This window comes from Pholcus phalangioides, unplaced genomic scaffold, assembly GCF_987345545.1.
Source record: "Pholcus phalangioides strain wild (caught in Gottingen) unplaced genomic scaffold, Ppha-v1.0 ptg000008l_1, whole genome shotgun sequence".
Classification (NCBI taxonomy): Eukaryota; Metazoa; Arthropoda; class Arachnida; order Araneae; family Pholcidae; genus Pholcus; species Pholcus phalangioides.
In genome coordinates this window covers 29,569,094-29,641,182 of record NW_028301601.1, presented here as the reverse complement: position 1 = coordinate 29,641,182, position 72,089 = coordinate 29,569,094, and the positions used below count along the sequence as shown (strand labels likewise).

Here is a 72,089-nt window from a genome sequence, read left to right as displayed (position 1 = left end):
CTATAGCGTCTTATGCAAGCGAGAAACCTCGTTGACCTACCATTCCTGCTGTCATCCATTATATGAAATCGAAATTATCAGTCGTATTTCTCGAAGTAAAACTAATTATCGGTTTAAAACCGGTTTGCAAAGTGAAAATATAAACTATTTTTTGAATTATTCTATATGGCGTTCATTTTTATGCTGCACACCGGTTTAAGTTTTATGTTTTATGCTTTATAATACCAGCATTTATGTTCGTATGTTTTCTACAGAATTTCACAAATTCCTTTCTCGTGTGATAAATTATAATATAGTTGATCGTGAACCCAATGAGCATAAGATATTTTCAGATGCACATAGTTTTACTTTCTTATTGATGGCCGTAGTGGTTCGGATGTAACAATGGCACGATGCATTTATTATACAAATACAAATACAAATACAACGCCACAACAGGCAAATTGCCCAACGAGGTGGCTGACTTAAGAACACCATGGATCCCCCAGCCATTTTTTGGAGGCCCTACCTACTACTACTACACCCCACATGCACCCCGCCCACAACCCCCCCCCCCCGCGGAACCCCCCAACGAATCGGTACATGCGGGAATGTGCGTGTACGTGTAGTGAAACCTGACGTGAAGTTTTGTTGTTTCTCTGTAATGCTTATAGTATACAATTAATAATAAGCGTCAAAACACAAACGAAACTATTTGCTCTTTCTGTTCAAGTGAAATTGGCTGTTAGTTTTAAACCGGTGTGCAGTAGTAAAATAAACCACACATGGTAATGATATGATATCATATGTTATTAATTCCCATGCTGCATACCGATGTGAATTTTATGCGCCATATTATCGGTTGCTATATTTTTACGTTTACCGCAGATTCTCACCAATTATTTTTCGTGGTACCGAATTACATTTCTTAGTAGTTGGACATCCATTGCTTCATTGTTAATTATATATATATATATAGATAGATAGATAGATAGACAGAACCGCTCACAACCCCGGACTTTTTGTTTAGATTTTATGACTGACATTTCATTTCTTTCAAACTCAGCGCAACTACGGTCTGTCACCATGGGCAATTTACTACCGAGTAAGTTGTGCCAGCAATGTGATTGTGCGTACCTAACAGTCTGAATACGTATATAGTGTTGTGTCTGGTTTTTCAGCGCTGCCATCTATACTTCAAAAGTGAAGTGAGTGAAGTGTAGCGATTGTATATTTACACTGTTTGTAGGCCTGTTGCTCTCTTTTGTGAGACATTTTGACGGGGAGGGGGAGATCAACTCTTATTTTCGCCTGGAAGTTTTAGACCTCAGGAAACCATCTTCAGCCAACCACCACTGTGGCGATGGTGGGGCTCAAACATAGGTGAACATAGACTAGGAAGTCTGGGTGGGGAGGCACTATGGTGATTGCTGAGGGGGGCCATGATGATGATAACAATTCATATATATGCATATGAATTTAATCAGTTGGCTGCGCCTTTGACGCTGGGAAGGGGTAATGCCCTCACGTCCCCCCGTATCTCCGCCCAATGGGCTCGAACCTACGTCACTATGACCGCTCGACCACCACAGTGATTATGACTGACACTGCTGAACAATTTTTCTTACATAAATACAAATTTCAAAAAGCACCCTTCTCACTACAACTTCCCACAACAACGCAGCTCTTCAACCATGTAGTACATTCAAGAAATTCGGCGCAATGTGTCGTAGACCGGTAGGATGGACTAGCGATTGGCAAACATTGTTCTAAGTCATTTAATCGTACCGATACTTTTACATGGCGAACGGATGCATCTATTCCATTTACAGAAAATTAGGATCTTGGAACCGGGTCATCCCGGATGATCCAGTACCTGAACACTGCTTTACGCTTTCCTCTATAAAATATACTTGCGTGCTTAAATCTTAATGTGATTTTCTATTTCGTTATGGCCTCTCTTGAAAACCAAAATCCATCCAAGTTCACATTAATGCAAGCAGATAAACTAATTTATTAAAATAAAATTGAAGTTTCAAGTGCTGTAATTTGCTCCCGTTCCGTGCTCAGCACGAGAAAACCATTAATATCATGCTCGGCTCAAATACAAATTCCCATGAGCATAACAAAACATCTGATGAAATTAATTCAAAAATACATACAAATACAATCCAATTAAGGTATGTCCTACTTAAATACCGTCTTATCTTAAGACAGGCATTTTGAGAGTTATACGGTTCGTTAAATTCAACGAAAGCACTGCTGTACATTATTATCCTCAGAGGATACCAAGCGTACCCTCGAACAAAAATTGCAATGAAATGCATCAAGATTATTTGACATTTCGATTTCTTTTCTTTTTTTAATACGTTTATCATTATCTGATTAAAAGACTCGTTTCGTTTTCCATATTTACGACCCAGAACGACCCGATAAGGAAATGGAGCCCCGTGTTATATTGTTCGGAATGTTCTGCGGAATCCCTGAGGGACAATTTCGACAGGCAAAAGTACCCTCACAGAACCCAGTTAACGAGTTCTACTCCCGTTGGCTTGTTTATTTGTGTGCTGTTAGATATATTATTGTTATATTTTTCATTTTTACTCTTTCTCTCGAGCACCTCATTAAGGTTGAAGCCATCCACCCTCTTTCCCATCAAAATAATACCTTGAATTAATACTGAACATTTCACCATTGCTGCTTTCAAACGAGCCTAGTAGATTTAGTATAAAACATAGTAAATTAAAATTAAAATTGAAGAAAATAGGATTTCATATAATGCCTCAATGAAATCAACGGATCCGTCAAGAAAGTTTAAAGAATTAACGAATAAACTTATCGGAATTATTAGACCATTTAGAATCACGTGTTTTCTATGGGAATTTTAAATGTATAATTGATGTCATAAGATGAACATGTAGGTGTAATGGTTTTTCGGCAATTTACTTCAGGAAATTTTATTTTAGATGGCTTCCCGCAGTGGCTTTCCACAGATTTTATTTCTTTTCCACGCACCGTATTGATCAATGTTTCATCCCCACAAACCATAGAAGAACACAGCCTTCCTTCCCCAACAGTTCAGCTAGTTAATTCTCTGAAACCAATTTTACGGGATCAATTTTAGGACATTCTGTAATCTTTCGTTGATTTTCAGAAACCTTTTTTTTGCATTCGTTATAACGAATTTTTCGATTCGTTATATTGGAATTCGTAACACATTCTTAATATGCAAACTTATTTAAGGATTAGAAAATTTCGTTACAACGAGATTTTCGCTATAACTGTGCTCGTTAAAACGGGATTCGACTGTATAATAACTATAGGAAAATCAAGAATGGCTAAAAAAAAGAAATATAGCCGAGAGATGTCAAAAAGAATTCCATTTCAGAGAAGCGAAAAGAAACAAAAACCATTGCGAAAATGTTTCACGCAACAAATGATTCAAAATACCCCGAATGTTATTCTGAAACTTCGTTTCCTCTTTCTACAAGAATGGAAACAGTTCCTCATGAAATGCAAATCTGTGATATTCTCCTCCTTCTCCATTTGCTCATACCTCCCCCCCCCCCCATAACCACAATAGTTTTCTATTGTTTTTATTTTTTTTCTTTCACCAAATGTGACTTGTAACACTATGAAAAAAAACCCGAAAAAATGAAAAAGTAAAATTTTTCTTTCGCTTCTGCGGATATTTGCAGACCATCCACAGACATTGAGAGCAACAACGAAAAATCATTCAACTCTGATGTTATCCATCTCTGATCTCATTGCTCCAGCAAAAAAAAACAAGAAAAGTCATTTCTCGCAGCTTTGGGAAATACGCCATTTTCGGGAAAAACGCTAGAAAAGTCCAAAAATTGTATGTAGTGTGCTTTATATATATACGTATAATCCACGCGTGTTTCCATTCAACCAAGAGACATGCAAAATAACGATTACTCCTTCCTCCATTTTTACTGAAATTCTCTCTCCGAAAACAAAAAAATGAAAAACGCGTGTGAAGTCCGACATTTTTTGTCACGGAAACATGCTGTTATCTTTTCATTATATCTTTTCTTTCTTATCTTCTTTTTTTTTTTTTACGTATAAACCTTCTTATATTAATTCAAAGTTTTTGTTAAGTGATTTAAGGGAATTGAAATTTTCAAAATGACGATTAAAACAATACCATAAAAAAAAAATTATCTCTTCACCGGCTTTCCTTTCACGGATTTCTTGTCTATAATGGCCTTAAGATTTCCTTCACCTACTTGATGTTGCAAATTACTGTATCTAAATGTACTGCTATAATAATTATGGAGGTCAACGTACTGTAATTATGGGGGTCAAAAGTACTTTTTATTCTAGGAAGGTAGAGAAGACGATTGTCTGTTCGGTTTCTCGAGCAGTATTACTATTTTGATTATTATTATTATTATTTTAAACTGGAGGGTAGAAAGGACTTTTGTCTGCTTTGTGTCTCAAGATGCGTATTTTTTTTCTGCTTGGTGTCTTAATCCGCAATACATTTTTTTTTTCCTTGCAGGGTAGAACGGACTTATCTCCCCTCTTTAGTATGGTATTTCCTCCTTTTATGGTATTATCTTCTTTGTGTCTTATATATAAATCACCTAATTTTTTTTTCTGGGCAAATGGACTTCTTTCAGCTTTGTGTCTTGATAGCGTCCTACCCACTCTCTCTCCTTGAGAGACGAGGGTTCTTTTTCGTCTGCTTGGTGTCTTCAGCCACATATATTTTTATTTTTATTTCATGGTAGTAAATCGTAAATGTGTCTTTTGTGTGCACGGTGTTTCAAGCTTCTGCATTTCTTTCGCTCGAAGAAAAATAGAGGTTTTCTCTGCTTGATGTCTTAGTCTCGTTATATTTTTTACTTGGAGGGTAGAATGGACGTATATCTGATTGGCCTCTTAAAACACGTAAATTTTTTCCCCTGGAAGGTCGAAGGTACTGTTGTATGCTTGGTCTCTCAGGCCGTATTTTTTTTCTGGTGGGTAGAATAAACTTCTGTCTGCTCTGTCTTAAACCGCATTATATGGGGAGGACTTATAATGTGCAAACAAAAGTCACATTACTATATACATGTATTAATACAGTAATGTGGCCTTTGTTTGTTTGGTGTTTCAATCCACAGAATGTTGTTTTTTTTGGAGGGAAAAGGAAACTTTCTTCTGCTTGGTGTGTTAAAATGAGTTATATATATTTTTTCTTTTATCTGCGTGGTGTCTTCAACAAGTTAATATGTTTTTCTGCAGAAGAGCAAGAGGACTGCCTTGGTCCACATTTATTTCTTTTTTAATCTGCAGAGTAGAATTGGTTTTTGTCTACGTGGCGTTTTTAAGCCACGCGTTGGTTTGTTTTTTTTTTCTTTTGGTCTATAATAAGTTACCAGTATGATAGTCTTATTTCTTAGGACTCAGTTATTCAGGCTTTCTCAGTGGCAGACAAAAGAATCAAATTTTGTTCTCTTCGGGAATCATTACTGGGGAAAGCTCAAAAAATTCAGCTCTCAGCACCAGTAAATGCATCCTTATGTTTGACGAAGATCAAACATTATCACGCGATGATATTTTTTTCGCTTGATGTTTTCACCTATTGTGCTTGTTGATAGATGCCCAGATCAATGCGACATTAAATATTCGAAGCCTTCCAAGGAGAAAGGAAAATAAGAAATGGCGAATCAAATAGCCAACTTGTATATTTTTCCCGTATTTCTATTTCTGTGTATTATATTCTACAGTTATTTCTAAGTAACAAACTTTATGTTCGGAAGAGGAGAGTTTCCTGGAGCAAAAACGATCACACAGACTAAAAATGGGCATTTGAAAGTCTAATGGAGGGGGTAAAAAAAAAAAAGAGTAAAAACAGTTTCCCTCTCGGTGTTTCAAAACTTGTTCTTACCTTAAAGGTGTTCGAAGGAAGCGAAATGTTGTATGTGTGTGTGTGTATATGCTGGGTGTGAAACTTTTCTCTGTTTCGAACGGAAAGAACTGAAGAAAAATTGGAAATTCTCTAGACTCGATATTCGTTGGAATAAGTAATAATCTACGAATATTATATTTCAAGGATGTTCGTGCATTCTTTTTTCAGCGTACATTCGAAACTTTTTGAAACATTACCCTTTCCCTGAGGTGAATCGAAGCATATACAGCACTTATTTACAGAAATCATCTTCATATGAAAATGAATACATTTGAAACTAATTATTTTACGGAATTTTTAATGTAATTTGTATATATAATTCCATGTAACTCGTGGAATTCCTTAGTAATTTCGATTCATGTATGGATTTATGCTCTTGTCGCGTGTTATTTTACTTTTTGCCAGTAGGAAAAAATCATTCGAAGTTGGAATTCCGACTGAACGAATCAGATGATGCATTCGTTATATCGGGAACTCTACTGTTTTTAATTTATTCTCGGAGTTTTCTCGCCTCATAAAATTTCAGCATCCATTATTACAAAAAAAAACTACTCATCTGGACAAGCCTTTCGCCGATAACGAAAAGCGAATTTCGATGCAGTGTTTTCCAATTCAGTACTTACCAACCTTCCATTTTTTAAGTATCCCCAGTGGATATGTTTGATGGACTTGAGTACCAGTAATGCCCAAGACACATTGGGTGAGTTTTGCTATAAATGCTTATGAGGCATGTTGCGTACCTATCAAAAAACTTAGTAGGTTTTTTTTACGGATGTGTAAAAAGAAGTGCCACTTAACTGAGACTTTTATGAGTGAGGGCGAACGTGATTTTGCCTCCCCTCAACTTTAAAAATTCCAAACTTTTATTGCAATGTTTTTTATTTTTTATTTTTGTTTCTCACTGAAATTTGCTCCCCTTGAAAGTTTGCCGCCCACGGCAGTTGCCCCCATTTGCTCCAGTTCTGGCCCTGTATCTAACTGCCTACTATCGACCGTAGCAATGAGTAAGAAGGATGCTTGCGTTCCACTAAAGATACGTGGTAGGTGTGCGTTTCTGGATATGCTAATATGCCATGGAATCATATTAAACACCATATCGTGGTGCATATTTTGCTACAATTAATGCTTTGCTTTACTAGTATTTTCAGTAATTTCTGGGGTTTTTTTTCTTTTTCGGACACCGCCCCCCCCCCTAAACGGTTCATGACGTATCTCTATGACAGTGATTCTCTAACTTTTGTTACTCTCGGATCCCTCACCCTATTCATGATTAAACTGCGGCTTCCCAGAATAGTTTAGTAGATATTGTGCATTCATAAAAGAACAACTTCAAATCAGTCACACACACATCCATATCTGCAGGTTGCCGCAACACCCCTAGGAATGGGACGATACTCACTTTGAGAAACCCCGCCTTTTGGGGTATTTGTACCACAGAGGTTCCTGATTTCACATTGCAGATTCGCTCAATACTCTGGTCCTTGAAATTTTATTTTGTCCCTCTGCCCTTTTCTGAATTTTGACTTTCCTAGCCATTTTTTCTATATTATTATTATTATTTCTGTCTACTTCGTGTTTTTCTGAATTTTTTTAACCTCGGCTATTGGCAACTATAAAGCAAACTCGAGACGCGTTTCCTATGTCATTACATGAGCTACACACATACACACATAGTGGATGTCAAAAGTAGGAGGTAATTATAATGGCGCTCTCGACTGAACAAAACAGTACGTACATTCAATAATATATATTGCACTTAGTAGCGTGCGCAGGATTTTCTCACATAGAGAAGCAAGGCGCAAGGCGGCAAAGGCAACCATAAGAGACCCCCCCCCCCCGTTGCTTACGCCAGTGCACATCAACAAATATGAATTTTAAGTACATATTGGTGGGGAAAAAGAAACGTTCAGTCCCAATCAACATTTCCAGTAGGTGCAATATTTATTTTTTGGTCCATTCTATAGCGGATTTGGTCCTAAAACGCGTCTCCCGCAACCACACACAACGTCTTATTCAAATATGCATACACTATTCTCCCGTTTTGCATTTCAAAAACAGAGCACGAAGTTTCACCAAAAACTAAAAATAAATCCTAGAAAAATTCTCAGATCGATCCTGCGACCAATGAAAAAAAGCTTTTCCCGAGTAGAAATGCAACCAGTTCACGTCGTGACATGTCAAAGCCTTGTTTGCGTTTCACGATATCGCGAATGAAAATTCTCTCGAGTAGCCTATGGTATTTTCTTTTATAAATTATCATAAATTTATACTATTTTTTTGCAATCTCTGGAATGGTCTAAAATATTTTTCAAACAATAATTTATAAATACCGTTATAGAAAAACTAATGTCTGTTCCAAAATTATAATATCTCGAAGTTATATATAAAAAAAAGTGTTATTGTTGTAGAGAAAACGCAAACACTCTAAGATGCGCGTAACCAATCGCGTACTAAAAATATATGGAAAATTCGTTTATTGCGGTGCACATCCATCTATATAGATCTATATAGTGCTATATAGATCTATTCGAATCAATTGGTATGTTGGAGAACTTTCATTATCCTCAGCTCAGACAGGATAAGTGCCCGTAATGTGGCCTAAATGTTTTTTTTTTTTTTTTTTTCACCCTCCTCCGCCATAATGGTCGATTTCGCGGACATTGGAGGGTAGGAAGCGGATCCCTGGTTCTCTCCATATGAACGTACGGCGAGAATCGGTGCTTAGGCTGAACCGGGACTCATCAGTGAAGAGAACGGTCGCCCATTGATCCATACTCCAATCTCTATGCTCTCTGCACCATGATAAATGGATTCTCCTGTCCGTAGAAGTGAGCGGGGCGCAAACAGCAGGTCTTCTTGCAAACAACCCTCTCTCATGAAGTCTTTTGGAAACAGTCACCCTTGATACACGGGTTCCTGCGGCTGCATACAAGTCACGAGAGAGCTGAGAAGCTGTAGCACTCCTGTTACGCCTCGCTATAATCGACAAATGGCTATCTTCTCTGGCCGTTGTGGCTCTTGGACGACCTTGCCCAGGCTTTCTCTCGATGGATCCGGTATCTTGGAACTGTTTCCATAAGTTACACACGGCGCTGGGCGTTAAATTGAACTCTCTACAAATCTGGACTTGAGATTGCCCTGCTTCTAGCCTCCCCACAATTTGCCACCTCATTCCATCATCTAAACGTTGGTGGTTACTCATTTTTACTGTTACAATTTGAAATTAACCGATTGCTGCAAAATAACACCAAGAAATTCGTCGAGGTGTGCTAGCGAACGAAATGCATCTTAACTTACGCGCGCTTATAAAGCCTGTTTCTCTACTGGCTCCGCCTACACACACGTGTACGCTTACGTATTTGACGTACAAGATTTGCATTTTTGTCTAGAAGCAGTGGTTTTACATTCAGTTCAGTTCTTTTCATGAAATTCGATAAAATATGCAAATTCTCTTAATTTATTTCACCAGTGTCAACAAAAAATCAACTCAACAAGAAAGATCAGTTTCGCGACCCATGGGGGGGCTCTGTTTTTCGAAATTGATGACACCAGTGTCGCAATAAGGACATTTTAGGGATAATTCGGGCATAACAAGACTAAGTGGATTTATAAGACTCTTAGAATATAAGACCCTGTGAATCAGGTTTAGTTCATGACCCATAAATCAAGAATCCCTGGCTGTAAGTCGGGGTCGGTTGCGCGCGCGCACAGGAGCTTCCTAGAAGGGTCTTACAAATCTTTCAGCCAAGGATTCTTGAGTCTATTTCAACATTTTTTACTCTTGCCTTTGATTTTTTTTTTTCTGGCTTCAATTGGCAACTTTTCATAATAATTATTGGTATCGCGTATGGATCCCAATTTCCTGTATTTTCAAGAAAATACGGTCCGCCTATGTATTTATCGTGTTGTGCGTATCGATACCCCCCCCCCCTCCTTTGTGGGCCGCATTTAACCGGCGGGCCGGAGCTTGTGCACTCGTCCTAAAGAATAAAATTTAAAAATGCTATTTTCCCTCCAATTTTTTTAAATTAATGAGTAATTTTACTCCAATGAATTTTCTCATTGCATGCTGCTTCTCATGAATAATACTGATGGAATTATTGATAATTTAAAAAAAAATTATTTTTATAAAGACATGTCTGTTTACTAATGAAAATGTTTTATAAATCGCCAATACGTTTTTAAATTTCGTGCGTTTATTTTCTTATCTAATTCGAATTGGCGCGCCATCTACACACATTTTAAATAACATGAAACTGAAATAAGTGCTCTTATCATTCATTGCATGGCAGCAGAGATCCATTCTATAGTTTCAACTCCACCAAGATGGCACTACAAGACACGTGACGCCACTGAGCTTTACTTATAGCTCAGTGCGTGACGCGCACTCAAACTGCTGATTTATGCGGTGACCATAAACTCTTCTTTTACCATAATTTTGGCTATCCTTTCAATTCTTTTTTTTAATCGAAATATCCAGGTTTTTTTTTTCCCCCCGTTATATTTAAATGAAGCTCAGTCAAATTAGGGATAACTGTTGAAATCATGAATGTGTGTGTGTGAAGCTTATTTTAAAACTGAAGAACCAGAAGCATCCATGTTCCCTCACTTATGTTATTTCGAACCTTTCAAAGGACGGATGCAACTGAAAATCTATTCATCACAATTCGAAAACTGAAAACTAGTCATAATTATGACGATAGAAGTATTTCTAGTCATAATTATTACCATAGACATAAACTTATATTGGAAATATTGAGAGGGGCTCACGGATTTTAGAGGGGGAGGGTTAGAATCCTACACTTGATAATCAGGTTTGGACTTGATCGGAGGTTTTGATTTGCGAATTAATTCTGCACTCCAGTAGCCCAACGACATAGTACAATACCTGGACCATATTACTATATATTGGAATGTCAGAGGAATATCAGATGTCGTGACTACGATACATGACAATCTCGTCCTATATAATGTGAATTATTTGTGCTATTAATTATAATTAAGTCTCATTTTTCAGTTGAATATGTATTTGATTGCATGTGAACAATCTTTGCTTTGAAGAAAAACAACTTGAAGCAATGAATTAATTTTTTTTTTAATACAGTTTGAAATACAAATCTATATTGTGAATCTGACAAAAAGATCTACATAAGATTCATGATATAGAACTGTCTCTCAAGATATATCTACCTTAGGAGACATAAATCCCATACTGTGAATCTGACGTAGACCCTGTGTAGGAACGATGAAGATTAGAATAGATCGGTGTTGTCATGATATCGACTGATATAGAGTTGTGTATGATAATCAGCTATGAATCAATGAATATGATGCATAACATTTATAACATGCATTTATAGATATAAATCATTTATATCATTTAGATAATTTTCAATGACTTTTACCAAACAATAAAGTATCTATGTGGACCTAATCATTGAGCATCGTTTAGCGATACATATGAATATTGATAAGGAACTCAAAGAATTCTTTAAGTGCAAAATGACTTCAAATAAAAATTTGGAGAAAATTTAAAGTCAAAGGTGCAATTTTGAATGGATAATTGTTCTGATTAAATTTTGATTTTTATATGATAAAATATGTGTTGATATATCAAAAACATTCAGAGGCACCGACATGAAGAAAACAATTGACTAGCAGAAAGGGGGGGGGGAGAGCTGAAAGTTGCTGGTCGTCCCATATGTACAGGATTCGAGCGCATACACTGAAGAAGGGTGCATTGCATTGTTTTTCAGAAATTAATGGAGGGTCTCAGCCCTCTTACAAAATTTATTTGGGAGGGGCACAAATGGCCTCAGCCCCTAGGTTCCAGCTCCTAAGGTTGAATCCATGTATTACTGTATATGTTTTATATGGAAGATTAGAGGATCGTGAAATCAGTCAATGATTAAAAAATATGCAGTAAATTCTTCAAGATGCATTGAACTGAAAAAGGAAAGGAATTTTAAAAGTCCTCCTTTCTTCTTTTTATAAATTATAAGTTCTTCTACTTTCTTCTTTTAAAAAAAAAAATGTTGTCATCGTTAGTTTTAAATAGAGATGTGAGGTGAGAATATTCTCCTGGATGTAAAAATTGGAGAATAATCAAGAATATTCATTTTTCTCTTAAATAATTTAAATTTTTTTACTCATTTTGTTTATATTGTGAAATATCAGTTTTCATTGCCTGAAACATTTGCAACAAAACAATTTTTGGTATAATCACCCCCAATGACAACTTTTAGTTTGAGAATATTCTCCAGGTCGTGGCGAGAGGTTTTAAAAGTTTGGTTATAAAGATTTTAGAAATTATTAAATTAAAACATTAAAAAATTTTAAAATTAGATGAATTTTCAGAAATAAGTTCACAACAAAAGAAATTAAACCAAAGGTGATTGATAAAGGAAGCAATTCTTATATAATCACCCTCATTCTAAGATACAGAACTGTTATTTTCTTCAATGCACATACACTTAAATATTCTGTATCACTCACATTTCTTTAAAAGTTGTGCGATTCAGCCCCGTTGGTTTAATTTTCTTGCTTTCAGACTTTAATATTGTGGTCTACAAACTTCAATATTCCCATCTTCTTGACGGGGACAAAGAATATTCTTGAGAATATTTGCTCAGAGGACTACTATTACAAATTACTAGAGAATATTCTTTTCAAAAATAATTATTCTTAAGTTATTTGTCGAGATTATTTATCATAACACGTTGTTACATATATTCTTGATAATACTCTCTGGAAAGATTTCGCGGTAACTAACGAATATTCTCACCGAGGATAATATTCGAGAATATTCTCTGGAAGGACTATTATTAACTTCAGAATAATTCTTATTTTCTATAAGAATATTCCCCAGTAATTTATAATAGTAGTCCTACCAGAGAACATTCTCAAATATTCTCCTCGATGAGAATATTCTCCAAAAGATAATTCTAGAGAATTTTACGTCTCTAGTTTTAAACTTGTAATAATGTGTAGGTAGTCCTGTGGTGGTGTGATTGGGAAAGGCTGGCGAGGTCAAATTGTCAGGCAACAGAGTTCAAACCTGGCCCTGAAATACTGAATTCAATTTTTTTATATTTTATTTTACAAAATGGCACCACCTATCTTCCAAAAGTTGAATCACATGCATAGGTTCTTATTAGGGCTGGAAATTGATTAAAATTCTTAACTGGCTAATCAAAGTTTTTGAATAAGTTTAATCAAGTATTTTTTGCATCCATCTAATATTAGTAGATGCTGCAAAAAAATCTATTTTATTCATTTCACACCTATTCGGTAGATGTAAACAAATACAGCAATAGATTAAGAAATTAAGGTTGCCCACTAGAAGCAATTTAATATGCTGTGAACATACTTTGTAAAACCTGATCTATTAATGCTTATTTGAAACTGAAATTTTATGACATGAATCTATATTTTTGTGCTACTGGAGGAGTTTCTTAGGCCAGTGCTACAAAATATTTGAGAAATACACACTCTCCAACGTTAAAATTCTAACAGGAACCTCTAATGTATGGGGGGCATTCAGGAAAGCTGTCAAACCTCCCACGGAAGACCAGAGCACCCTATCAGGCACAGAAACCCAACCCATTCCCTTTATCTCATCCCCACCCAAAAAGTATGAGAAGGGCAAGAAATCCCAGATATATAACAATAAGGGCGATAACTGTAGGTGCTGGACTTTTCATCTCACAGACCCTTTCTGGAACAATAGAAGCATATACATAAAACATCAATATGCAAAATAAAATATCTGTGCACCCACTGAACTGCCCACTGCAGTACTACTGGCTTAGTTTGTATGAGGAGTTACGGAAATTATGGAGGATATCAAGGAAGGGGCACGCTGCCCCATGGTCTGGATACTAGTTTACACCAATGATTATATAATCCTGGCTGTAATTATAAATTCTCATCGCACAAGGCCTATTCGTCAAAATAAACTTTTTTTGCATATGTGAGATACATTCTAACTTGTGTTTTCCGGTATTCCTTCACATTTCCCACCATCGACAATATTTCAGTGCTAATTGGTAATTTTTATAGCAGCAACTGGTGATCTGACGCGTATTTTTTGAACTCGTTTCCAATATTTTTCTCGATGACATATTGTTAACCCACATATAGTTACTAAACTTAATTATTTGGGCCGTAAAATGTGTAAAATGGATCTCATATAATTTTCTAAAAAACTGTAATGAAAGAATGATGCAAATGGGAAAATGCTTCAAACAAGAAATTTTAAATGAGAATTAATAAGAGTTGGGACCATGTATATGTATATAACAATAAGGGTGATAGCTGTATGTGATGGACTTTTCATCTTGCAAACGCTTTCTGAAATAATAGAATACCCACATAAAACATCAATGTGCAAAATAAAATAATGGTGGCACCCACTGTACTGCCTGCTGTGGTACTACTGGCTCAATTTGTCAGCTCAAATAGTACTTAGTATGAACATGTCTTAACCCTTTCTGGCTGGCCCCCCATAGTGAAACCACCATTTCAATAAAAAAACAACTAAAAAATAATTAATATTCACACAGAAATCCTTTAAATCATGTTAACTAGCTTAAGATATAGATTTTCTATCAAAGATGGCAGCATCATACTGGTTTTGTTTTGCAAGTGGTAAAAAAAAATCCACAATTTTCTCGTTTTGATTTGTTTCAAAATTTATTTCCTAGTAAAAAAGTTTTTTTTTCAAGAATTGTGGATGATTTTTTTATAGTTTCTGCCCTCTTTGTTGAAATCAAGCTATTGAACAACCTTAATAATACTTTAAAATCAAATTATGGAAGTTTTAAAAAGGTGGTTCCATACTGAGGACACAGCACACCTAGAGCAGAGATACTCCTAGTGTCATCAGTATGAAACCACCTCTCTGAGTAAAGCAATCTTCCTTACTAGAAAATGGGCGACAGCAATGGTGTTGAAGCATCTCATATATGTATTTGTGGAGTGGTTAGAGTGGAAGACACACAACATGCTATTTTTTGTCCTGCAGATAACTATTCTTTCATTCCAGTGACTGCTGACGACTAAGGCTCCTTTCCACATGGAGCGAATACGGGTCCGGAAGAAGTTTTAACAATTGGAATATACTGAGCCTTTCACAGACGAGCCAAAATTCGCCCACTCTTCGAAGTGTTCTTGCGGGTCTGGATGTCGTTCGCATGTGTCAAAACCTAAGGGCAAGCTCTACATTTGCACATAGAAGTTTTGACAATTAGGTTATTCTGAGCTATTCACACGATGCAGAGCGAATTCGTCCGCATCTTTGGCTACTTTTTAAAGATGATTTTGGCGGAATTTTTTTAATTATTTGCCATAAATACCCTTAAAAACACCATATGAAGGTCCCAGTTCATCAATAGGATATACCCACATATGTCTATCCCACCATTTCCTTCTGAGATACAGCAACTTTAACTGCCTTTTGTCCATACTTTACAATATAATTAAATAAAATTTGTCAACAACGGCCACTGACGGGACCTAAATTATAAGCCGTTTTTAATTCATTACGAATATAATTGACTATACTAATACTTTACAGCTTAATCCTAGGCATATATAATAAAATAAAAAATACAAAAATATTTATATTTTTTAAATTTTAAAAAAGAAAAAATTAAAAATTTTTAATTAAATTTAAAAGTTATTAAAGTATGTAGTCAATTATATTTGTAATGAATTACAGAACGGCTTATAATTTTGGTCCCATCAGTGGCTGCTGCTGACAAACTTTATTTAGTTTTATGAAAGTTGAAAAATTCAACCAATAGGCGCATCGGTTGCATTCAAGCAAATGCAACCAGTGATCTTATTGGTTGCATTTTTTAAATTTTATCAAAGCTTTTACAAAACTTGTATAGTGTAATCCCGGCCTAAGACAGAATTGTGATGTGAATATTTCTAAGCACAGATATTTTGAAAGTTTTTTTGGAATTTTTCTTCCATATTTTTCCGAAAAGACAAATTTTTTTTCAAAATTTTTTGAAAATCATTCAAGATATTTATCCCCATCGACTACTTGTGAGGATCAGAATGAAGGTATCTTTATACCCATATTCTATGGGGGCTCTAGATTAAACCACCAAAGAATGGCTCTAGACTGACTATGGGCACTGAATCAGGGATGAAGGTGAAAAATAATTACAAAAATTGCCAAAAAATTGTTTGTGTGCACGAATTTCAAACTAAAGAAGCAGGCAAAACGCCCGCATCTTTAGTGCTAGTGTGCAGGCCCCCATCCACATCCTCTTTGTGTGAAAGGGGCCTAATTCCTATGCTCTCTCTATCAACTAACTTTTAATTTTATCCACATTTTCATTTTATTTCCAACAATTTCTTTTGCTTCCGAATATCGTTCATTTATTACTTTTATTGGTGGTGAAATGCACAAAAATTTCCTTAGTGCAGAGAAAACAATATTGTACTAAATTTCGGAGCCTCCCTCTGATCTGAAGTCTAATGCATCTGATATCTCAGATGAAGAAAATAGAACAAAGCTTGCTGCATGGATGATGACAAAAATGATGTTCATGAAGAAGGCAAACAATCCCTAATGCCTGAATCATCTTAACAGTAGTTCACTAGAAAAAAAAACAAGAACCAAAATCCGGATTTCAAGGAAGAAGTGTGGGGCCATCTCAGGAAATTCTATCAATGCTGGGTATATCATTAATCTTGAGGTTCTTATTCTGCTTTTCAGTGCCACTGATGGAGAATTTGGCATTTCAAACAAATTTATATGCCACTCAAGAAGGAAAACCTTACACTCAGCCACCTCACTGGAAGAGATGTACCAGCTATCAATATGCTTATGTTGATCATTTGGGCCTGGAAAGGGAATTTTTCCAACAAAACGTTGTCTTTCCTGCATTACACCTTAAGGAAAATTTCAGTGTTCTAGGTGGACAGTGTCCCCACTGTGTGACCACCTGTTGCTCGCTGGATTTTCACAAAAATAAAAACATAGTAGCAAAATAGATTTATATGAGTCCTATGCATAGAGTATATGAAGTTAGTTCGGCCAAAAAAAAAAATTGTTTATATATATAATGCCCCTCAAAGGGGTTAAGTGGGATAAGCAGGATTGATTGTATATGCGCTAAAGTAAAATATTTTGCATTGCTCAGCAACTAGCTCTCAACTCATTATGCATATTTATCAATAGCGAGGGGGGGGGACAATGAAGACAATCGTCCCTCACAAGAACCAAAAAATTCTATAAAATTTATCTGCCTCTTGAAATATGGTGCGACTTAACGAACCGAATGGTGTCTGCCTCCATTACATTCAAAGCACACGGTTACTGCCTACGCCTTATTAACAGCTGATGAATGATGCTAACCTCCACTTAATTTGAAGCTGAATATGTCTACCTCAGCTTTATTTGGAGTTGGAAATATCTGCTCGAAAGTGTGAGCATAGGAGTGTTCTAAAGGGTGTGCAAGCATGTGAATGACCAAACCAGAGGCCTAGAGAATGTGTCAGCATAAGAATGACTTATAGCAGGGGTTCTCAAACTTTTTCCACCCACGGCACTCCTTTTTCCTATTCAATGCTTATCCGCAAGCTCCCAGAGATGTTTAACAAAAAGCATATTTTTAAAAAACCTTTGTCATGATCATCGATCTGCAGTGCCCCTGCCAAAGGTTGGAGGAACACCAGGGTGCCGTGGCACACAGTTTGAGAATCTCTGACCTACAGGGTGTGCAAGTATTAAGAGTGACCAAACGAGAGACATAGGGAGATTGTGTGAGCATAACACTGATTTAGAGCATGTGAATGACCAAACAAGAGACCTACAGAATGTGTGAGCATAAGAGTGACCTAGAGGATGTGCAAGCTAAGAGTGCCAAACAAGAGATTCTGTAAGCATAACAGCGACATAGAGCATAGTTTCCCAACCTTTTTTCTCCCATCGCCCTCATCCCAACACAATCTAACCCATATGATCCTATGTTATACCCGTAGCTTCTACCGTCCTTCTAGAACATTCAATCACCCCCCCCCCAAGGGGACATTAACGCCCACGTTGGGAATCACTGGCCTAGAGCATGTGAGTGACTAAACAAGAAACCTATCGAATGTGTGAGTATAAGAGTGAGTGATCAAGCAAGAGACCTGGAGAGAGAGTGTGTGTGTGTGTACGCTTAGAGACATTGGCATATTAACAGGTGTGTGGGCCAGAGCCTTAACTGGAATTTTTGCAATGCGGGGTAAACATTATTCAGTCCCCCCGCAACTTTACATTTTATTAATTTTTATAACGTTATTTGTTCCCACCTAAAATTACTGCCCGGGGCAGTGCCCCCTCTACTTCCGGCCCTGAGTCAATAGCACGGGACTGTGGATTTGAACGTTCAAGAAAATTAGACTAGAATGAGAGGTGGGCGTTACAACCATTAATCCAGATTTAAACTATCGAAATTCTCAATGTCCAAAGAAAATAAAACATTTAACACGAAAGCTGAACTATGTGCATTTGTGTCAACATGACATAAAATCCAACTAATAATAATAAATACACCGCAAATTTATAAAGATGCGCTTGACTAGAACTGCACACACACACATGGATACAAAACAAACTTGCGCTGGACGGAAAGAGTCGTCTCAATAATAGTAGGACGCGAACACGGCGACCACACAAACCAGCGAGTCGGTGCACAGGACCTCCGAGAAGCAAACGTCGGTGTCGGCGTCCCACAAGCAGCGGCTGCACATCCTGATCCCCTGGCCCTTCTGCTCGGAGATGGCCACGTGCACGAGGAACTTGTAGCGGTCGTACCTGAGCTCTTTGATCTTGAAGTGCAGGGACTCGGACAGGGACTTGGTCCATCCCTCGGCGTCAGCCGCGTCGTAAGTCTTGTCGCCGAGCTCTTCGTGCAGCGACAGCTTGACGCACTCCCTGACAGCCTCCCGGTTGAACTTGTGCTCGGGAGGCGGACGGATGCTGAAGGCGCTGGCAGGAGCTTCGGCTGCCTTGTTTTCTGTTTCCATCTTCTCAGTCACTTATGAAACTAATCGCTTCTTAATTACGTGAAGACGTCGTGAATAAACATTCCACTGACTTGACTTGATATAAATGATTAATGTCGTCTGAACCTTAATTAAAAACGTTCCATTTTCAGTTTGTTTACAGACGACATTACGAACGTGGGTGTTTCGCCTTTTCATCGGCTAGCCAGTGTTACAATCTGATGGTTCTTCCACATAATATGCTGTGATTACGGGAAAATCTCTAAATTCATAGTATTACAGTTATGAAAGTAAGAAAAATGGATGGATATGGCTTTATGTTCATTGAAAACGAGTACTAAAAATAACATTTAGTCAGAAAATGTATATATGTTGCTGCCATCTATTAGTTTTATAAGAAGACTTTAAGAAAGATAAGAAAACTCTCAAGAAAGACAGCAGTTTCTCTGTTTCATAAATGCCAATAGATGGCAGTAGAGGCTTCATTTTTCTCATGAATCCGTTTCCTATTTGATAGACGGCAGAAGCGAGTTCGATGACAGGAATTTGACTGACCATATTTTAAGAAAAACAAATCAGGATATAGCTGATTATCGTCAGAAGAGTCACCAATTAGCATGGGCGGTGATACGGGGAGGGGCCGTGGAGAGCATTGCCCCCTTCCCCATCGTCAAAGGTGGAGTCGACTGATCTAATGTATACAGTCAAACCTCGTTAATGAGTCACTCTTGGGAGAGCAAAAAATATGACTTGATAAGCGGAGTGACTCGTTAAACTCTCGAGTAAGCCATAGCTGTTCTAATTCCTGCATGAGGATAATTGGGACTTCCAAAAAGTGATCCGGTAGGCGGAGTGACGTGTTAACCGGGTGACGCACTAACGAGGTTTGACTGTATATGAATTGACATCATCATCATCGTGACCACCCAAACTTCCAAGTCCATCTCCGCCTATGCCAATTATTATTATAATTACGGCCGCCCTTACCAGACACCCGGTGCGAAAATAATTAGAGGGCAGGAGGCTCCGTAATCATTTCGAGCTCCAATTTTAAATATTCTGTGGGATGGGGAAGTAGCATCCGAAAATTCCTACATCGAAAAAATGGATACAGATAACTCCAGCACTAATAAAAATTCAGAATAAATGAAAGAAATAATTCTAAAATTCTGCATTTTAATCGAAAAAGAATTAATTCTTTGAAGGTATTTCTTTTATAAATTGTGAATTTTTTTTCATTATCTCTGCAATTCTGCATTTTCATCATTTTTGAAATTCCAAATGTTTATCAGTTTTTTGGAATTATTTTATTTTCTAAATTTGATGGATGCTCTAATTATTTCTATCACTAATTCTGAATTTTTAATAATTATTTAATTTTTTTTTTTTCATTTATTCTGAATTCTCATGACCGTTTCTTTCGTAATTTCTGAGTTTTTATGAATTCTGGAGAAATCTGCATTTCCGTCTGGAAAGAAATAATTCTGCCATTCTGCATTTTCATCATTTTTGTAATTCTAAAAACTGATGAAACTGTTGTTTTTTTTTCAAATTATTTTATTTTCTAAATTTTCATGGAAGATCGAATTATTTCTATCATTCATTTTGAATTTTCATGAGTGATGGAATCATTTCTTTCATAAATTCTGAATTTTCATCAAATCTATAATTCTGAATTTCATCAGTTTTGTTTTTTTTTTTTTGGAATTATTTCTTTCATTTACTATGAATTCTCATTAATTTTGGTACTATTTCTTTCACTTATCTGATTTTTCAATTATTCTGGAATTATTATTTTCATTTATTCTGGAATTATTATTTTCATTTATTCTGAATTTTCATGAGCGAGGGAATCATTTCTTTCATAAATTCTGAATTTTCATGATCGTTTCTCTTTCATGAATTCTGCGTTTTTATCAATTCTTCAAAGTTGCACTTTCATCTAGAAAGAAATAATTCTGAAATTCTGAATTTTCGTCTAGAAAGAAATAATTCCAGAATTATCTCTTTCGTAAATTCTGAGTTTGCATCAACTCTGGAATTCTGAATTTTCATGTGTTTCTGTAATTATTTTATTTATTTATTTTGAATTTCCATCAATTTTAAAAGTATTTCTTTCATTTATTCTGAATTATTTTGTTTGTTTGCTGGAATTGCTTCGTTCATTTATTCTGAATTTCCGCTCTTATTTTCGCACCGGGCCGCGCAATTTTGAGGACGGCCCTGCTAATAAGATGCAAAATTGTTCAATACTAATTCATATAATTATAATTTTTCATATCAGTGAAACAGAGAAAAGAAATATATTGCCACGATACATATGATATAAACAAAATTTATTTATTTTTCCATATAATCAAAACTTAATACAAGACATGATACAACATGTGTTTCTTGTTCCGAAATGAATTCGTAGTAAAAAAGAGAAGGTGGGTGGGGAACTTGTGCATGTGTATTGAAACACCCCTTGAGCGTACAACTGCAAATACATATTCAACGAGTGTACTAAAAAAATTCCATTCATTCAACCGCTTTCCTGACGAAGACGAGTTTACTTGTCGCACTTTTGAGCCAATATATTCCAGCTTCCTTCTGTGACGGTAATTATAGGGTCTGAGGTTGAAAAATATTAATTTATTCAATTCAATGACCGTTTTTTCATTAGTCTCGAATGGGGAGAAATAGATTGAAGAGAGAAACGGGTTTTTTTAACTATAAAAAAAGTCAATTGAATAAATGCTGTTGGGTTATTTAAAAAAACAATCAACACTTTTCGTCTCTTTCCTCCTAAAATTATGTAAAGAATAATATCAGGTTGTTGTTGTTTTAGGAATCATTTCTACTGGAACCAAGAGACAATACATCTTTCAAATTTAGTGCGAAAAATCCATCAGGAAAGGAGCCAGAGACATGAGGACCATACATAGTCGATCTAAAATCAGTTACGAGCAAGTATTGTGATGCACCAAACACCAAAGTCACAACTCAAGAAAGCTTGTCAAGTCACTTTTCTTGACAGCTTTAAGTAGCATGCCAAATGAGTCACTATAAGAGGGAAGAAATGGCCTACCCGTGAGCATATTAACAAACTTTACATTCATACGAGTTGGAACTAGATTTAGAATATATTCCGAATACGGGAATATTGCCAATTATCGCCAAAAATGATGTCCAAGGTAATCAAAGCTGCCGACTACTGTTAAAATCACCGAAAAGTCACGAATGGCGGGAAATGAAGCACTACTGCCAAATTGCAGTGAATTTAAATGTATTCTTCAAATTATATATAAAACGTGCAAGAGAAAAAAACATCGCAACTATGTGAGAGGAATATTCTTATTTATTGTCGTAATTATCGTAATGTAAATCATGAGTCTGGAAGATAAATTGAATAGTTGATTTCTGTGAAGAATAAAAAAATCAAAAAATAGCTTCATTGAAAATACGTGAAAAAACGGGACATTTATTGCAAAAAAAAAGAAAAAAAATTCAGGATGACCAAAATTACATGGAAATACGGGAATGTGCCGGGAAATAGAAGTTGTATGATTACTTTACTCATAATTGACCAAATACGGGATTCTAAAATTTTTTCCCACTCTCGTATCAATGTAAGGTGGTTTGTTAGTATGCGACCCGGGCAGAGAACGGAGTCCCCTTATGCATCATTGTTCTAACCCGCCTAGTTCTCATGTCTGTCAAGCATTATAAAATCGGAAAATGGCGGTCACTCCCATTGCACTTAATATGTCTGCGTCTGAGTCTAATATTATGACTAGATATACTTGTACTCATAGGTTTCGTATATAGTAATATAGTTCATTTTCTTGTAAAGCGAAAATGAATATATATGTGATCGTACGAAACGAATGCATGGAGATATGGAGTATTAATAGAAAAGTCAGAAATCTCTCATCCACAAAATACAAACTGGCCATTATGGTTTTTGAAGGTGACGATGATTGAAATCCATGTGGCACCATTCAGGAGAGTCTTTATCACGATTGGCCGAGTTTGAGCTAAATTTATGGTACATAATAATACGATGGGGAGGTTTTGTCGGAGATTAACTCCACATGAAACACACGATCACAGCTTGATTTTGTGCGATTCGAAAATCGCGGAACATGTTTTAGAGGAAGGGGCAAAAAATAAATAAGCTTATATCGGTAGCGTCCACAGTGTGGGTGAGACACATCATTATAAGCCTTATGGACCCTCCGCCAGTTTATCTGCCTTCTTCGTTGTGTGAGGCTGTTCTTTCTGGTTAGTCTCGACGATGAAATTTGTCGGGACCATGTCGCATTTTGTAACTTGGTTCTTCAGTTTTTCGGCGATTTTTGACGTTTTCTTGCCGCTTTCGATGCAACAAGCTGTGACGGCGGACGTGTCGTCGCTGCCGTTGTCGATCAAGTTCCAGATCTTCGATTCGACCGCGATGAAGGGAAGGCAGAAAAACACGTAGCACAGTGCCGACAGGGCCACGGTCAGAACTATGTAAGCTGTTGCACACATTACCTGAAGAAAGAAATATAATAATGAAAAAAAAAATATTGCTTGGCGGATTAAATTGACAAAAAAAAATCGCTATTCGAAATTAGTATTTTTATGAGACGGTTTTTTTGCAGCTTTCTTTCTATTTGTGAAAATTTGGCTCATCAGAAAAAAAACAAAAACAACAGATGGATAAAACAAAAGGAAGCCAATTGGCGAAAGCCGAAAAACCACAATTATAACATACAGGAGAACTACTGCCCCACCTAACACCAACTCTGGCCATATCGCTATATTGCAATATTTAGTTGGGTTGGAAATGAAGATGCCATCTATCAGTGGTCGCCTCAAGCTCGTTAGTGAAATATCCTCTCTATATTCTTCATTGGGTTTGAACCTGGGGCACTTGTCATGCCAACCTTCACGGGGGTAGACGAACATCTTACCCCCACGACACTCGGCCGTTCGAGAACTGGCCACTGTTTGGACAAAAGTTGGACATAGAGCCTGCTATCGCCAATCAGTGCAAGTAATTCCCTAATAACCGACAACAATATAACGTTAGTTATCTGTCGTTACCAGGGCCGTTATAAAGAGCTTGGGGGCATGAATCCCAACTATATTTTTTAAACCCCGTGTTTCCTGTAGTGGGCATTATCACACCCGAGGAGTGATTAAATGGTCTGTGACGGTAGGGGGGGGGGACTATGGTTTAGTATAATATTCTATGAGCTTGATTCGAGGGGGGCGATAAGAAAAAAAAAATTGGGAAATTATGCTTTAGAGGCAGAACTGTCTCAAAAACCATCCGGGCAAAGTGATATTTTGAGGCCCCTCCTACCAATTTAATACTTATCTTCGAAAAATCCTAGTGTCGGTGTCCAGTCGAGAATTACAAGCTCCTCGAATGGTGGGGGCTCAAGAGGAATCACCGAGAATACGCATAGTGAACGGGGGGGGGGGGGCGCAAAAATGTCCACGTCCACCCTCCTGCTTATTTCTAATGTTTTTTTGCTGAACGAGGAAGGGTGATTGTCACCTTCTCTAAATCGACCTATTGCTATGGGTCGCCGGTGCACTCGAGGTTTCCGGACTCCATTAGCAGGTGAGCTCATACGTTAACGCAAAATAATGCGCACGTGAAGTAAATACTTTACGTGCGTATTAATGGAATTTTCTAAATATTTCAGACGCCACTGGTCATTGCTGAACTACGCCAAGGAAAAAATAATCACAAAGGCCAGTCCTTTTAACAGACTGATGTAATGAGCAGCATAATTATGCGTCGAAGTGCGACTTTTACTGTTGAATGGACACTCAATTTTTTTGTGAAATTGATTCTTCATTTGCTCGCCAAATGAAAGATTTCGTTACGATCTGACAGAAAGACGTAATGTGTCTCCAATCACATTTGAACGTACCTGGTCGATGTGCGCCATATACAGCTTTTCACGTATCTGTCCAGTGTGGAGGTAGAATACGAGAGGACTGAGCAAATACACCAAGCAACTGAGACGGTCCAACGGGATGAGGATTTTCCAAGACAGTATGCTGTTCACGACACCTGCATAATTAGAAACAGTGACATACACCATGATCACACCGATAGCTGTATTGATTCACTTGTTCATATTGAAAACGTCTCGGAAAGATGCTCTTACCCCCGTATCCGTGGTGGCAAGCGAACACTATCCACGCCAATCCCATCGACCAGGCTAGTCCATGGACAGCTGCGTACAGCGCAGCCAGAGCCGTTCCCATAGAATTGCCGTTCCTGAACCAGTAAAGACCGCACAGAACGGTTAAGTTGCACAACGCCATTAACGTCCATCCCGATGCTACGACTGTCTGCAATAAAAAAACATATATATATATATATATATATTATTATTAATATGATATTTTTCGATGAAAAATGTCATAGCTGATGTTCTTGCATGCAAATCACATAAAATGCGTATTGTATTCAGGACAAATGAGAGTAATGATGTTTCCTCTCACCTTACTCATGCGGACTTTCCAGTTCGTAGCGAAGAGATATCCAAGGAAGACACCAACGCAGAACGGCGAGACATGGTCATAGGCTTGAATGAATAGTTTGTCCCATATGACTCCCAGATTACTGTATAAATAAGATATTTAATTTATTAAAATGGTATATACAATTTTCTACTTTACGAAGCGGACACAAAAATAATTTCTGTCTTTACGGGAAGAAAAGACCATCTGCTCTTACTTGGTGAGTGTACGTGAGCCGCACCAATTTGCCGTATGTATAAAAAATACCCATATGTATGTATTAGGTGACCATATGTCCCGCATTTGGACAGTCCTGGCTTTTTCTGTTTTTCTGGCTATCCCGACATTTTTTTGAGAAAATGTCCCGATTTTCCACGTGTTTTCAATGAAGCCAACTTGACTTTTATTCTTCAAATCAACAATTAGAATTATCTTCCCAACTCAAAAACTACATTACGATAATTACGATTACAAATAAGAATATTTATTTCACACATTTGTCATGTTTTTTTTGTTTTTTTTAATTCACTGCAATTTGAAGTGGCGCTTTATTTCCTTTGATTGGCGACATTTCTGTGATTTTAGCATGAGTTAGCGAGTTTGCTTACTTTTGGCATCATTTTAGGCGGTTATTGGCAATGCCCCGTATTTTCCTGTAATTCGGTGCCCAATTTCACGAATTTTTCTTCGAGGAAATATGGTCAGCCTGCATATGGGGCCTTGAGTGGACAGAAAAATATATATATTTTTTTTGTTTCATTAAAGACAGAATTGAAATTTAACCTGTTTGCATGAATTTCTCAGTTCGTTCTCTCTCTCTCCCCCCCCCCCCCCAGCTTCTTAAAGCTCCACGTTATTTGTTAACGCTCTTTATTCGTGGATTGCTTTGGGCCGGACTTTGGTAGGTGTGAAATGCGTATCTGCACTGGGCCGCTAAATTTTAGGGTCGCCAAAACGCAATAAAAATTCTTTTACCAAGTTATACATTTTGAATTATTAATAATGCAATAGCTTAAAATTCTTTCCGAAGCAGAGAGGCCCAACAGCTTACGGTTTTGACCTCAAGCCAAGTATGCAAGCTGGTTAGGCCCTGGGAACTGGATCAGAGGGAGCAATAAATTCTCCCTTTAACGACGTATTCAAAATTACACGGGGAGGGGGGACTGCATGCTTGCCCCTTGCCGAAAAAGTGTTTAATTGCGGCTCTAGGCATAATTGCGCCAATTATGGTATTTCCGCCTGTGAACACTACACGAATTTTTCCAGCCTTCTCCCATTTTAGTTTTAATTTTCTTGACTTGTCTTTTCTTGATTTCGCCATCCTTTTACTATAACCCGCTTGCCCGCCCTACTGCAAATGCACACGTGTCTCTAAACGCACTGTTTTTGTCACTCACATGCTTGCACACTGCTTTGGTCACCCACATGCAATACGATTCAGGCGTCAGAACCTAGGGGCTGAGATCATTTAAGGCCCCAGCAACAAATTTTGTGTGAGTGGGCTGAGCCCCCCCCCCCCCCAAAAAAAAAATATTATGAATATACAACGGAACACACCATTCCGCCAGCTGCGTATGTGTTTGAGTCAAGTATATATAGGACGAATGGTGATTTTCGGCTCCTTTTCGAGTGCTAGTAAATTTGGTAGTTGCCTGAATGTCCGAGAACACTGGAGAATCAGAAGAAACCATTTCAGAGGGTTGCAAAGCCATTATCGTTCTGGACATTCAAAATACTTGAGCCGTCCCTTTGGATTATTCATTAACGATCAGACATCGCGGTTAGTCTCTTAGGGCCGTATTCACCCACATGGTTTAAACCTGTAGTTACAATTTTTTGATAGAGATCGACACACATTGGTTAAATTCAGGGTTTTAACCAATCTATGTTGATCTCTTATCCGAAAATTGTAACTACAGGTTTAAACCATGTCGGTGAATACGGCCCTTAGTGACCCGCCACAACGTCTGGACTAATGAAACCGGACGATTCAGGTTCGAATCCCGCTTGTCGCATAGCGGTGGTCGGCAGAAACGGTTTTCCTGGGGTTTTCTAAATGTGATTCGAAAGCCAATCTACCATTTGAAAAAAGTTTCTCAACGAGAGCAATCAGACCTACAACATTTAAAATTCACTCATGATGTAAAAGGCAAAATAACCTGCAAAGATTCTGAATCCAGAAGGCAGGTGGCTTCTTGAACAACTATCAGGCATTACTCAGAAACAAACTTCATCTTAGTTAAACAACACAATTTCGAAATGCAGCATTCGTTAAAAGTTGCAAAGAGAAATGCTTACGAGAAGCGTGTGCGGTTTATTATTAGTCACGTGCACGCACATAGATGGAGCTGGTGAAAGTATCATCCCCTTTCCTTCCACGAAAGAATTATTCTCACCTTGAAATCCCTCAATATCAATGATTGATTGATACATAGCAGTAGAATCTCATACAGGAAATGGCCCATTTAAAGACGCAGAGAAGTCCTGCACAACAATATTTTAGATTAATTTTCTTTTCTAGTAAGGACTGCGCCGGTGGCTCCGGATTAGGTAAACATACATAGCCACCCTTTCCTGTTTACGGCTCTGAGTGTGTGTGGATTTTGATATTTATATGCTATTTTCAATGAATACATGCCATTCATTTCTACTTACAGGAAACTTAGGAAATACAAAGCTGGTGACGGAGGTAGCTCATTGACTACAGTGACGATGGCCACGGCAGCGCTGCTTCCCAGAACCAAGATGACGATGAAAAGAATTCCGAACGTTGGCCACCTGTAATTAGATTAATAGTATGTATCTTTTCTCTATCTTTTCTGAAAAAAAAACCCACATATGAAATTGTCCAAAACTAGGTGAAGTCTCAGTGTGTACGTACAGAATGAGCATAAAATACGTGGGCCTGTAGAGCGTTTTTTTTATCCTAACTAGCGTTTCCTGTGAATATATCTGTGTCGTTTTAAGGCATGGGGCCCACACGGGCGCGGCCCGGGGGGCTTCAAACGAAGAGAGGACTCACAAAAATGAAATCTGGTTGAAATTTTCGAGAATTTGTTTGGTAGGGCCTCAGAAAAATCAATTGGCCCGGGGACCCATGATACTCTTAAGACGTTCCTGCTCTCTATCGAGTGATTTTGTAACAATATTTTATTGTAAAATCACTGAGTGTATTCTCTACAAATTCCAATGTTGATTTGATCACATTAGGAGGAGGAGGAGGAATGCTCAAGTCAATTTATTTTATGCTCACCCTGTATACTCAGGTGCTTACTACTGACCTGCTCAGAACGTACAGCAGCACCGGCATTAATATGAAAAGCTGCATCAAGTCCGTCACGATCCAGGTATGCCACAAACACTAACAAAATAAAGGTACAGTTCTGTCAATTAATTTGAATTCGGTGGTGGCATCCGATTAACAATTATTGTGATTGAACTTTCAATAGAGTTCGTGGGTAGACTATAAAAAAACTCACCGTCTGTTGTGATGGCCAGAAATTGTTCAGAAAAAGTACATTCATCCACCACTTTGAGCGACACTTCTCCACTTCGGGAGTTACGATGTCGGCCCATATGGGTCCTCGGCCTATTATAGGTAGAAGCAGTAGTAGAGCTATAACCAGCAACTGCAATAGCGCAAACCTGAGAAATTTTAATAGATTATAATTAGTATAATTATGTGTCAATAACAATTATTTTTTTCGTCAACTCACTGGCTTCATTAATTAATGATTCTAGCATTCGTACACCGCTATGGTTGCTAGATTTCAAGCATTAAAATACGAGACTAAATTTTCTCACTGAGTTGTCAACTTATAAGATAGGTGGCAGCCCATTCTGAGAGGGGGGGGGAAGGGGGGTAGCACTCCTTTTCCAACCCCTGGGTCCGGCTCTGGTAGGATTCTGATATACAGTCGAATACCGTTAAAAGAACTCCAAGAGACCGGAGAAATCAGTTCATTACAACGAAATTTCGTTATAAAAGGAATTCCAGGGTTTTTGCATAGTTCCTATTAGTTTTATTATACCAGGGACAATTATTATTTGGCCGCATCTGAGGGGTGTCCGTTAAGAGAGGTGTTTATGTTTTTTTTTTTTTCACTCCCTGCGGTTTAACCGTGTCTTTCGGTTATCCGTGTTCCCCCTTCGCCAAAATTAGCCCGGATAACCGAGATTCTTCTGTACCACATAATTCTCTGTATACACGGGAAGGCCTGGCAACTTTACACTTGATAATAACGTCCAGTTCAATAGGGAGCAAATAGAATAAAAATATTGTACATGGAAAAATGAAAAAGAATTTACCTCGTGAACCACATTCCGAGAAATCTCAAGCTGTTGATCTTAATCTTCTCCTTTTTGCCACTACCATACTTCTTCCACATACTGTATGTTATTTGCAAACCTCTATGGGGAAAAATACATTCATAATAAGATTCTGCTCTGAACTGGGTCACCTTGGGAGCATTTAATAGCTTTCCATCAAGTGGCAACATAAAGATATTTATGGCAAAAAAAGTTTCAGTAACGTTTAACACAAGCAGTGTTTCCCAACCTATGGTCCGCAGGAACACTTTATAAAATTATTCATCCGTTGTAATTGATATTAATAATATTCATATGGGTTCAAATAAAATTACACTTTCATACTTAAGTTCGCCATACATCATCGAAAGGAATGTATGCGATCTAAAATACGGGATATCACTAAATTTTGTAAAAAAAAACCCCAACAATTTATCACTTTAGATGCACTTTGTTAATTATTGCGAAAATTGCTGAAGGGTGTGGGAAATAAACGACTGCTGCAAATCGCAGTTATCTGCAAATCTTATCAATAAAAAATATACAGTGCCATACTAAAAAAATATTCAAATCATCTGATGACCATATTTCATGATTTTGAAGAATACGGTAAGCTAGGATCTAAAATAATAATCTGTAAAATACGGGACGTCGCTAATTGTCATCATAATTAAAATTCTCAAAAACTACAAAAAAAATTAAACCTCAGATATATGTGAGATGAATATTTATAATTTTTGCCTCAATTATCATAATATAATTGATGTCATGAAAACGCAGTGTGTGTGTGTGTGTGTGTTACGACTTTAGTAAGAATTACAAATTGAAATAAATGTCGTTGAAAGAACGGGGAAGTCTATAAATAAAATCGGAAGAACTAAAATTATAGGTTTGTACCGTAATACGGGACGCAAGTCGTCTTTCAAATTGTTTCAGAAATTTTACTGGTCTTTGTTTTTTGAGAAAGATTGAGAAACACTAATGCAGTAATGGAATCTAGAGAGTCAAAAAATATCTGGAAAATACTCACGCCGCAAAAAATATCGTATCCACTGCAGTGGGAGAATTGGCAAAAATGGTGAACCACCATTCTTCAAAGAACTTGTAAAAATGAAAGACACTTCCTGAGAAAAAATAAAAGGGGAAAAAAAATCACATTTTACTGAAGAAATGAAAATTAGGCTGCATATTTGGGCAAGAATATGTATTTTACATTTGGTATGGCTAGTCTGGCACCGCCTAATGTTGTCCCAGAACTCTGTCGTGTCGCCAAAATGAGAGCGGTGAACACGTCTAGACAAGCAATTTCTGCTCTGGAACCTGAGGCCGCAAATGACTTTTTTGTTTAGCGCACGTCACCATGAAATTTAAGTCGCTGGAGCCAAAAAAGGGGGATAAAAAAAGAAAGAGTTCTAAAGGAATCCCGGGAAATGTGATTTTCTCCATTGATACATAATAATGTACCGTTTGAGAGAGAGAGTGAATCTTTTTTTTTTCATCGGACTGGAAAGAAGAAATTTATCTGTCACTTCCCATGATGTGAGCAAACTTTGTCATATTTAGGCGACTTCTGAAGTAATGTAAAATTCTGAAACCTAATGAACGTGTCTCCTAAATGAGCTGAATGCGACACCAGTTCCTCATTTTTGTCGCACCACGGTCATTTTCTGCACACGAGGGCTAATTCAAACCGCGGCCTACAATTTATTGATGATTCGGAACGGTTGCCTTTTCTTATACTCATCGAGAGGTTTTGGTGCGCTAACACCTCGATGGGGACTCCCTGCAGTAGCAATTTTTTCTGTGGTCATGCCACCGTTTCTGCTGTACCCCTGTGTCAGGAAAGTTTTCTAACAAGGACGAAACAGGCATCGAACTCGCGACACCTCTAAACATCCTTTGGTACTTCAGGCGAGTATCTTATCGACCTGGGCTACCGCACCCCGACACCAGTTCCGTCGTAAAAATTGTTTATCTCTCAGCTTGGTACCTAGGGTTTAAAGATATCTTGTTTTTAGGCTGGGATTGGTCTATAAAAGTCTGATAAAAGTTAATTTATAAAACTTGAAAAATGCAACCAATAAAGTTATGGGTTGAATTTGCTTAAATTTAACCGATAATCTTATTGGTTGCATTTTTCAAGTTTTATAAAAGAACTTTTCTAAAACTTTCATAGTGCAATGCCGGCCATAGGAAGATATGCCCTCCAATTTCTTATCATTTCAAGCGTCTTTCCACATGTTTACACACTTTAACCAATGGCGGTCAAAATTGCCAGAATACAATAGCCAAAGTTGCTTCAGAGTAAGGCAGATGCTATTCTAACCACGGCCTAGTTTCATCAGGATAATATGAAAAAGACAGATTTAAAAAAGAGAGGTCTGGAAGAAGACCTCAAAATCCGTTTTATGAACACTGTGCCATCGTTTGCTCACAAATAGATAATGCTGTGAACTGAAGTAGGGGGCGGAGCTGGGTTAAGTCATCCATTCACAAATAAAGAAAATAGGATCAAACCACATTCAATGTTGATTACTACGACAATTTATTAATCACCTCTGGCAAAAAAAGCAACGCTCCTGAAAAAAAAACCCTTAAGAAGGTAGAGAAAGAAAACCTTTCGCCATGCTTCCGGCAAAGAAATAAAACCTGACCAGAGAGATGGTAGGAAGAATTCATTATGAGCAGTGCCATCTTAAGGCATGGGTCCACCCGGGCAAGGCCCAGGGGCCTCAAGAGAAGAGGGGGCCTCACAAAATTCAGATCTGGTTGAAATTTTCGGGAATTTGCCTAGTAGGGCCTCAAAAAAATCACTTGGCCCGGGGGCCCATGATGCTCTTAAGACGGCCTGATTATAAGCAAGGGGAGACGAGTCGTTATTTTTTTTTTTTTCGCTCCAATTTATACTATCAAAACGTGTTTCAGTTCCAAGACGTATATCTATTTGACTAACATATTCTTACTCCCCCTTCCGCCTAGTCTGTAATTCTTAAGGATTCTTTTTCTTTCTTTTTTGCCAGTATTGTGGCGCAATCTGCTGTGGAAATTGGGAAAAGTTACGTTATCAAGTGTGAGTGAGCAGGCATCTTCCTCTCCCAGTTTTAGAGTCCAGGAACCCTAGTGATACGGTTCTTTCATTTCGACATGGTAACGTTTAATATGGTAAGTCCCCCCCCCCCTCCCCCACCAGCAGGTTAAAATCACGGTTTCACGTATAATGTGATCAATCAAAAATATAAGTTTCAACTCACTATATTTAAAAAAATGGAATTCTTCACGATTCGCGTAAGTAGCAATCAGAAGATACAGGCAAGCAGTAATGAATTTGATCCCATGCATACAACTGATGGCATGACTCTCTTCAGTCGAGAGTAGTTTCCCGAGGTTTCGTCTCGCTGAAAACTCCAATAAGAATCCCAGTTTCGTTTCTGAAAATGGAAAATATCTAATGAGTTCATGTCACGAGTAAACTCACATCTACGGTAAAACCGATTCACTCAAAGAAAAAAAACATGAAGTTACAATTGATGAAATGCAATGCAATAATTTATGATGTACAGTTTCCACGTGTTCACTTACTTTTCTGATTATAACTGAAGGATTCATCATGACATGTAAGTCTGAGAACTGTTTCGTAGGCCGTTCCCAGTGCGACAATAAACAAAATCAGTCCGAAAATGGTCCTGATGGCAAAAAAGAAGAATAAATGAAGAAATTGATTCGGCATATAATAAAGAAGGACAATTTTCATTGAAACAGGGACAACGAGATTTTAAACATTGATAACATGAGCGTTTTATCTCACAACGCAGTCATTTCATGCTTACGATGGGTAATTAGACTATGAAATTATCTCGGCGCCATCTCTCTGCAGTAAGTGGAAGCACTGCCCTTTAGTATTTCGCAATTAATTAGTATTCTTGAGAGTTTTCTTGAAATTATAATGAGGTGGGATATGGGTTCTCATAGGATTTTTTGGTCCTAATTAAGAGATAATTAATCCTATCTAGAGATAATTGAGATAATCTGCAGTTAAGGTTCGCTCTCCTTCTGAGATCTTTCTTGATCACTTTATAGTAGAAACTCATTTTCTTCTGAGAGTGATGAAATCCTCTATACCAGGCATCAACCCGTTGCTCGTGAGCACCACGGTGCTCAATGCTCATGTTCAATTTCGTGCTCGCGAGCAACTTGATCAACGTCCCACGGAAACATGTTGTACAAATTGCATTGAAGGATTGAAATTATCCTGATTTGATACCCTACTTTTGATGATGGGTACAGGCAGTGCTCCCGACTAGAAAAATGTTGAAGACCTCTGATTTAAAGACTCTGAGAGAAGGTCTGATCCTGTTTCAAACTCTAAAAACGTCTTCTGGTACAGAGGTCTTATCGACCTATCTAACACCGTCTGTAGCAGAAAGGCTTCCGCGGAGCTCGTGACATCACTGAAGAACGTCATCTCACCTATAGCCATTAAGTATACTAAAAAAAGGGTAAAGTTGGCGCACGCGTCGGCCTGATATGGCTATAGCAGTGATGATGACCTTCAGTGACGTTACGAGCTTCTCGTAGAGGCCTTCTGCTATCGATTGTGTTGATCTATCCATCCACCATACGCTTGGAAAACGAATCAACGTGTGAAGTCATCGCCAAATTTCAAGTCCGAACGATGCTGACATACTTGATCAGTGATTCTTAATCAAGCGGGGAAGGGACTGTGTGGGGTTGCGAGAGAATGATGTTGAAAAAATGTGTTGAAAAATGTTTTACCATAAATTTGCATTTATTGGTAGTTTGCTGAATAAGTTTATTAATATGATTAATTTGCAATTTTGAAAGCATTTCTTAGCTTCTGGCTGCTTATGGGTAATCTTTGAACCAAAACTCTTACTAATAGAGGAGGCAATGAGACGGAAAAGACAACGGCTTCGTGCTGGCTACTTCTAATATTCAAATGTGAGAGTCAATCTCTGCATTGAAAATTCTCGCCACTGAGAGAAATAAGCCTACAACGGTAGAAATATTCCATCATTACACTTCACTCATAGTTCGAAATACAAACTCCAGTTGGCAGCGCTATAACAAGCATTACACTGAATCAAACTTCACGTTAGGTTTTACAACACATGAGAAGGTACTTCGAACCAACAATCAGTAGCTTGCAGTCTATCTGACTCATCTTCACGAACCACAGGTTATACAGGGTGAATTTCACCAAATCTGCCAAATTCAAATGGTTGGTGTAGTCCAGGTGGAGCATAAATCACCACAGCAACTACGTCCTACCTCTAACCGTTTTCGAGTTATGGTGGATAAGAGGAAAATGCATCACGGCTGAAAAACCTGATTTTGTGAAGTTTTTCAAAGATCGACAAGCAAACTTAGCACACATATGGAAAGAACAGGAAACATCCTATAAAGTGACACCATTTTCACTTGGATATCTGAATTCAATGGCAAGACACAAACGCTGAGAGATTGGCGAAGTGCAAAATCGAGTTGTCCCCAAAATCTGTAACCACCAATAACGCAAACACCCTTCTAGCTACAACCGGTCGAAATTTATAAAAAACTTGTCTATTTCACCAGCTTTCGAAAGAGCCTACAACAAACCCCATATCTGTGTTTTAGTTTAGGAGAAATTTAGCCTTTTATTTGGAATACATCACCGTAATCAGAGTTCGTCGAAGTAGATATTCAACATTCGGCGGTTAATTGGCGGTTGCAGATTTCGGTGACAATTTGATTCTGTGGAAAAAATCTTATAAAGTGGCACCATTTTCACCAGGATACTGTATCTGGATTGAATGGTGAGCTGCAAGCGCTGAGAGATTGGCGAAGTGTAAAATCCAATTGTCATCAAAATCTGTGACAGAAATTTTCGTCGAATATCTACTTTGACAAACGCCAATTTGTGACTTATTGCAAACAAAAAAAATGAATTTCTCCTAAACTATAACACCGGTATGATTTATTGTATGCTCTATCGAAAGCTGATGGAATGGACAAGTTTATAGTGAATCTGACTGATTGTGTCTAGAAGAGTGTTCACAGAATTGGCTCTTTGGCAGATTGGGTAAAATTTGCCCTATTAACTGTAACGTATACTTACAGAATTAGAGTTTGATCTGTAGTCAGCTTGATAGGTTGTTTTGTCTCGCATCTCAGAGTCCTCGCTTCTATCTTCACGACCCTCGTGACTGAAAAAAACACGCAAAATGATTAAATTAGCATTTTGTATGGCAAAGAAATGGATACCGAATGATGATATAGCATCAATTCTCATGAATTAAAAAGAATGGGTCAAATCAGTGATTCTCAACCTGGACCTTATGCCACCCTCCTGTGATCCTAAATTGTTCTGGGGGGGGGGGGGGGTACAGGAGGAAATCAGATGAAAAGTGAGAAGCCATGATAAGTAGTGGAGAGGGCCACAAAGTGCTATGAAGAGGTAAAGCTTGCAAGTAAGATATCGTGTGAAAAAATTTGACTACTTCCCAATTCTAGCACAGCTGTCCATATAACTAAGGTCATTTAAATCTACGAGCCCATTTGGGTATGATCAGGGGCTACATGAGGAGGTTCTTGCTATGATTTTCGAGTGTAAGTGTGCATATATGTGAACTGCTTCCAGCTAATTATGACGGTTAAAGAACATCACTTTCCTCTATGATCAATGATGTTTAGGCCACCATGCATAGGCCCCTCTCCCCCAAGAAGTAAGTTCACATAATTCTAACCCAGGGTAGGTAGGCATTATGGTGGTGGGTCAGGATTTATGACACCCTTAGTGGGTCCTTATGACAAGCTTTAGGGGTCGAATTTTGAGAAACCCCTTTTAGTTAATACTTGCATCATAAAATGAAACTACTAGTGTTTCAGATTTCAAATACTCATGATTTCATATTTATAGTTCAAGCAGTTTCGTCTGACAATTTCTGTATCCAACCTTTGAACCCCCCCCCCCCCTCTTATGACCGCAATTAGCGGTTGAACTTTGAAAAATATTTTCCCCCATGAAATGTAAAAACGGGCCAAATTTCATATAGTTTCAGCTGTTTCGGCTCGGCATGATTTCTCTATTTATAATCTTTGTAACCCCCCTCCCCCATGCCCCTATGACCCTCCAGCTAATTATGAGAAACCTCGAATTTTAGAAAACCTTTTCTTAGTGAGTCCTTAAATCATAAAACGAAACTACTGGACAAATTTCGCACTTATGGTTTCAGCATTTTCGGTTCGGCGATGATGAATCAGTCAATCTCAAGACAGGTTATATTTTATATTTATAGATTTCCGAAAACTATTCGTCCTGATCTATATAGAATAATCCGAATATATATATAGAACAAAAAAAGGAGTATGGATTTACCTACTTACTCTCATTTATTATTGCCTGCAAGTCCTGAACGCTGCATGTGGACGGGACGCATACACCTAAACGCAAGTCCGCGACATTCGCCAATGGTGCGATCTTCACGACGCTGCTCAGGAACTGGAAATAAAGTAAATGATGGATATAACATTACGCGATAGCAATTAATTAATAAAATTTTTTCGATATTCTAATTTTTTTGGCCTCTTCCTCTTCAATCCTTTGTCTTTGGGATCCAGTCCTTGCTAAAGTAGTGAAGTGTTGTATCCGCTTTAACGAGAGTTATCTGTAAACTCTTCTGTACGGTATAAATAAATAGGTAGAGCTCGCTATTCGAGAAAGGGGTGAAGACTTCTACTCAGGGTCACTCACATTCTTGTGCATGCTCCAGGTCACTCTTTTAGTCGTCTAGGTCCCTTCCTCTACAGGTCACTCTTTTGGTCTCTCAATGACCTAGTCCACCATTCGCTGGGCAGAGGACGATTCATTGTGAACAATACAAATTTTGCCGCCTTACTCCAATTTTACAAATTTTCTTGGCCACTCATTCCTCAAATTTTCTTGGGCTATAGCCCGTTAAACCCCCCGTAAACACGCAAACGACTGTATATGAAAATATCAACGTTAAATATTTTATAAGATGACGAGAAGCACTAATTTCTACTTGGATGCATTTTTAAGAAATACTTTCTTCCGCTTTTCTTCTAGTGTCATTGTACATTATTTGCTTCCAGAGAATATTTTCCAGCTCGTGATTATCAAATCCCGCATATTTGATAATTACTTGAGAATATGATCAAATCCTCAGCAGGCTAAAATATATACAGTGCTATTACCGTGTAGTAGCCTACTTCATACAATGCTGTAAAAATGAAATAAAAATATCAATTAGTAATTCTCAAGTGCCCGTCAACTTCTAATGTAGGTACGGTGCACTAGATGGCTACATAAGTTTTAATGCATAAATAATAATTTTGTATAGCCCCATTTTTGAATTTAAGAAACTTCAAAACGAGGACGCATTTGCGAGCATCCTTGAAAAAAAATGCCACCTACAGAATTTTTTCCAACACATAGCGCCATTATATCTATAAGAAAAGAGCAACTTTTTTGTTTTCCAATAAAAACACAGAACCACCTTCTTATATGCGGATTTTTTATTTACGGAAGCTTTAACGGAGGGTATTTCATTAAAGAATAAGACATAAGTATTTGTTTTTCCCATAAGTTTTAACCCCAGCTCCATCCTAACGCGGGCGTTTTAAATTCCGTTTGCAATCAATAATCATGTGGTTATATGACCTAATCCCGTTTATAAAGGACGGCAGAAAACCGTACTCCCCCCCCCCCGTTCAGATGTTTCACCCGTTTTTGCGCCTTTGCGTAGAAGTAGTGTGATATAGTATTTTCGTCTGCAATTGTAAGTTGACAATTTTACACTGTTCCCACCAAATGAGGGATTTCAAAATGTCCCGGTTTTGTCCAAGTTTTTAATAACGAATTTGTCCCGATGGTTTCTCAGGTACCTCATCTGGCCATCATACTTGTTGATTATACAGAAACACGGGCTATCTATGAAACATTTCGCATTGCAGTGAAATGTTTTTTGACGTGAATGTCTCTTGAATCATGTGACTATGCTGAGTGAGAAGGGAAAACTTTTTTTTTGGATTTTATGACGAGGTGAACCAGGAATCGAACCCAGTGCTCTTGCAATCCGTACAAGCGTGCTATCCCTATACACACATGGGAGACATACAAGCCACCTCTTATTTATTTAGGCTCTGTAGAACGACGTGATGAAGTTGAGGCATAGCAGATCCCCCCTCTCCTTAACTGCAGCAAATGTCCCTCAGGTGGCGTCAGTAGCGAGATTGAGATGATTCTTGATTTTTTTTTTTTTCTCATCCCGATATATGACTACTACACCTTTACTTCAGTGCGTCTCTGCACATAGCGTAAATAAAGAAAAAATTTACATGTGTCCTTCTGGTGTATATGGGTAGCGCGCTTGCCCGGATTGACTTTCCCGAAAATGAATGCGATGTGGTACTTCCAAGCGTGGGGAAGAATTTAAGAATATGCTATATTCTGATTAGTACAGTATATTTGAAAAGTGGGATTTTTAGAATGCATACTTTTTAAGGGGGAATTTTGCGCTCACGACATTATTGTCATATTTCGAACGTTGAAATGCACCACAAAAGGTGAACGGGGGCAACTCCATTATATTTTCAACCTCTGCGTGCTGCCAAAATGTTTCTTTGTATCATACTACTTGATATTTCTTTGTATCGTGTTGGCTTCAATATGATACAAAGAAACATCAGCAGTTGAGTAACACATACGACTTCGTGTAGAGGATGTTCAGAACATTCGGGATATTTAGCACTAGCCGCAATTTATAACATAACTCGATACAAGGATAGTAAAACAAAGGAACATGTTTAAAATTAATATCTGAGGAGAACGGATTTAGTCACATTTATACATGGACCTTCAGCCCGAAGCAGAGAATGTCCTCCAATTATGACCCATGTAGAATCTCGATGAGAAGACTCTGCTGTCCTTCAACTCGCATCCAATGTTCGCTGACCTTGTTTCCAGTATCGGATATTATTCTTCTCTCGATTATATGGGGGATCATAATATTACTTCAGTTATTGGTAAAGGTTGTGCTTCCATGATTCCGTTTATGCGTTCCAGAATCTTTCTCATAGTCCTTGTTTGTTTATTTCTTTTTGCTTTCAACTGGGTAAATAGTCAAGCTTTTTATTTACCGTGTTAAAGGCTTTTCACCTTGATGGAAACATTAAATGGTGCTTGTGGAAGTTTCGCAACAAAAAGGCACTGAAAAACTTTGTTTCCATGAACTCGGAGATTACAGAAAGGAGAAGAAAGCACTACTATGCGCGTCCTGTGTTATGTGGAGACAATTTCCTCCACGAGATGGTTCTTTAATTGATTTATTATAATTATCCATATTTGTTTTAACCTTAGTGGTCATTGCGTGACAAGAAACCCAAAATCATGATTGAAAACCATTGATTTTAATGGAGTCATTGCTGTGAATACAGGTCATAAAACATTGTTATAATGTGCTTAGACGTATACGTAATTTTTTTCGTATTTACAAAATGAATGGATAAATGCCAAATAGTCATTTTTAATGAAAAAATGAGAAAATTTGAATTTTTACCACTTTTCTGTGAAATCTTGATATACACTTTTTGAAGCGAAAGTAGGTAGTAATTTTGCTGGCACTCTTGCAATTCCAGAACTTTTATCTAAGAGCAGTAATTGAATGCTTTAATGCATTTTTTTTTATTGTTTAACACCTCGTAATTAAACAATAAAAAAAATTGTGTCGTTAGTTTAGTTCATTTCTGTGAATGAGTGCAAATTTGAAAATTTGAAAAAAATTTTTACGGATGTATATGAAAAAATTTTGATCTCTGAGGGATGGATATTTGTGCGTTGAATGCGAAATTTTCGTTTTGAAAAATATTTTTTGCGATGAATGAAGATTTTTTTTCAATTTGACTTATTTTTTTGCGTTCAATGCAAAGTGTTTCATCTGCAAAATATTTTTGCGAATTTTTGCTTTTTTTTTTTTAATTTCAAATTTTATTTTTTGCAATAAATGTTAAATTTTTGCTTAGCTAAATGTTTTTGAGTACGAACGGGAAATTTTTGATGTGAGAAATATTCTTGCGGACGAATGCAAAATTCTTGATCTTCAAAATATTATGTGCGATAAATGCAAAATGTTTGCTTTGCTAAATATTTTTGCGGATGAATGCAAAATGTTTTTTTTTTTTTTTTTTTTTTTTTTTTTTGCGGCTGTAAAAGCAAATATTTTCATTTTTGTTATCAAATAAGATATTTAAAATTTGGAATTTTTTTGCAAAATTTGGAGATTTTATTTATTAGCGAATTCACATATCGCTAAATTTAGTACATGACGCTTTAAAAACATTTCTGGTAAAATTTGACTTACGGTTTTCGAATTGGCCAGCAGGGAAGAAGATTTATTTCCGGATTGGTAATCAATGGCGTCTTTTCGGATTGCTTCTGGTATGCTGATCTGTACCATACAGTACTGACCACTGAGTTCCTCGTCGTTTTTCTTCTTTCGCCGGTTCTTTTTCCTGTCGTCGGCTGAGGGCCCCGCGAACACGTCTAGGCATTCGTCGTAGTCGCCAAAGGCCGTCCCTGTCCCGTCCAGTATACCTGCCGGAGGTTTTCCTAGAGCGTCCAGCACTGAAAATGAAACCAATTGTTACTCAAAGATGTCATGTAGGTTTTAATGTTCTATAAGTAAATGGATCTGTTGGACCAGACCTGCCATTAAAACTTACCCCAATAACTTCACATTATCGAACGTTTCATTTTCAAGGTACAGAATGGAAACTCATAGGGATGAACAACATCACGTGTTTCAAATATTTTTGAAAAATCATCTCCATTCTCTTCAATGCAGTGTAGGCCAACCCTTGGCTCATTAAATGTTTAGTCCACATAAACGAATCAGGCTCTTTGGACTGGATTCTGTAATCACGTCTCTGAAACACTGTGTGGCGAAATTAAAAATTGTAAAAATTATTTTACTGCACCTATAATTGTGGAAGACTCCAGAGGAAGTCTTCTCTGAAGGTTATGACATGTTCCAGAGCGACGATGTCAAAATCCATTTGTCATATTCGTGAAAAAATATTTTATGTCCTTGAATTGTATCCAACGTGTCCCCTCGTCCAGCTGTCATTTCCGGTAAATATTGCTCTACTGGAGCACCGCAGACAATACCACCAGTAATTTTAGGCATCTTTCTCTCCATCGCTCGAGGCAAACTGTGCCACCTATCATTTTCAGTGTCTATTGGTCCAGGTATCCCTCGAGGACAACAGTGCTATCTCACACATTTACTTAACTGGAGCACTTGCAAATAGTTTTATCCGTCATTTTTATCATCTATTGCCTCCCCCCCCCCCCCATCGCTCGAGGCCATGAAGCTACCTATAATTCCCGGTATTAATCGCTCGACTGGAGCTCTAGCAAATAACGCCACACGTCATTTTCGATGTGTATTGCTTCCTATCCACCGTGCTGGTGATCATTACCGGTAACTATTACTCAACTGGAGCACAAAGCTATCTACCATTTCTGGTATCGATCGCTTCTCTTCCTTGAGACAGAGAGGCAGGCCATGAGCTGGTAAGGGGGAAGTATCTATCGCTCGACTGGAGCACTACTACTACTAAACCCCACATGTACCGTGTCCATATTCCTCTGCGGAACCTCTAACGAATTGTAATGAAATCTGACTGTTTCTGTGTAATGCTTGTTATGTGTAGTGCTGCCACCTGCCACCAGTTTTTCTAACTATGAGTGAAGTGTAATGATTGAATAATTAATCGTTGTAGGCCTGTTGCTCTCTGTGGCGAGACTTTTTAATGGGGAGATCGGCTCGCATTTGCTCCTCGAAGTTGGGAACCACAGGAAACCAACTTCAGCGGATTCAACTTACCCGGATTCTCGCGATGCGAGTCCGTCATTATGACCACTCGACCACCACAGCGGCTCGACTGAAGCACTGGCAAACAATGCCACACGTTATTTTCAACATCTACCGATTCTACACTCCACATATCGTTCGAGACCAACAATGCTAGCTATCATTTCCGGCAATTACCATTCTACCGGATCACTCAAATCATGCGACTCGTCATTGCCGGCGTCTATTGCCCCTATAGCTCGATACCAAAAAAAAACAACTACCTATCGCTCGACTAGACCAGTGGTTCTCAACCGGGGGGCATATGATCTCAGGGGGGGGGGGCCCTAGGATATTCCAGGGGGGACACGGATGAAAATCTAGCAAAAGGGGAGCCACGGCTACTGATACGGGGGCCACGAAGAAGTTTGTGGAATTAAATTTTTTTAGTCACTCTGACTAAAAAAAATTTAATTTCAAATAAAATGCATAGAATATATTTTTCGCAATTTTTCCGCTATTCAAGTAACATTAACATGAGGAAGGAAATGAAAAAGTGTTGCGTGTATTCTCGGTAGGTTTACGACTTGGGGGTGACAGTAGGCCCTGACACAAACTATAGAAGAGGTTTAAGCAAAATGGAATAACTTTTACAGTTCCTCCAACAAATTATAAGAGGGCTGCCATAAATAAAGCAGACAAAGATTTGTTGACCAGTCATTGAAATTTTTTTGGTAGCAAATGCAATCCAAGAAGTAGATGGGTGAAAAATGAAAGTTTGTGCGTAAAAAAACCTATCGTTTCCATGCAATTACAGACGGATAGCCATCTAGTTTAGTACGAAGCTATCTTCAACCGGCACTGAGTGGTCTGATCATTGATCATTTTCGTCGCACCACGGTCATTTTCCGCACACGAGGGCTAATTAGACCGGGACCTACAATTTATTGCCGATTCCGAACGGCAGGCTTGTTTCTTATACTCATCGAGAGGTTGGTGCGCTCAAGTCGCCATTTTTTGTTGTACTCCTGTGTCCAGGGACGTCTTAAGAGCATCATGGGCCCCCAGGCCAAGTGATTTTTCAGAGGCCCTACCAGGCAAATTCTCCAAAATTTGAACTAATTCTCATTTTTGTGTGGCCCCTCTTCTTCTGAGGCCCCCGGGAGATAGAAATGATGTCTAAATGCCGAAGATTTTGATTTCGAGTCAAAATGAAAATGCCAAATAATTGAAATTGTGCTTCGTATAAATGAAATATTTTAATATTGAAAGCTATATATAGAGGTTAATCGTAACCATAGTCAAACGTCTCATAAATGTGAAATATTGTCATAAAACTGAGAGTGAGGCCCGAATCCCCTTGCGCACAAATGAAATTTCAAGGCATTTACGCACAACCGAGCCCCCTTGGCCATTTTTCTTTTTTCTCTCCCCCACCCTTTCTTTCTTTTGTTTCCTTCTTAAATTTATAAAAGTAAAATGACATAATCATTATAAAAAGGACTGCTTTCACATCAAATTGCAAAAATATCAGATTTTTTTGGTGGGAATACGGTCAACCCCATTATAATGAACTCCAAGAGACCGGAGTAATAAAGAAATTTCGTCAAATTTCAGATTATTACTCCGGATATCTCAGTGAATATTGCACTTAGAAACGATGAATTTTTTTTGTTGGAGACCGGGAAACAACTTTCCAATTGGGTTTTGGGGCACAGGGTGTCCACATAAAAAGTTAACATTTTTATTTTAATAACTATGTAACCAATGAATCAAATATCTGAGTACAACACATTATTCGGGTACTTTTTCCAACTGGAAGTATGCCTCTAGGACCAATGGTTCGCCAGTAAAATACCATATGCCCCGTTACCTATGTGCCCTGTATATTAAATATAGTGCGGACTGTAATGTGAAATATATTGTGTTGTGTTTAAATCAACTCGCATGTTGCTTCGTTCGCCTGCGAGAGAGCGGCCACATTACGAACCAAAAATCCGCTTGAAGGTAGCTTGTCATCCAATGAAATATCAGATTTTCACCGTATCGAAATTGAAGTCAACAAACTGCTAATTTTCTTATTTGAAAATCTAATTAGGGGTCATTCAAGTATTACGTCATCATCGAGGGGAGGGAGGGGGTTTCGGATTTGCTAACTTTTGATGATAGGGAGGGGGGGGGGGGGGTTTTGAAGGTTGCTTACGTCATCAACCACCCCTTTTTGAAGATATGAAATATTCTAAGCTGCTGACGAAATTTTGCGGACAGGGGGGAGGGGGTCAAAAATGGCTGAAAATCTGCTTACGTAATACCTGAATGGCCCCTTATTTATATTTTCCGATGGGCTTGAAATCCTGATAATGAATCATTAATATGTTCACATGAACAGGTTTGTCACTGCGTTACGCAATGACAAAATTCGTATATACCGGGTGACTCGAAATGTTACGCCGTCCGCCAATAGCTGTTTTGCCTTGTAGCATTTGCCGCGGAGTCACAATGGCACTAACAATTTTGAAAGGGAATTAAAATTAATTTAATACTCTAGAATTTAGAAGTAAGAAATTCATTTTTAAAAATATTGTTGGTGCTGCTACCTACTTTCAAAATCAGAAGTGCCTTATGTGGTGATGACGAAGCTCAGGTAAAAAAAATAAATTCTTAATTCAGCTTTGCTCCTTATAAAAAAACTTATAAACTGACCTGAAAAATCAAACTTCCAGTTCATTAATTTCAAGACCCAAGGAGACATCCAAATAAAGGTCCTCCACACAAGCAGAAGACAGGTAAGATCGTAAAAAGTAAATTTTTCCATGCTCCACTTTATAGTAATGTGCTGCCATCTAATGTCAAATTTAGAAGTGACTCATGTGGTGATGATGAAGTTCAAAGTGAAAAAAACTATATTCTTTATTCCGCTCAGTTCCTTATAAACAAAGCTCGTGAACTGAACTGGAAATTCAAACTGAAAGTTCGGTTATTTTATTTGAGCGTAAGGAGACGTCCAAAACAAAGAGCCTCCTAATGAGCAGACGACAGAGAAGAAGTCGGTTTGTGTTCGGTTCCCTACAAGCTTAGCTCACAAACAGAACTGGAAGTTTGAACTGCCAGTTCGGTTATTTTTTCAGGACACAAGGAGACACCCGAAACAAGTGGAGAGAAGCAGACGACATTAGTGGTCGGAGTTATTACTGGAGGGAGCATCCAGCCATCGCGACTGCAGCGACATCAAATGCAAGGAAATTACGTGACGTCAAAACAATCTTCTCTTATGGGCAATTTTTCCATAGAAATGTACAGTTCGGTCTCTAAATATCGGATTTTAAAGATTTAAAAAAAGGACGGAGAACTCATATAAAGGTGAAAAAAGATTAAATTATTTTTATTGCATTAATACTGGAATTATTTCTTTCATAATTTCTTGAATTTTCCTTCATTATTTTGTGAATATTCTTTCATTAATTCTGGAATTATTTCCTTTATTAATAATTATTTCTTTCATTATTTCTGGAATAATTGCTTTCATTAATTGTGGATTTGTTTCTTTCATTAATGTTGAAATTATTTCTTTTATTAATGCTGAAATTATTTCTTTTATTAATGCTGAAATTATTTCTGTCGTTGATTCCGGAATTATCTTTCATTAATTTTATTATTATCTCTTTCATTAATTCTTTCACTAATTTTGGAATTATAACTTTTATCATTGCTGTAATTATTATCTCTTACATTATTTCTAGAATATTTTCTTCCATTAATGCTGAAATGATCTTTTTTTAATGCTGAAATTATCTTTTTTTAATGCTGAAATTATAACTTTCACTAATTTTGGAATTATCTCGTCCATGCTGAAATTATTTTTTCACCTGTTGTTTTAATCTCCTATTTATGCCATAAGAAAATAACGGGGAGGGGGGTCGTTTTTTTGTTTTCACCGCGTCACGTGATGTTCCGACGAAAGATATTGGGGGGACACAGTTCTCAGCACTGCCAAGGCGGAGACCGCTGACGTCCTACTCTCTCCAGAGGCTTGATTTATATACTGTTGGTGCTGCCATTTAATCTCGAAATTTCAGGCAACTCATGAGATGTTGAAAGAGAGATAGAGAGCTCTTTGTCATTTTTTGGCATGAAATTTTTTTATGAGACGAAAATTTCGGTAACAAAATTCGTAGATTTGCAAGAACCGATTTTATGTAGAAAAAATAATTATTTCAATTATTTCTTTCCATAAAAAACATTCGGACAATATGGATGATCAAACAAATAAGTGAAAACACGGATTATGTGGTCTTCAGATAGGGTTACCAGATTCAAAACTGAAAAAGGAGGACGCCTGGTGCGAGCCTTAGGTAGTGCCGTCTTAACGCATGCTTCCCCCACTCCGGACCGTGCCCGAAGGTCATCAAGAGAAGAGGTGCCTCAGAAAAACGAGACGTAGTTGAATTTTTCGAGAATTTTTCAGGTAGGGCCTCCAAAAAATCCCTTGGCTCGGGGGACCTATGATGCTGTTATGACGATCCTGCCTGTCAGCCCTACTCTTGTGGGGGTCATGGAATTCCAGTGCTCGATTCCTTTACTTCTATTAATTTACATTAATTGCACAAAAATAGCAATAAAAGATTCGAAAAATGATCTGGTATCGAATTGCAACGTATATTTGATAAGGAGATGATGAAGCGCTTTAAAAGTATGACAAAATTTTATGACTGTTGAATATGATTCGAGCCACGATGAAGTGTCAGCAGGTGGACCATGATAATTATTATTAATAACTTATAAATTTTGTAAAATTAATTTAAATGTCATTCTCTCTCAATGGATCGTGTTTGATTGCGATCCAGACTATCAACGAGTTCCTGAAATAATGAAAAAAATTAGTGTAATAAAATGTGTTCTCTCTGAAAAAAAATTCCCCTCCAAGATTTATGTTCGCAACTCGAAAAGTTTTTAAGTCGGGAACAACTACATAAAATGTTTTTAGAGGGAGCCGCAAATATTTTTGTTGCATTGGGCCGCGAAATTCTTCCGAACCCGGACCTGTCTCCGATTTTGAATTTAAATATCTCAGGGAATAATGCAGTTACAAACATCTAATGTCTTTGTTGGGTTCAGAAGAGAAAGAGCAACAACTGTCTCATTGGAAATTAGAAAGGGGGGGGGGGATCGTACAAAAATTTAAATTTTTTTACTTTGTGTACAAATACAACGCCACAACAGGCAAATTGCCCAACCAGGTGGCTGACTTAAGAACATCATGGATCCCCGAGCCATTTTTTGGAGGCCCTACCTACTACTGCTACACCACACATGCACCCCGCCCAAACACACACCCCCCCATCCCGTGGAACCCCCAACGGATCGGTACATGCGGGAATGTGCGTGTACGCGTAGTGAAACCTGACGTGAAGTTTTTTGTTTCTCTGTAATGCTTGTTATGTGTAGTGCTGCCATCTGCCACCAGTTTTTCCAACTATGGGTGAAGTGTTATGATTGAATGATTTTTCATTGTAGGACTGTTGCTCTCTGTGGCGAGACTTTTTAACGGGGAGATCGGCTCGCATTTGCGCCTTGAAGTTGGGAACCACAGAAAACCAACTTCAGCCGACCACTGTATTTTGATCCTCAAAACTCGTACAGGGTGATTTTTGGTCATATTTTGAGAATTTTTAAAATTATAACCATACCACTAGGACGAACGGTTGATCGATAAAGGCTGTACCAACACTCCAAGGAGAAACCATTGAATCTTATAATGGCCATAATATTACCAATAGGCGGGGCCGCAACTAGTGGGGGGGAGCAGGCGAATCTGGTGCCCCAGGCGCATTACACAAGGGGGCGCAAATTCAGCCATTCAACCTATCCTTCAGCATTACGAGGGGGGGGGGATGGTTGCCTAAATAAGTAGTTGCCCCGGCTAACCAAGTATCCAGTTGCGGCCCTGCCAATAGGTACCTTATTTCTGACGATTCACCGTTATATATATATTGGTTATTTTTTCTTTTTAGATACATTGTCAAGTTTGTAATTTACACCTCTGGTAGCATTTCTTTTACTTCTATAGATCAACCTACACACTTGATCCACTAATGACAAACAAAAATCATGTCCTTTTTCTGTACAACTTGGTTTGCTGCATTGGGCCCATCTGGTCACTTCTGGCAACCAAGTGACAATTAGATCTGGTTCCGATTTTTAAGAGTAAATATGTAAATAGGTAGATAGGAATTTTCAGCAAGGTAGTAGTGCCTCTTTCAGAAAAGTCGCTTTGTATGCGGGCGTATGATAATGTTAAGACAGCCCTGGGCGTACTTTATGAAAATTGTGAAAAGCTAATCAAAGAACTCAGCAAAATAATGCGGTCTAGTTTGCAATATTATTAGTTTCTCATCTTTCGTGTCATTCTTGTGATAATGATCTTCAATTATACAATCAAGTGCTCTTTCAATTTCAGGATCTTCTACCGGATGATCGATGTTGAAAAAAAAATCTTGCATTAAAAAAATACCATATGATATCTTTTTGTGGTGCCCCCTTTTGTACTGATGCCCTAATCACGTGCTTATTTTGCTTAATGGTTAATCCGGCCCTGACTGCGTACATGATTTCTCTGGAATGAATGTTTCAGACAAATATTTAAAAATTTTTCACACGTATTTTAGTTCATTTTTTTAAGTTCATAGTACGGCTACAACATGGACCTACTATATCCTTGATACATTATTGAAAACGAAGTGAATGGTTGACACTTCAATTGTGATTCATTTCTGTGTGGCTACTCCCTCATTATATACTACTTTTATCCGCATGAAGAGAATAAAATTAATAAAACTGCTTGCTATCACATTTGGCGATTTTTATCACTACAAGAATGCGTATTTTGGAAGCTACAACTGACATTTTCTCAACGAAACCATAATAATTTACATAAAAATAAACTAATTTGAAATAATACAAATTTCATCCCGTACAGTAACTTGATGACATTGTACCGTCTTCAATCGCAGAATTTACATCGAATGAAAATAGTTTATTCTATTTTTTTTACTGTATTCCTGTTACGTTTATTTTGCTCTTTCGTTATTTTCATAAATTAAAAATTAATCAAATTAGATTCAAACATATTTATATACTTCAGACAATTTTTGAATAACTATCTTCTAATGGAAAAACGCGGGGGGGGGGTAGAAAATTATTCATGTTCGCAAGAGGGAGCCATAGGAATGAGAAATGGTTGAAAGGGGGCCATGGACAATCATTTTCTTCTCAAATTGCCCCCTATCGTTCGAAACCAACATTGCTTTGTGTCTTTTCCGATACATATTGCTCGACTGGATATAACTACTAAACCACAGATTCACCTTTCATATTCCTCTGCGGAACTTCTAACGAATTGGTACAATGGTGGAATGTGCGTGTCCGTGTTGTGAACCCAACGTGAAGCTTGCTTCTGTGTAATGCTTGTTATAGTGCTGCCATCCGCTACCTATTTTTCGAAATATGAGTGAAATATAATGATTGAAAAATTGTATAGTTGTAGGCCTGTTGCTCTCTATCTCTCTCTCTCTCTCTGTGGCGAGACTTTTTAACGGGGAGATCGGCTCGCATTCGAGCCTTGAAGTTGGGAAAGACTGGATCACTTTCTTTATCATCTTTTGTATGATCTTTTTGTTTGACTGGGGCACTGGCAAACAACGCCACCCTGATTTTCAACATCATCCCTCCCCCCACAACATCGCTTGTGACCAACGGTTTACCCATCATTTTCTTTACCCTTTGCCTTCTATTGATGATCTGTTGCATCGCCGAACAATGCCAACTGGTACCTTCGTGTTACGTTTTCCATTCTGCTTTCTTACATGGATTTGGACTGATTCGATGGTTTCTTATACCTCATTTCAATAATTTCAACGTGAAAGTTATATAGAACCTTCCTATGCATATAAAATACATTCCATGATAAAAGTATAGATGCATTTTTTTCCTGGAATGTCAAAAATTGATTATTAATGTGATTTTAATTTTCCTATTGAAAGAAAAAATATTCCTTTTCGTAAAACCGTAAAGATTACAATGTGCTATGAATTCCAAAAGAAATTTCCTTTAATAATCACCAACCATTTCCTTCTGAGACATACCCAAGAAGATCACCAGGAAACGTAATAGAAAAAGAGTTGCAACGACAACGTAATCAGATGACCTTCGGAGATGATCTCGTTGAAGTAACATCGAGAGGAAACAAACTGTCATCAGAGAGACGAGATGAATTTTGCCATTCAAGGTAAAAAATATGTTTTTCCCTTTCTCTTAAAAGATAAGGATCTGTTGTTTTAGAATATTCCAGAAAAATTAGAGTAGACAGAAATTTTTCACGAAGATACAATGAATTTATGTGCCCTCATTTCTAACGCGTATTAGTTCTTTGGGCTAGGAGCACAATATAATGACCACGCCAACACAATATGATTTCGAAATCTGAGTAATATCTAGAATATTTCTGTTCACGAGAATGAATTTCCAAGCTGTCATGATCCCAATGAGTTATTTTCGGGTTGCAATGCACAGAATGGGTGCCAAATTTATTCAGTTGATATGTTTTGAATATTAATTAATGCAACTATTGTGTGTTTTCCTAGCTTTCTATTGCGTTTCTCATGTACTTTAACATTGTCACACATTTCATGCTTTACCATAACTCATATACATTCGGATATATCTTATTTTTCCTTATGGCAGACAACAGCTCAGACACATCGTATACATTAGGACCATAGACCACAGATCTGACAATAAATCTCTGCCGGGGCCATTTTTCACGAAGCGGATAACAGACTTTATCTTACAAGTGGCGTCTCAGCTAGATTTCCTTGAACGTATCCATCACTACGTGAATCGCAGACTTACAACGTGGTTCAAAATGGTGTCCGTTTGATAAATAAATACCTAAAGACTCTGCACTTGCGCAAATTTACGAACGCGCGTGTTTTGAAATGATATATTCTCCCTTGTCCCTACTCAAAACAATAACCTTTCGTGCAAATACTTGATACGTATATTTTCAAAACTTTGTAAATACGATAAAAATGGAAAGAAAAATACTAAATAATGACATACTGTGCATACATGGGGGCATCAAATTTAAATTGGATTTTATTCAGTAAAAATGATTTGTTTGTGACTCTTATTAAATAACCATACAATATTTAATGACCATACAAGTAAACACTCCAAGTATTGTTTCACAGTTCAACTGACCTCGCATCATGATTCAAGAGAACTTAGAGTATCTACATTTAAAATTTATGTGTTGTGAAATGTAAACAGACTCTGATGTGTGCTGCCAACTCATGTGTGCCTACCGATTCTCGAGAACCCATCGTTAGTGTGGAACCCTTATTTGATTGGCGACATCGAATTAATTGAAAAAAACCTAAAAGCGTTACACAAAGTGTCTGTGTGTGCCTATTCTCCAGTACCTCTCTTATCCTGAATGAATGTAACTCTTGGGGTAACGTTCTGTAGAATGGTGTAGACTGATCAACGACTTGACACTGCTGCAAAATTGTCTGAGGTCTAACCTATCCATCAACTCTTTAATCGAACATAAAGGTCATGAACTCTCGCACCAGAAGTCACTAGCTGTGCATACGTTTTTCATCTGGAGAAACTGGAGAAACCGCGAGACACCCAGGCTCTGTCGCAAGAAGCGACGTAAGCTCTTCGCCCCCCCCCCTGGAGGGGGGGAGATCCAGTTCATCTCCGGCAAAAACAATATTTATTGATACGTCAAAGATTACATATAGTGAAAGAAAATTGAACATTATGTAAAATGAAGGATCAAATTAATCAAGTTAAAGCCAAAGTGCAACGGGCACGGATAATAAATAATCATAGAAAAATGTATAAAATCATATCGGAAAAGGTGCATGAAAAAATTTGATAAAATAAAATAAATAAATAAATTGAAATTAAATAAATAAATAAATTGAAATTAAATAAATAAATAAATTGAAATTAAATAAATAAATAAATTGAAATTAAATAAATAAATAAATTGAAATTAAATAAATTAATAAATTGAAATTAAATAAATTAATAAATTGAAATTAAATAAATTAATATTAAATAAATTAATAAATTTGATTGATCAAGGATTGTATGACAGAAAGGCAGAGCCCCCATGTATTAATTAATTTAATGCATTAATTTGATGTCCCCATGTATGCACAGTATGTCATTATTTAGTATTTTTCTTTTCATTTTTATCGTATTTACAAATTTTTAAAAATATACGTATCAAGTTTTTGCACGAAAGGTTATTGTTTTGAGTAGGGACAAGGGGGAACATATCATTTCAAAACACGCGCCTTCGTAAATATGCGCATGTGCAGAGTCTTTCGGCATTTATTTATCAAACGGACACCATTTTGAACCACGTTGGTAGTCTGCGATTCACTTAGTGATGAATACGTTTGAGGAAATCGAGCTGAAACGCCACTTGTAAGATAAAGTCTGTTATCCGCTTCGTGAAAAATGGCTGCGACAGAGATTTATTGTCAGATCTGTGGTCCTAATATATACGATGTGTCTGATCTTTTGTCTCCCATAACGAAAGATAAGATAGGTCTCAATGTATATGAGTTATGGTAAAGTACGAAATGTGCGACAATGTTAAAGTTACATTACGAGGAAACAAGCTCGAGCCATGAACCTTGTGCTTGGCATAGACATAAGATTTGCATCTAAGCAGCGTAGTTATATTATATCTATGTTGCTCGGGCATGTCTTCTAGTAATCGACGATGATCTTACTGCGTGCGTTGGATACCACGATCCACTTGTTCTCCGTTTTACTTAAGTAGTCTCACTCATTTAAGAACCATCATTTGCGTCATTGCCACAATACACTTCACAGATCTGGGGATGAATCTTTTTCGCAGTCACATTTCTTGTGGTTAGGAAGAGAATAACGAATCTAATCTCTCGCCAGTTGCAGGCGGGCAGCTCGGTTTATCTTAATACGTTTCCATACGACTTCAGACTCATGCGTTGCTAGTATTCAAAATGACGTCTCTTGTGTACAAGCAAGACACATTCGATTCATTTCTTTCGTTGATTAATCACAATCAAATTTGACTTTTCTCAGGTTTTCTGCTGTATTTTTTTTTTTATTCGCATACTTCATGAGTTTGATGATATTTGTTCAAGCCTGAGATTATGAATTTCCCGATGAAACAAAACTTCAAAATCCTTTTCAATGAAGTTTCTCAATATTTCAGGCGCACGAAGGCAGAATAGACATCGCATTAACTGATATTTCACTGTATCCGATTATTTCATAAGTGGGCGTGACTTATCGAATTAACCAAATATTCTGTAAATTTATGAGAAATAAATTTTTAGAATAAAAGAAACGATAGGTAAAAAATAAAAAGATAAAGTATCACCGAAATTACATGTGAAAGTGTGATTCATAAGTCAAAGATAGATGACGCTGGAAAACAAAACTATCTCGTACGTTTCATTGCTTGTGGTTCACGAAGTTGGAAAAGAAAATCGTATTAACCGATATTTCAGTATATCCGAATTGGTTGTAAGTGGAGTGGAGTCAACATTCTTGAATATTGTTAAAATGATAAATTACAGTTTATATTTATAAAAAAATTGTTTTTCGAAGAAAAAAAATAAAACGTTCATGTACACACGTAAAATAAAAAAAATATCATTCATAATTGGTAATAGAAGCCTCTAGTGAAACCGAAACTAATTTTGATTGGAACGCGTGCGTATCGAAACTAAAACTTAGAAAGGGGACATTAATGCAATAACTCCAATAAACCAGGTCCACGAGAACAAAATTTATTAAAATTATTTTAACAGATATTTAACTCTATCAAATTCCTCTCCATTCAGCTAAGTTGTGATATGTTTTATCAAAATAACAACACACGAAGTAAATTTTCCCAAAAAGAGGAGATATTGCGTCTGAATATACATCAATTCAGAAATTCGTTTCTTAAACCAACAGCAGATGACGCATAACTTTTACGTATAATTACTGGCTACTCAAATAATATATCCGAGAAATTTCAACCCCCCCCCTCTCCCCTCATCACCCACAATGACGAAAATCAGATGGAGGACAATCGACCTATTGCAATGAAAATTGCCATTGAAGCAATGAAAATTCAAAGCCATACATTTTGAGGACAATCGACCGACCTCCCTTCAAAGTTCGTTACAACGGGATTTGGCAGATTTTTTTTTTTCAAAGCTCTCTGTGCTCTCCTCTTAATCACCGCCCCCCCTTTCCCCCATGACTCCAATCTCACTTGATTCTCAGGCGTGGCCGCACAGACCAGTGATTCCCAATCGAGAGTTACATGACTCTCCGCGAGACCCTGGAACATTCCCAGAGCGGGCGGAAGGGGGGAGGGGCAACGGATGAAAATTATATAAATGGGGAGTCATGGTAGGTGATTTGGGGGCCATACCGATCTGTGGGAAAAAAACAACACCAGATGTGAAGCAGTTGAGTGAAACCGTAAGGAAAAGTCTGACTTTACTTTTAGAATCCAGTAGAATGTCCCGTAAAACCGATAGGGAAACCTACGGGTATCTAGCCTGCGGGTCCGGACATCCACCTTCATTTTGTAATATTTTTCCCAACTACAAATTAACACTCAGAAATAAATAAATCAATTTAATAAGTAGAAACGGCGAGAAGACCGCAGAAAAATATTGCTACCGCAGGGATTCCCACACCGAGGGATTAGCGCACCAACGTCTCGGTGAGTATATAAAAAAAATCTGTCGTTTTCAATCGGCAATAAACTGTAGGACCCGGTCTAATCAGCCTGTGCAGAAAATGGCTGTAGTACGACAAAAATGACGAGATGAATAAGTAGAAAGGGTCTCGCTCCTGGATTTGAAGGAGAAAGGGGTCACAAGAAAAAAATTAATTCCAAAGAGGAAGGCCATGGGCAAATAAAGGGTTAAGGAGACGATAGTTTAAGACCAGTTTGGACCCTTGGGGCTCCGTGTGCACTTCCCAGAGGCTCCGCGGCTGCTCAAGGAAAATAAAATAGATAAGTAAGTAAATTTGACAGATAAATGAAAAAAAGAGGCCTGCGGAGTTCCACTATAAAAATTATGTACAAAAAGGGCTCCTCGAGTCAAACGGGGCTCCGATATAAAAATTATGTACTGAAAAGGCGTACTACTGCGAGTCAAAAAAGGTTGAGAACCGCTGGTTTAGACTATCCAGGGTCACAAGAGGCTACACGGCCTTAAACTGAAAATCAAATTAGATAATGGTTGGATTTGCAATCGAGAAAATTTGATTATATTGTTATATCTTTCACCTATCAAATTATCAAACTCATAGAGTCGTAATATCTATAAGTCAACAAGCCCAACGGAAATTCATATTATGTATTACTATAATAAGCACTGCCAGGTCTTTAAACGGAGAAAATCACCGAGAAAAATTACTAATTATAACGAGAAAAGTGGTTATTAAATCGCTTACAGAAATAGATCAACAACATGTTAATTTCTCATAATGCTTTATTCACCTCATCATCTGTATTATCGTGTAACAAACACACCCATCAGCAAAGAAAGTCATCTAATGTCGAAGTAATGATTGTTTCTTGTGAAACTAAGTAGCTAGACGATTAATCTAATGGTCCAAAATATATCGAACTTTTTTTATTCGTTGGGCACCGTGCTTTTGATTAGACTCGTTGATTCAACTGACCTCCGATGCAATTTGCTCTCCAAGCGTGTGTCAGGGTGAAACCAGCTCTGGTATTAATAGTGAAAGAGACGTTTCTGGCTTTCCGCTATGGCGTTTGGTATTTCCGCCCTTGACCTCTCTGATTTCACGAGAAACCGGGTCACATTCTAAGCCATGACTTTCATTTTCGTTTTCCTCTCCTATTCATAGAATCTGAATGTAAATCACACACACACATCTGCTTCCAAAATGTCAAAAATACACAGTTTTTAATTGCTAATTTTCACAGAATTTGATAATTCTATGCGTTACCACAATGTTTCTCATTTATGTAGATTTTTATTAATTATCTTGATTGATTAATGTAAAATGAGTTGTATCAATCTGGGTTATATTGGGGGGAAAATGAATTATGCTAAGATGATTAGATGTCATTGTTTGAAGGACCTATCTAGGGGTAACGCCTGATTTTTCATAACATAATACAGCCATGGCAGATATTTTAGGGAGCCATAGTGATAGAAGAAGATAAAGCGAAATATAGTGGAGAAAGTTGTGACTACTTTCGGAATCCAGCTGAACCCCAATACTACACATAACAAGCATTACACAGAAACAAACTTCACGTCAGGTTTCACTACACGTGCACGCACATTCCCGATTGAACTAGGGCTATATTAATGCACGATCATATCCTCATGGAGAGCCTACATAATGAGATCTCCTACTAAAATTTCCGAGAAGTACCTATCGACAGCCCAATTCAAAAAAGCAATTCAAAATTCCATTTGTTTTGAGATGTATCTGCAGTTTAAAGATCCACTTTTTTGTATGGAACTGAATAGGAATCAACTCAGATTTAATTAAAGAAGGGACCGTATGAACAGATTTGGGATTTGCTGTTTTGCAATATGTAGACGTGCATAACTCAAAAATTGAAGTCTTCGAGTTGTCTCTTTTTTGAACATGGCCGTCGATATGTGAGTGAAAAATTACGAAGATTCCAGAAAATCAATTTGTTCAGATGGCCCTGAATAGAGCTAGGACCAAGAAGGAAGCTCACTGGACTCTATTCCAGGGATCTCGTGATCGATCTTATTTAAGAAACTTTTACTTCAGTATAAATTTAATGGAAAAAATCAAATGAATAATTAAAATGGGTCACACTCAGGGCCGTCTTAAGAGCATCATGGGCCCCCGGGCCAAATGATTTTTCTGAGGCCCTACTAGACAAATTCTTGAAAATTTCCACCAGATGTCTTTTTTGTGAGACCCTCTCTTCTCTTGAGGCCCCCGGGCCGTGCCTGGGTGGGCCCATGCCTTAAGAAGGCACTGGTCACACTCCTAGGTGAGGGTGGGGGGACCCTTTGTTAGACAGGGGCCATGAGATGAAAATATGTTCCAAATGTGGCCACGGGTTAAGAAAAACTGATCCAAATTGAAATCGCTACAATTCAGTTTCAATTCTCTAACTAGTGATCAGAAATATAGAAAAGAGTGATTAAAACAAATCTTAAAATATATTTTTTTCCAAATATCGTCGAAGTAGGTCTCGCCAAGACATTCAAATCTTTCAACTCGAAATAAACTCTTTAACTTGAGATGTCCGTAAATCGAATGCTCATTAGAGGAGGAAGGTTTATGTAATGTAATTTAGTCGTGCTATCGTAAATATTTGGCTGAAATCAGTGATATCCGGGGAAAATTAGCGATATGTGTTTTAAATTGGCTCTCTGTCACGTTTTTATTTTATCGAAATAGAATCGAATCAGAACGTAGCATATAAATCAAAATGTAAAATATATCGAATGGATGGTTGCGGGAAACTCACGTTTAAATAACCACAACCACCGATGTCGAACTCTTTGGATTCCTTTAGCTAAGAGGTCATATGATAAATTGCTATTGAAAACTAACTAGGCAAAAACGTTCAGTAAATTTTGAAGCTCGTCAGTTCCATTTCCAGAGAGCTGAATACCTTATCTATTAGAGTTAACTTATGTCATTTTCCCAGGGTTCATCGACATATAATCCCATTGTGGTGAATTTGGGAAGTACAGTATTTGTCCATGATATAAAATAATCTGAAATCCCTTGATTCGTGATTTTTTGCCGCTGAACGCTCCAACTGTGGTCATATCACAATAGGCATATTACTTGGCAATTATGGATTTGGGTAAGATATTCTCTCTCTGGTGAAAGCACCTTTAAATTGGAATCTTCGGAGTCACGAACTCTTCACGTTTGTCATGTCTAGAGATCTGACATTATAGATATTAACTACTAGCATCAACAAAGTTGTCACAATAAATTTACTGGCGGCTATGCTTGGTGGAATCCATTAGAACGAACATAGACAGCGTTGCCATTTACACTATTATAATGTTGGATTTGGACCTTCAACTGGGCTGATTTTTTTGTTTTACCGGACTGAATGGGTTAGAATAATTTTATCTAGTTTCTAATGTGCAGCCCAGTCCCTATTAACCGAAGTATTGCAATATAAAAAAAACACTTGCGCAAGAAAATCCAATCGTCAGAGATTTCATAGCATCATCAAGCTCCTTGGCAAAGTGGCACACTGAGAGCCCCACTAATCTGTCAAAACTGATTATAATTGCAATTCCACGATCACCGTGCGGGGATCCTTAAGCATCCGTGTCCTAATGGACATTGCATGAGAGTACCCATGGGGTATGGTGGCCCTGGAATCAACTTCAATTGGGATTTAGCAAATTACGTAAAATTTACGGCAACGGGGGTTTTGGTTATTCTATAGTTTTCTGTTAGAAGATCTTCAGCATTTCACAGCGCAGATTTTTAGGTAAATTTAAGAATCCTCAATATGTTCTACAATTTATTTTTTTAAATATAAAAAATTTTAAAAAACAAAATACAAAAATTAAATTCAGCCGGGAAATCACCAATTAAAAGTAGGCTCAGGACAGTTTAATGCTTCATTGAAATACAAAGGCGATGATAATTTAGTAGGCTAATTAGAATTATATATTTTCTAAGCAAAATTACAAAAACGGTACTTACTCCGAACAGCCCAGTCTCTGATCTCCATAACGCCTCTCATAAGTTTGAGCAAACCCCTAGTGCATTCCGGAGACAGATCTACATCAGTTATAGTACGCATCAAGTAAGGCAGAGCCAATTTAACTCCAGAATTGACCCATTTCTTGAACCTCCTCTCCATTTCCGGAACAGATTCGAAAGGATTACCTTCCATCGTGAATATACCGAGGATAGCACCATCATCAATGTCATCCTGCTGCTGTTGTTGCCTCTGCTGCCGCCGGGACGTCCGATCCGCCGGGCAGAGTTGCACGGTCGCAGCGATGACCAAGAAGATTAAGCACGGGAACCGCATCCCGGAGGTTGGAATGGAATAACAGTCTGTTTGATAATGATGTCTAAGATTACCGGAATGTGCCTCGAGATCTTAAACTGAACTTCTACCGAAAGAGAATAGATATTATAATAATTTTGGAAAAAAAAAAGAGTTGACGTAAAAAGTGTAAGTAAATGGGGAGAAGTTTTAGTCCTTGAGTAGCAAACAAGTTGCGTTGACTTAACCTCGCTTCAGTGAGAGATAGGAGGGAAAAAAAGCACTCGTCGATCCCCGCCGTCACGTTATAAATAATGTGTAACGTCCACACAAAAAGAATGTCGACAAGCTAATGCCTCGAGCTTCGTAAAGACGATCTTCTAAATATCATGGAAATTTCTATATTCTTTTCCCCTCCAAATTTGAAAAAAAAAAAAACAACGCGCGCAAGTTGATACGCCATGTGAGATCTTTTATTAGCTTCGTGTGTTTGCGATAGGTAAAGAAAAGAAACAATTTCTTTACCTATTCTCTTTGTATTTTTGTTCGATTTCTTTCTGTACGGAGGACATAGTTTGTTTTCCTTGAAGAAAAAAAAAAACGGGTATTAGATCTTGATTTTTGGGATTATCAGTGTTGAATACTAAATGGGATTGATTTTCTTTAGCGAGGTAAATATAATCTCATAACAATGTATTTTGGTAAGAGAGCACACAATGTCTTTGTCCAGTCTTCTCTAACGGCGATATTACAAATAGGGGGAAGGGGGGGTCTGTAGTGACTGTTTTCAGTTGGTAAAAGGTAAAAATTTGCATCCTGCTCTTTTATACTTTTTTTGTCATCACCAGTCATGAAATCCTTGAAAGTTATCAGGGATGAGGACTGATGATGATGAAGAGTATAACACACAGCTGTGCTCATTCCTTATAATTTGTGAGGGGTCGATTATAGATGATGATAAAGATTGTGACAGCAGTCCTCGGCCCTGATGATGATGTCCCGATTCGTCCTTTTCCGATTCATCCTTAGGTCAAAATAGTCCTGTTTCATCCGATCTCTTCTTCCCCTCATTCCATGGATTACTGTTAATCAAGATAAAACACCCAGTGGTTACTGAAAAGAAAGATGAGCAATTGAGGACCACTAACCTACACCATGAGTGGCGTGACCATATTACACAAGAATATCCCGTATTTTTGGTGATATTCCTGTGTTTTTGGTCGTTCTCACTTTTTATACACTTTTCTGGGGTTTTTTTTTTCAATAAAGCCTATTTGAAGTGATAATCTTTACTGAAATTATGAATGAAGATAATTTTCATCACTTGTAAATTATATTATGATTATTGTGTATAAATATAAATATTTATCTAAACACACTATTTGTTACGTTCTAAGTTTTTTTTCCATGCGATTTAAATTGTGATTTCCAATAAATTGACAATTTATGAGCAAGAACTGGTGATTTTGCAAACTTATGACCATGTTTTTTGGTGAAAATTGCCGATATTCCGTATTCTACCATATTTAAACTCTCAATGTCCCGTATTTTTCTGAATGAAATATGTTGGGTGTACAATAGAATATACACCCAAGTCACCACAATGACAATACAACTCTATTGAAATATACACATATTAAAATGCATTTTTTACTGTGATTTTGCAGATCTTTACTTCTCTGTCATTTAGGAGTTTCATCAATAATTAGCAAATTCGATGTAAATTGCAGTTTCGGATGCTATTATGTCCCGTATAAGGATAACAATTTCCCGTATTTTTTGAGATATGCTTACCCTTAGAACGACAAGGTTCTAATTTTATATTTTAAGTCATAAGGATATTACTGTATCTATATCAATTACAACAATGCAGTAATTTTTCGGTCCGTTAGAGTTAAATAACCATCTCTGCTTGCGGGCCATACAATTTGCTAATCATTTCTGAAATTCCTGAACGACAGAGAAATAAAGATCTGCTACAAATCGCAGTTTAAAAAAAATCATTTTAATAGATATATTTCGATAGAATTTATTCCATTGTGACTTGATGTTTATTTTATTGTACACCCAACATATTTCATTCATAAAAATACGGAAATTGGGAACTTAAACATGGTAGAATACGGAACATCGGTAATGTTCACCAATAACTTAAGTCATAAGACGGCAAAAAATCACCAATTCTTGCTCATAAATGATCGATTTAGGAGGTAAATGATCAACATCAGAGAGTAATGAAGAATTTATTGGAAATCGCTATTTAGTTCATGTAAAAAAACTTAAAATATAATATTTAGTGGAAAATACCACTAAAAATACGGGACATTCTTGTGTAATATGGTCACACCACTCATGGTGTAGGTTAGTGGTTCTCAATCGCTCATCTTTCTTTTCAGTAACCACTGGGTGTTTTACCTTGATTGACAGTAATCCATGGAAGGGGGAAGGGAAAGAAGAGATCGGATGAAACGGGACTATTTTGACCTAAGGATGAATCGGGGAAAGGACGAAACGGTACTTATAACACTGAAATGTGAAGCAGTTCTCATCTCTGATAACTTCGAAGGGGGCGTTGATGACTGTTTATGACAAAAAAGTACAATAGCAGTCCTCATCCCTGACAAGTTGGAAAGATTTGATGACTACTACTTGGTAAAGTTTTGTCATCATAGGTGATCAACCCTTTGCAAGTTATCAGGGATGAGGACTGCTGTTATAATCTTTGTCATCATCAGTCTTCGACTCCTTTCAAGTTATCAAATATGAGGATTGCTGCTATAAGATGAGGATGCTTTTTTTCCCATCATTCGTCATTGAACCCTTGCAAATTTTCAAGGATGGACGATTGCTGTTACATTCTTTGTCATCATTAATCATCGACCCCCCCTTGCAAAGTTAAAAGGGATGTGGGCTGATGCTGTACTCTTTTTTCATCATCAGTCATTAACCCCTCGCAAGTTATCAAGGACTAGCATTGTTGTTATACTGTTTGTCATCACAGTCATAAATTCTTTGTCCATCAGCAATCTCCAATCAGGGATAAGGACTGCTGTGTCATCATCCCTCTTAACGAGCAAGTGAGTTTGAGTGTACTGCTATGCAAAAGAAAAATCCATTTGCGGGCCTAATAATAAACGTGATGATATAAGGAAACACAGCGAGCATGCAAAATTCCAAAAATGCATTCATTCGCTGGTAAATTAAAATGCAGATGACAGCACCTATATACATTTTATTCAATACACCAATGGCTTTGACTTCGACACCAACGGCTACTACTCACTTAACTGTACATGCATCTCGTACACACTCCTCTGAGGAATTTCTAACGAATCCGTAATTGCAGAAACGTGTTGTGTGTATATATGAGTAGCCCTAACGTGTTTATAATACCAGAGTTGTTTTGTGTTCTTGCTGCGATCCGTCTTCTATATTTAAAAGTGAAGATGGTAAATGCTTGAATTTTTATGTTATGTAAGTGTCGTGTCGTGTTGAAGGTCTGCCTGCTTTCTGCGGAGAGAATTTTTTCAATGGAAGAACTGTTTGCATTTCTCGCCTCAAAGTTTCGAAACCGCAGAAAATCATCTTCAGCCGACTACCACTTTTCCGCCGGGGGTTCGAACCGGAATCCCCTCACTTCGAGAATCCTGTACGATGCCCACACGACCGCCGCACAGACGAAATTTCAAAGAAAACGGTGGATGTCGCATCCAACGGCTTCCCGATCTTAGAGGAGAGATTCAGCCTCAAATCCTGCAACCGTGCGGTCATGTCCACTCACCTAGCAGGTGATAGTCGGCTGAAGTTGTTTCTCTGGCTTCGAGATGCAAATGTGGAACCAGTCCCCCTTTTTTAAAAAAAACTATCAGTTAACCTTCCCATATTTAAATTGTATTCAATCCGGCTATTTCCAGTTTCGAATACTCAGAAGATAGATGAGACAATGAGCACACCGAACATAAACGGGCACGGAACTTACGTAAATGCTCAGGTTAGGCTCTGCAATAACCATTTCCGACGTTGACATCTCTTCGAAAGTAAAAATGCTGTAGAATCATCTTCATGTGTGTGTATGTTGTGACAACGGACCAGGGCTGCGTACCCAGCTTGAAATCGAAAGAAAAAACGTACAATACCGAACCAGTTTCACCCTAAGCTTGGCATGTGAAACACTTGATGGAAATTCTATATCCATCGTATAATTTTAAGGAAACAAAATCATATTAGACGCAAACTGACGAATATTCCGAAACATCATTTACAATACTAAATAATCGTATAGAAAGATCTGGAAGGAACAGAATCGCAAGTAAAACGTTCAAATTGGTGTTATATTTCGCTTAAACAGGCCATAAGTATACAGAGCAACGTTTAAAACAAAATTAATGTGTTTTCATGTTTATTCTTTTTCTGTCGATTTCCTAGAATCTCTCATTGTTTACAATAAGAGAATGGCACTTACAAGTTTTTATATACCAGGTATTATAACGGAAAAATTGAGATAATGCATCCTAACGAGTTGTCTTGATTATAGAGAAACTTTAGAAATCTCACGACGGAAATCAGTCTGAAATGATAACGAGGTCTGATAAGTCCAAACGGGGAAAAAACATTGTTTTTCTATTGAAAGTAAACATGAAAACTTAGTTACACTATTGTTGTTCTATTCTATTCTAGATGGCATGTACGTCACATGTCAATGTATCCGTCTGAAAACATATTGAATAAATGAGTGATTTTTTCTTCTCTCTCAACTCTTAGTTTCGTTTTCCGATTCTGAACCTATTTTTCACTCTCCGTAAAATTTAACTTTTTTCGATTAGTTTCATTAGCATTGAAACCAAAAACCAATCCACGGTAAGTGGTGGGAAAAAATTTAAGCTCAGCGAAAAACCACAATATCTTGAAAACCTGCGGATTCAAATAAACGAAACTTTTAGAGGGATAAACACTAGTGAAATTAGACATTTTTCTGTAAAAATAGTTTTGATAAGGTGCTGCACTGTTTCAGTAAAAAATCGTTTAAATTATTGTGATGGTCAGATTTTGGAAAAAGGCACGAAGTTACTTGAAAATTATACTCAAAAGTATTTTAATTACTAAAAAAGAGTCATTTTTTCTCCTAATCCTCGTCATCCCGGATGCCATCTATTGAGACAAGCCATAATTAACTTGTTGAATAAACATAATCTCCTTCCAAGCTTGATACGTAATTGATGAGTTGATGAGTATTTATAAAGATAAGCAAAAACTCTTACATATTTCTAAGAGTACGCAAATTTTCTACTCATTTCAAAGGTGCCTCTCTTTTCTAAGGGGATACTGCAAGCATCAGAAAATTGAAAACCTCTTCTCTAATGTGACAACAATTAGGGAGAGCATTCTAAAGCAGCAGACGTGAACATGTGAAATCATGCTGAGTGACTTGTTTTATTGACATCTTTAACCTCTTTCCGTACACTGGCGAGATATCTCTGCTTAGAGTAGATGGAGGAAATACATTCGAGCTCTCTCCCTCTTTGAAATAATCAGGGCGCCTTTATTGGTAACATTATGAAGGGGGAAAATTTATGTTTCTTTCTTCACCGCCGCATTATTGTTATTTTCTTTTTCTTTGACGTGTAAAAAAATAGCGTATCACATAACAGGAAAAAGGTAGTTGGAGGAGGGTGGGGGGAGACCTGTTCCAATTACATTTTCCACCCTATTTGACAAATATTAACAAAGACACTGTTCCTGAGGAATATCGCTGGTACATTACACTGTTGGAATTTGTTCCTAAAAACCCGTACATAAAGGATATAAGAAGCTTGTGCAGTGTGTGTTATTGTAATAGAAACAAGAACGGAATTTAATTTATCTTCAAGAAGTTGGAAGCGTGTATATAGTGATTTTTAACTGCTTCCCGTTGAAAGGCCTGACTGTATATGCGCGGTGATAGCGATTATACGAGAGCAGACATAATAGAATTGGTACGACGAGATTTACAGATTGATAAGAAATAATTTGATCAAAATGAATATTGATCTCATCTGCAATCAGAGGAGTTGCAATTAGGGGCACAGAAGGCCCCCCCCCCGCTCCTTCCAAGGCAATAAAAAAAATAAGTACTTTTGTAAAAGAATTTAAAATATCTAAAGGAAACACCTTTATATGATATATTAATTAATTTCTATTTTTTAAAATGCTTTTTTGAAGGTTAGTAACTCAAAAATCTCTATAAGAAATTCCTTTTCCCCTCTTTTCCCATAACCCAAAGTTTCCCTCCCCTCCAAAAGTCAATCCTGCATACACCCCTGTCTACAATGTCTATTCATTTACCTGTGACTACAACATCAGGATTCCAATGCCAGGGGTCAAGATCGAAACCTAGAGTTTAGAGCCAATTGGTGGACAAAGATGTTTATTTCTAGCTTAAAATATATTCAATAGCAAGATTGTAAAAATCCCCGAAAGTTCATCACCCGACTTGCTCCCAAGGCGATAAAATCTCCAGATTATTATTCCTCTAATGTTCACCACGTATGAATAGTTTCTATTTATAACCAGTAGTAGTGCGATCAAGATATACAGGGTATTCTGTAAGTGCTAACGAGACCTTTTTCTCATCAACCGTCCATCGTAGCGGTATGATTCCAATTTAAAAAATGATCAAAAAGGCGTTAAAAACTTTCTCCGTACCGGTTTTGAGACTGAAAATACAGTGTGTCACAAAATAAAGAATCTGAATTTTTATACGGTCCTCCTTTTCCTATAACTTCTAATTAGGAAGCTGTTGCCCTGCATATTTTGAAACTAACAGAAAAAGTTCCATGTTTCTAAGTACAATGTTCACTAAGATATTTGAATTCAAAAATCAGAGAAAAGTAAGGAGAAAGAACAGAAAAAAAACTAACGGGCACCGCTCCTTTCCCTTATTTATGCTGTCCTTTCTCACCTGTTTTTTTTTTGCTATTATTGGCTTTAGGAGAGACAGGGTCACAACTTTCTAATTGGAAATCAGAATGCGGGGAATGCATAAAAATTTAGATTTCATTTTTTGTACTTTCACTCTCAAAACTAGTACAGAGAAATTACTCGATTTATTACTCGATGACAAGAGGTTGATGAGATGAAGGCCTCATTAGAACTTACAGGACACCCTGTATAACATCGTGCTCTCCCAGGGAGCCCCTACTTCACCAACTTTGGCCATATAGCTACATTTACTGAGATGGGTTCGAAATGAAAGCGCTGTCTATTGGCGGTCACCTCAAGTCTGCTAGGGAAAATGCCTTATCTGTATCCTCTAACGGGTTCGAACCCAGGACCGTTACAACAACCCTCACGGTGGTAGACGAGCATCTTACCACCGCGCCACTGAGGCGTAAGGAAGCTTGGTAACACTACTTATTGGAGAATCCATATGAGGAAAAGTTAAATGTAAAAAATCATTCCATACGGTATTATTAAGCTTTCAGAATGTTTTGAATGAACTTATCCTTCGAATTTAAAATACAAACTAAATTTTCCTTACCCTTTCTTGCAAATGAAAGACTAAGATGCGTATTTCATTTGTTTACCGTTATCCCCCTAAGATTTCGTAAAACCCCAAAACTACAAGACAATTTAAATCATGCCAACGTTCAATAATCAAGGTACATCTCTTTGAATAACAAATCGATCATCGGACCGCTCTTTGACAATAATACAATTGGTAAGAAAAAACTCTTGTCATCGGTTAATAATATCAATAATAATGTATCGTTCCGCCGATCACGTTGTTCGATCCGATGCTGATCGCAACTGATTGTTGCTTCTTATACAGTGCTTATGTTTTTTCATTTTTCCATTCCGTATCACGTACTCAATAATCTGGGTGTTGTTTACCTACTTATTGTGATTCGAAGACGATTCTGGATTGTGCAAAAGCAGAAGCACGTGGTGAAAACGTGAATAACATTCTTTTTCTTCGCTTTCCTCTCATTTATGTAATAACGCTCAACAAAGAAAGTAAGATGTTCGCGAGGTCGTACATACACGCTTCACTAAACCGACGGTCATGACAAGAGCAAGTTGAAAACAGTTGACATATACGTCGTTTATTATCCTTATCTAAGAGTTCAAATGAATTCACCTTCAGAATTTCGTTCATTACGAAGTAATAATTACATTGTAAATTTGAAGATTTCACGCAATACAATACATCAATATTATACTAAATCAGCAGTGGGTGTAATTAGTAATGTTTATCTACATGCACAATTAGAAAACTTATAATTCAGCATGCAGGCAAACACAGCAAAGATACCTGTTCTTTATATGCGATGCGCTTCCACTATACTCTGTGCATCGGACGATGTAATCTGCATTTACATGCATAAAAAACTATTCGTAATGAAACCAATTAACCTTGCAATGGTACTCGTTCCTTTATCTTTCATTTTCAAAATTTGTGGTTCGACTGAAAAAACTTAATTTAATGGTTTAGTATTGGTACCATGAAGCCTTAATCTCAGTTATGTTAATTCTCTGATGGTATTCTGCGATAGAATCGTGCACCATCAAGCATAGATTTCTAATGTTTTTCTTTCGCAGTGGTTCCATGCTTCAAGTACCACTGGAAATGTGTAAGAGGCTTGCGTAGATCGAGAGGCGTGAGCGTGCCTCTTCAGTTGCTTAGAAGGCACTAGCACCCGTGGAATGCGTTGTAAGATCTTCCATAGAAATACTCAAGAGTTCAGCCTCCTACCGGATATGCGTGGGAAGCTTCCGTAGCGCTTGAAATGTAGAGTAGCATTCGTATCTGCAGAGAGAGAGATACATGTACACAGTCAACGTTCGTACCGTAGAAATGCGGGGAAGGCATTCGTACCATAGAAAAAAGTAGAAGAATTTCATATAGAAAGTGTTTGATTCACAGAGATACGGGGAGGGGGTGGGGAGAAACATCCGCACCGCTAGAAATGCGTGGAAGCATTTGTACCCGTAGCCATACGTGAGAGACTTCCGTACTGCTAGAAAAGAAGTTTGTGTACCTCCCTGGTATATTTGCACCTTGACGAATCTTATTTTTACGAAATCACTTTTCCATTTATTTATTTATTTTTTTTGTCCCTGCTAATTATTTTTTGCGTACCCCTTCGATAAATCGTCACGTACTCCTGAGGTGCACGTACAACAGGTAAGGAACCGCTGATTTATATGATAACTAAAATTATATACTAGTGATTAAGGTTCATTTCTATTTCCCAACTGCCTTGAAAGCTCCTCCTGTTCAATGAAAAAATCGTTTCATTAGCACAGGCGGGAGGTAGGAGGTGAACATTCATCTCCCGTTCACTGTACACATTCCCGGATCCCCCTCCCCCATTCGAGGAGATTGTATGCTCTTTTGTCTACAAATAACAGGAAGTCGGGGGGAGGGGGTTTGTTCAACATCTGCATGTTTTTACATGCGATAATGTAAAAACTTTTCAAAAATGGGTATTGTTTAACAATAGCTATGTTCAGATTTCAATATGATATGCAGGTAATACTTTTTTGCTGTGTTTTCTGTGATGTGCTACTTCCCATGAATAATGTACGACGCATCTCTTGGATATAAGTTGTCATGGGATGGATCGCGGTTGCATCAGGGAAAGACAAATTGATAATTGTGCCCAGAATCACAGATAATTAAGATAGTAAGCGTTGCAACGAAGCGTGAACTATCCCCTATATAAAAACCTATAAAAAAATAAATTCACAAGTCCTAGCACGTGTGCATATAAAGTGCAACACCGCACGTCTTCGAGCTTCATAATTTTTCCCTAAGGAATTTTCGTAGAATAATCATATGAACGTGGCGTTATTGCACCACGATTACCACACGGTCATTTTAAAATGATAAAAACTGAGAAGTAAAATAATAAAATTCTGGTAATTGACAATTAAAATAATTTTTCCTGCTTCTTGAATGACGTATGATACGCAAATTCTACTCTCACATATTATATTGCATTTACATGTTTAATGAACAAACTGAGAGTTGCAATGTCCGTCCATGTTTATAACCATGGGCGGAGATACGGGGGGGGGGGGCTTGGGGGAGCATTGCCCCCCCCCAGCCTCAAAGGTGGAGTCAACTGATCTAATGTATATATGTATATATGAATTTTCATCATCATCATCATCTTGCCCCCCCCAGCAATAATGACCGTGCCCCCCCCCAAACTTGCAAGTCCATCACCGCCTGTGTTTATAACACGTTTCTTGATTAATGGATGGGATTTCTCTAACTTTTATGTTGCACCACATTTGAAAAATGGTACATAATTCATTTACTTTACCGATCTTGTCAACCGTTTACTTTCAATTACAAAGTAAGGCTCAGCGGTTGATCGGCTAAATGGAATTACAGAAAAACGAATCTTAACTGCTTAGTGATGTTAGAAATGTATCCCTAAAGAAAACAAATTTTTGAAATCCATTTGCTCCAAATGGATTCAAAAGAAATTTACGAATTGTCACCACATGATTTGAACTACTACTGCTGCTACACCATACATGCATCTCGTAAAAATTCCTCCGGAATATTTCTAACGAATTGGTGCGTGTTGGAATGTGCGTATACATGTTGTGAACCTAACGCGTGAAGTTTGTTACTGTTTAATGCTTGTTATGTGTAGTGCGGCCATCTGCCATCAATTTTTTTGATTATGAGTGGGGTGTAATGATTGAATAATTGTATCGTTGCAGGCCAGTTGCTCTCTGTGGTGAGACTTTTTTGAAGGGGAGATCAGCTCTCTCATTCGTGACTGGAACGAGCAGAAGTTGGACTGCTAATCGGCTTCGCAGAAACTAAAAATAACTAGTTTCATCTGCATAGCAAATTCAGGGACTATCAAAAGAAATCAAATCTCTATTGTGAAGTGATCATGAAAGAAGATCTCGAAAAAAAAAGTGAATCTTAACTAGGTTTTTCTCTAGGCAAATCGGACAGCTAATCAGGTTCAGAGAGAGTCTCAGGAAACCGAATGTCCACTGCATAGTAATTTAAAGAAGTCTAAAAAAATACCGAATCTGTGCTACGAGATGACCCAGAGGATATTAAAAGAAATCGAATATTCGCTGCTAAGTAATAAAGATAAGTCATCATCCCATTAAGAAAATAAGTCACCATATAGTGTCAAAATGTCAGTGTGTGAGCTATTAGCTGAGTTCGGTTCGGTCAAACCAACACCTTCTATAGATGACAATAGATGTACGAAGCCTTTCTCGCTTGCCGCGGATACTTACGTCCAAATAACCTCAGATGGTGCCTGCCACAGATGTGGGCGAAACGTCAGGAAGAAAATCTCCTAGACCATGGCCTAATAACCCGGAAACCAATTTGCAAGTCAAAAAACGCCGGCCATGAAAGCCTCAGACAATATTTCTTGAAATAACTATGCAGTGTACATTCTGGTCTCCTGAAATTTCAGTACCATTCAGTCGCCTGACACGACAAAAACACTACGACAACACAGATAGGGAAGATCTTACATTCTCATAGATGGCATTCTCATAGAGAATGTAAGATATCCTCCCTATCTGTGTTGTTGTGGTTTTTTTTTTCTTCCATTGATTACGTAAGGTTTTGTGAAGGTTTGTGATGAAAATACATTTCCATTTCTTCATAGAACAGAATTTCTTAATTTCTTTTACAGATCCCCCCCCCCCTTCATTCTCAGAGCTGAACTCCCATGTCAATGCGTTGAAACGGCAGTCCCCATATGTACACATAAGAACCAGAAATTGTCCTAAGGCGATCGGCACTTGAAGATTTACAGCTAATTACAGGAATTACCGTTAGTCGAAATGTATTGCTTTTTTTTTTTTTGCAACTGAATGATAAGCCACAAGAATGGTGTAATGATGAGGTCAAGTGACCGCATGGCTCATCGTCTAGACCAGCGCTATTCCTTCTTTGTGTCATTCTCGTAGTACATGTTATAGTTTCCTATGTCAGCCATTCTGCACAGTTATAAAATGTACTTTTTTTTTTCCAACCGAGCACAACTCAGGTCTATCGCCATAGGCAATTTACTACCTAGTGAGTTGTGCCGGAAGTGTAAGTGCGCGTGTACCTAACAGTCTGAGTGCGTATCTAGTGTTGTGTATGATTTTTCAGTGCTGCCATCTATATCTCAGAAGTGAAGTGAGTGATGTGTAGTGACTGAATATTTGTGCTGTTTGTAGGACTGCTGCTCTCTGTGGCGAGACTTTTTAACGGGGAGATCGGCTCACATTTGCGCCTCGAAGTTGGGAACCACAGAAAACTAACTTCAGCCGACCACCACTGTGTCGCCACACAGTACAAAAAAAAGTACATTTTATTCGTGTTTTTTTGGTTACCCGTGAAAGTAAATGTATATTAGCATAGTCATTATGGATATCCTTCAATAGG

At 37.6% G+C, this 72,089-nt stretch overlaps 2 protein-coding genes across 2 annotated transcripts; both read right to left on the bottom strand.

Moving 5' to 3' along the window:
• Nucleotides 1-15,599: 15,599 nt before the first annotated feature.
• LOC149084175 (dynein light chain Tctex-type protein 2B-like) lies at nucleotides 15,600-19,117 on the bottom strand. The gene has a single exon (XM_089234521.1). It carries the CDS (start codon nucleotides 18,929-18,931, stop codon nucleotides 18,545-18,547), a length of 387 nt encoding a protein of 128 aa, XP_089090647.1. The 5' UTR covers nucleotides 18,932-19,117; the 3' UTR covers nucleotides 15,600-18,544.
• Nucleotides 19,118-22,072: 2,955 nt separating this feature from the next.
• LOC149084174 (nose resistant to fluoxetine protein 6-like) lies at nucleotides 22,073-60,039 on the bottom strand. The gene is made up of 15 exons (XM_089234520.1): nucleotides 59,389-60,039; nucleotides 41,110-41,372; nucleotides 37,115-37,229; nucleotides 35,847-35,934; nucleotides 33,311-33,414; nucleotides 32,983-33,159; nucleotides 30,762-30,855; nucleotides 29,732-29,833; nucleotides 28,903-29,068; nucleotides 28,705-28,784; nucleotides 28,079-28,201; nucleotides 25,406-25,526; nucleotides 25,066-25,252; nucleotides 24,826-24,968; nucleotides 22,073-23,428 (listed from the first exon to the last, which is right to left on the bottom strand). The coding sequence occupies exons 1-15, from the start codon at nucleotides 59,720-59,722 to the stop codon at nucleotides 23,120-23,122; spliced, it is 2,406 nt and encodes an 801-aa protein (XP_089090646.1). The 5' UTR covers nucleotides 59,723-60,039; the 3' UTR covers nucleotides 22,073-23,119.
• Between the last annotated feature and the right edge of the window lie 12,050 nt (nucleotides 60,040-72,089).

Coding starts and splice junctions, on each gene's coding strand:
- LOC149084174 (XM_089234520.1), bottom strand. CDS start 59,722: ATGCGGTTCCCGTGCTTAATCTTCTTGGTCATCGCTGCGACCGTGCAA. Junction 28,785..28,902: donor TCTGGCCATCACAACAGACG/GTGAGTTTTTTT, acceptor TTATTTTGTTAG/TGTTTGTGGCATACCTGGAT. Junction 25,253..25,405: donor GGAAAGTCCGCATGAGTAAG/GTGAGAGGAAAC, acceptor TTTTTATTGCAG/ACAGTCGTAGCATCGGGATG.
- LOC149084175 (XM_089234521.1), bottom strand. CDS start 18,931: ATGGAAACAGAAAACAAGGCAGCCGAAGCTCCTGCCAGCGCCTTCAGC.